Genomic DNA, 71,931 nt, shown 5'->3' with positions numbered 1-71,931 from the left:
GTAATGAAGGCTCTGTAGCGCGCGCCAGCCTTTTGTCAGGTGAGGGCGGTTGCCAAGGCAGCGTGGGGAAGCGGAGACGCCCACGTCCCATCGGTCACCACACGTCAGTCAAGGCCGCAAGCGGTTGGGGCCCGCGGCGCTCCGCACTTGCGCTTTGGCTTCGCCTCGAAGCCAAGTCCGAGCGCGCCTTGGGCCCGCGGGCTACAGTCGGCGTCCTGGGAACGGGGGTACCCAGGCCTGCCTGCCTGCGACCCACGACGCGGCTCCACCAACGTCCTAGTATGGCCCATCTTCAGCAGCAACCACTCAAGACCCTCGCGAGGGGACAAGCCTCGCGAGGCGGATGACACCAAGACCTCCTCAGGGGCAGCCTCACTAGGCTAGCTCCCGAGGAGCGGCGATATCTATGCAAGGGGCACCTCACGAGGTTCACGTGACGTGAGCCATGACGATCAAGTCCAGGCGGGCGCCAGCGGGCGCAGAGTACTAGTTTCCTCTTTGCTGCTAAATAGGCAAGAGCAGGCGAGGATTCCCGAGGCATCAGGCAAAGGTTTCCATATCGGTGCAACGAGACCAAGACCAACAGGACGGCAGGACGAAGGTCACCGTGGAGCCCACGGCGGCGTCACCACCAGAGCCTTTGGCACGCAAAGACCACCTTTTGTCAGGCTAGCTTGTACTAGTTGTCTCCCTTCAAAATTGGCTGTTGTGGGATCCCTTCCCGCCTCATTTGGGAAGAGGACCAAGGCCTCTGTAAATAGGACTAGCCACCACCATAGGAGGCAACTCATCTTGGATCGGATCCATTCCACCAAGGCCATCCCACCAAGCTCACCGAGCTCAAGAACACCTCTGCTCAGGAGGTTGTTCATACCTTGTACTTGTTCATCCTCAGCCTGCAAGGCAATCCACCACACCACACTCGAGTAGGGTATTACACCGCAACGGTGGCCCGAACCAGTATAAACTCCTGTGTCTCTTGTTCTTTGGGTTCATCGAGCTAGGACTTGAGATCGTTGTGCGAGCGAGCTAGAGAGAGTTCTTCGTGCACACCCCTGAGTTCGAACCTCAAAGGTTTGCCGGAACCCACGATCCGACAGCCACACACCATCTTCTTCGCTCGCTCGCAGGCACCGAAAACCTCAATCACTCAGCGCCCTAAAAAACCTGGCAGAACCGACTGACACGGAGAGCTGTGATTGGAATTCCCTCCCCGATGTTATCTTGGAGCAGATCTATAATCATATGGACCTGCTCAGCACCGTGCGTGTGGCCGCATGCTCGATGTCTATGTACGGTGTACTTGTCTATAACCAGCCGGCCCTTTTCAAGACACCCTGCTTGCTGAAACACCGACTTGACGATCCTACGGAGGTTGTCGTCGTGCCCCTCGACATGCTACCACTACCCGCCCACCTGTGCTTCATGCGCGACCACTACTGGGCAGGCATGAAGGCCAACTAGATCGTCCTCATCCACCAATCAGGTAGTCCATGGCATCTCGTTGATATCTACAACCACCAAGAGATCACCCTTCCATCATTGGATACCACCGGCATCGAGCCTCGCGGTCCGCCGGACACTCCTTCTTACTACGCACGAGACGCGCCGAGCTTTTGTTACGACCTCCGTTTGATGTAGGTTGTAATCTACGAAGTGCCCACACCATCAGAAGACTACATGGATTACAAGATCATTCCTTGTTCGACGGGGATTTGTCTATCTGGAATTTGGTCGCCATACGTGGTTATGCCTCATCACCAATCCTTGTTGACCCGCCATTTTTGTCTGATGCTATAGTGCAACGATGGCATCGTTTACGCAGTCGACGCACAGATTAGCTGCATATACTGCTGGAATCTATCGTTGTATGTAATTGTTCTATCTCATCTCATCTTTACCTTATGAATACGACTGCCTGTTGATTGTTAGAAATTTAGAATAGATAGTATGTCTATAACCACATCATTGCTATATGTTCCTCTCATTTCCTAGATTTTTATGACCACACATGTTACTGTTAGGGTTGATATAGAACAATTGGCAGCTAATGATATTTACAATAGATATTATGAGTATAACCTCATGATTGCTATATGTTACTCTCATTTCCAAGATTTTTATAACCACGCATGTTATTGTTAGAGTTGATATGGGAACAGTAGTAACTGGTATGGTAGAACATGAGTAGGCCCTGGCATAGTTGTTTTCCTCTTATTTTTACATGATGTTTGAACCATGACATATTGCTAGAATATGAAAGCCATTGGCTTAATTTTTTTAACTTGTGGTTGATTATGACCACGGCATTGCAATTCCCTGGCTAGGATCTATGTCACTGTTATAATAATATTAATTCCACACATACTCTGAACATGATTGTTTATTTTTGTCCTTTTGGTCTCCAATTTGATTTGTTGCAGCTGACGCAAATGAGTTGGCCTTCATAATTCTAGGACCTGGAAATATACAAGTCAATGGGTCGTGGTTTGTCGCTTGTTCAACTAATGGTGGGCATTTGTTTCTCATTCGCACATACAGAATTAACCAAACCATTTCATCAAACCACATGAAGTACAATGCCTGGGGCGTTCGCAACTGTGATGGCTATGGCTGCTTCATGTTCGAGAAAGATCCCAGCTCCGTTGGGCCAGTTGTATTCAACTAGAGGTGGGTTTGCAGCCTCGGCAACCACTCCATGTTCCGCGGGCTCAATTATCCAATCATCCAACCAATCATCGATCATATCACCGGCGATGATGACCGTGCTATGCAACTTCCATTTGCCAGGGGGAACTGTGTTTACACATCGTACCATGGGTTTCATGAATCACCATATCTAGAGATTTGTCGATACATCTTGTTGCCAGATGATCTTCAGTGTATAAAAGGCATCAAGCTTCCAAGCGATGAATGGCTTTTGCAAACTCGACATGCGGCGATGTGGTTCATGCCAACAGAAAATATGCACAACTCGATTTGTAGTGATATCTACATTGAGCCATCTATCCTGCTACTGTCGCATGACCCTCTTTTGTTGGATATTATGTACTGTAGTTAGTTTGAAGCATAGATACCTTTCTGGGATCAAGTGCATCCTAACTCACCTATGTAGCATGTACTGATAATGATGAGGGAGATGTTGTGCAGAAGCCATATATATCAATTAGGCTTCAATTGCGTACTTGTTGGTGAAAGTGTTGTCCAATGGGAATTATATTTTGTATTACTCATGTAGCCTACAAAGTCTAATGCACAGTCTTGTAACTTCGTACTCCATTTCTAAATTTGTAGTACTAGTAGTCCTCTATACCTTATATTGCGCTACTAAATGTTAATGCATGTCAGAAAAAATTATATCGTTGGATCAGTATTTGAACATAGTTTCCAAAGGTATAATTTTTGGTGACTGATACGCTCCAACATATCTATAATTTATGAAGTATTCATGCCATGTTTGCAACAATTTTATATGGTTTTGGTATGATTTTAATAGAACTAACCCGGACTGATGTTGTTTTCAACAGAACTACCGTGGTGTCGTTTTTTGTGCAGAAATATAAGTTCTCGGAATGCGCTGAAATTTTTCGGTGATTTTTTTGTTGACCAAAAGAGACCCCCCGAATCATCGAGGAAGGATAGAAGCTTCACAAGGAAGCCACAAGCTTGGGGGTGCGCCCACCCCCCCAGGGCGCACAAAGCAGGCTTGTCGCTCCCTCGTGGGCCCCTTGACATGAGACCAACACCAAAAATTCCTATAAATACCAAAACCCCCAAAATGAATCCTAGATGAGAAGTTCCACCGTCGCAAGTCTCTGTAGCAATGATAAACCAATCAGGACCCTGTTTCGGGACCCTGCCGGAGGGGGAAATCATGACCGGTGGCCATCTTCATCATCCCGACGGCCACCATGATGACGAGGGAGTAGTTCACCCTCGGGGCTGAGGGTATGTACTAGTAACTATGTGTTTGATCTCCCTCTCTCGTGTTCTTGATTTGGCACGATCTTCATGTACAGCGAGCTTTATTAATATATTTGGATCTTATGGTGTTTCTCCCTCTCTACCTTCTTGTGGTGAATTGAGCCTTGCTCTTTGAGGTTTCTTTATCTTAGATTGATATTGGATTTGAGAACACTTGATGTATGTCTTGCATAGGGATACCCGTGGTGACAATGGGGTATTATATTGATTCACTTGACCTATGTTTTGGCACTCAACTCGCGGATTCCCGGGGTGACATTGGGGTAATCTATGCATAGGTGATGCTATGTTTGGGGATGCTATCTTTGATGAAGATAATATTTTTAGCCCCCCAAGTTTTGGTGTGCAAATTTATTATGATGATAGCATGCCTCCTATTTATGATGATTATAATGATGAAAGTGGTTTGGAAGAGTGTTAACTCTAGGTAATGATCCCACTATTTTGGAGGGTGTTGAATCTTGTTATAAGAATTATGAAAGTGGATTTGAAGAGGTCATCTTTATTTGGTGATGAATCCACTATTTTGGAAGAGGTTTCAATTGATTATGAGAACAAAGTTGCTATCGATGATGATTATTGTGATGACACTTAAGATATAAAGAATAATGATAGCCATGAGACATGTCATCATCATTTTAATGCTCAAATTGATTATGTAAATCAAGTATCGCATGATAGTTATTTTTTTGAGTTTGATCCCACTATTGTGGATGAGAAGAAATTTTCTTATGTGGAGAGTAATAAAATTTCTATGCTTGTGGATCATGAAAAGAATGCTTTATGTGATAGTTATATTGTTGAATTCATTCATGATTCTACTGAAACTTATTATGATAGAGGAACATATGTTTTTACATATCTCACTAATATCAAGTTTCCTCTCTTTGTGTTCAAAGTTTTGAAGTTATGTTTGGTTTGCCTTCCTATGCTAGTTGATTCTTGCTCCCAAAAATTATTTGCTCACAAAATCCCTATGCATAGGAAGTGGGTTAGGCTTAAATGTGCTAGTCATATGCTTCATGTTGCTCCCATTATGTTTCAATTCTTATCTTTTATGTGAGCATCATTGAAATCATCATGCCTAGCTAAAAAGGGCATTAAAGAAAAGCGCTTGTTGGGAGACAACCAATAATTATCCCTACTATTTTTGTGTGTTAACATGATTAAGCTACTATAGTAATCATGCTTTATAGCTTCTATTTCGATAAAGTTGATTTGATTCTGTGACAAAACAGAAACATTTTGCGCCCAGTAACAGAATTGATCCGATTTGCTGGAGCGATGAAAAAATCTGAATTTATTTTCACTTTATTGATATACAAATTTCCTCCATTTTCCTAATTTTCAGAATTTGTTGAGTAAGATAAGTATGGTCATTGTTCAGATCATTATAGATTGTTCTGTTTTTGACTGATTATGTTTTCAATGCATAGTTTGCTTGTTTTAGTGTTTCCATAGTTTGTATTAAGTGATAAAAATTGTGGAAATGATAAGATACAGTTGGCATTATGTGAGAACAATTATGAATCTTATCTTGACAGTAACAAAGTGAATGATTTGTCTTTATCATACTAACCTATCTCATGAAGTTCCGTTAAGTTTTGTGTGATTGAAGTTTTCAAGTTTTGGCTGAGATATCAATATGAAGAGAATAAGGAGTGGCAAGACCCTAAGCTTGGGGATGCCCAAGGCACCCCAAGGTAATATTCAAGGAACATCCAAGCTGCTAAGCTTGGGGATGCCACGGAAGGCATCCCCTCTTTCGTCTCCAACATTATCGGTAACCTCATTCGGATCTATATTTTTATTCATCACATGATATGAGTTTTGCTTGGAGCCTCATTCTATTTTAGTTTGATTTTCTTGTTGTTATTTAGAATAATGTTTTCCATCTTTTAGTTCAATAAAAAAGGTCATGTATAGCCTTTACCATGCTTATTTTGCAAGTCTATATGTCGTTGTTTTGAAAACAGAAAGTTTTCTATCATTTTCTGAATTCTTCTCGAAAGTCAGAAGTGAGTAAAAATACTATTGAACACTTTACAGACTGTCCTGTTTAGATAGATTACTGTTATGTTTGTATTGCTTGCATATGTTTGCTTGTTTAATGATTCTATTTGAGGATGGAAGTATTAAATATGCAGAGGCATTTAGTATGCAATGATTAAATAGTAATTTTAGTGATTTGCTACAGTAGAGATTATAAGGTTATTGCATCGATTTATACTAACTTATCTCACGAATTCTTGTTGAGTTTTGTGTGGATGAAGTTTTTAAGATTTAAGGAAACCGTGATATAAAAGGAATTAAGGAGACACAAAAGATCAATATTGGGGACGCCCAAGGCATCCCTAGATAATATTTCAAGAAGTCTCAAGCATCTAAGCTTGGGTATGCCCGGTTGGCATCCCACCTTTCTTCTTCAACAATGATCGGTCAGTTTTGGTTGAGCCTAAGTTTTTGCTTCTTCACATGATATGTGCTATCCTTGGAATGTCATTTTTTTGCTTGCGGTTTGAATAAAATATTTAAGATATGAAATTCTTAAATGAGAGAGAGTCTTCACATAGTTACTTAATTATTTGAATACTCATTGATCTTCACTTATATCTTTTTGGAGTAGGTTCTCATTTACTCTCATGCTTCACTTATATTATTTTGAGAGTCTTATAAATAGTATGGCAATTTTCTTATGTTATGAATTTAGTCCTCTTATGATGGTATTCAAGAGGGATATAATAAAAACTTTCATGAAGATCATTGAATATATGAGAAGTTTGATTCCTTGCATTTGTTTTGAGATATAAAGATGGTGATATTAGAGTCATGCTAGTGAGTAATTGTGGATTAGAAAGAATATTTGTGTTAAGGTTTGTGATTCCCGAAGCATGCATGTATGGTCTCTCGTTATGTGATGAAGTTGGTCATGATTTATTTTTTATTGTCTTCCTTATGAGTGGCGGTTAGGGACGAGCGATGGTCTACTCCTACCAATCTATACCCCTGGGAGGATGCGTATTAGTACTTTGTTTTGACAGCTAATAAACTTTTGCAATAAGTATGTGATTTTTTCATGACTGATGTTGAGTCCATGGATTATACGCACTCTCACCCTTCCACCATTGCTAGCCTCTTCGGTACCGCGCATTGTGCTTTCTCACCTTGACAGTTGGTGCAAACTTCGCCGGTGCATCCAAACCTAGTGATATGATATGATCTTTCACACATAAGCCACCTTATATCTTCCTCTAAACAGCCACCATACCTACCTATTATGGCATTTCCATAGCCATTCCGAGATATATTTCCATGCAACTTCCACCATTTCGTTTTATTATGACACACGCCATCATCGTCATATTGCTTTCATATGCATGAAGCATTCATATAGAGTCATATCTTTGTTCTATTATTGAGTTGTAATTTTTAAGTTGTATGTAAATAAAAAGTGTGATGATCATCATTATTAGAGCATTGTCCCATGTGAACAAAGGATAATGGAGGCTATGTTTCCCTCACAAGTTGGGCTGAGACTTCGGACTTAAATAAAGAAGAGCCCAAAGAGCACAAAAAAAGAAAAAAATGAGAGAAAAAGGGAGAAGGGACAATGGTACTATCCTTTTCCACACTTGTGCTTCAAAGTAGCACCACGTTCTTCATGATAGAGAGTCTCCTATTTAGTCACTTTCATATATTACTAGTGGGGATTTTCATTATAGAACTTGGCTTGTATATTCCAATGATGGGCTTCCTCAAAATGCCCTAGGTCTTTGTGAGCAAACGAGTTGGATGCACACCCACTTAGTTTCCTTTTGATCTTTCATACACTTATAGCTCTAGTGCATCCGTTGCATGGCAATCCCTACTCCTTACATTGACATAAATTGATGGGCATCTCCACAGCCCGTTGATTAGCCTCATTAATGTGAGACTTTCTTTCTTTTTTGTCTTCTCCACACAACCTCCACCATCATATTCTATTCCAACCATAGTGCTATATCCATGGCTCACGATCATGTATTGCGTGAAACTTGAAAAGGTTTGAGAATGTCAAAAGTATGAAACAATTGCTTGGCTTGTCATCGGGGTTGTGCATGATAAATACTGTCTGATGAAGATAGAGCATGACAATATTATATAATTTTGTAGGGATAACTTTCTTTAGCCATGATATTTTGAGAAGACATGGTTGCTTTATTAGTATGCTTGAACTATTATTGTTTTTATGTCAATATTAAACTTTTGTTTTGAATCTTATGTATCTGAATATTCATGCCAAATGAATAAAGATTACATTGATAAACATGTTAGGTAGAATCCACACTTCATAAATTATTTCTTTTATCATTTACCTACTTGAGGACGAGCAGGAATTAAGCTTGGGGGTGCTGATATGTCTCCAACGTATCTAGAATTTATGAAGTATTCATGCCATGTTTGCAACAATTTTCTATGGTTTTGGTATGATTTTATTATAACTAACCTGGGCTGACGTTGTTTTCAGCAGAACTACCGTGGTGTCATTTTTTGTGCAGAAATAAAGTTCTCGGAATGGGCTAAAAATTTACAGTGATTTTTTGTGGACCAAAAGAGACCCCCGAAGCATCGAGGAAGGACCAGAAGCTTCATGAGGAAGCCACAAGCCTGGGGGGCGTTGTTGGTGTGAAAACCGGCGGATCTCGGGTAGGGGGTCCCGAACTGTGCGTCTAAGGTGAATGGTAACAGGATGCGGGGGACACGATGTTTACCCAGGTTCGGGCCCTCTCGATGGAGGTAATACCCTACTTCCTGCTTGATTGATCTTGATGATATGAGTATTACAAGAGTTGATCTACCACGAGATCGTAGAGGCTAAACCCTAGAAGCTAGCCTATGATTATGGTTGTTGTTGTCCTACGGACTAAACCCTTCGGTTTATATAGACACCGAAGGGGCCTAGGGTTACACAGAGTCAGTTACAAGGGAGGAGATCTACATATCCGAATTGCCAAGCTTGCCTTCCACGCAAAGGAGAGTCCCATCCGGACACGGGACGAAGTCTTTAATCTTGTATCTTCATAGTCCAACAGTCCGGCCAAAGTATATAGTCCGGCTGTCCGAGGACCCCTTAATCCAGGACTCCCTCAGTAGCCCCCGAACCAGGCTTCAATGACGATTAGTCCGGCGCACAAATTATATTCGGCATTGCAAGGCGGATTCTTGTCCAAATTCTGAGTACCTGTCGAGTAGTGTCCGGCTTCCCATAAATGTTGCACTCCTTGGCTTCCACGCCTAATAATGGCTATCTTCCACGTGTCGAGCGAATGCGAGAAGTCGGGGCATTTTTACACTTGCCACCCTAACCATGTGAGTAAATCGTCTATTTAAGGGACCAGGGATCCTCAGATCCAGATCACACCATCCTCCCTCAGCGAGTATCCATCGGAGCACGCTCGGAAAAATCCATCCCATCATGGCCGGCCATCGCAGCTCCTCCTCTCGCTCCCATAGCCCTAAGCCAGACAATTGGAAAAAGTGTTCCGTCTCCCACAGACAGTTAGTAGAGTTACAGACCCAGGGGTTTCTCCCTCCTGCGTATATGGTCCCCGTCCGAGCCGGACTAGCCACTTACAATGGTGGGGAGCAAGCGGAGAGCTTTCCCAACCCATCTATGGGGGAGCGGGTATGCCTTGTCCCTTACTTATTAAGGGGACTTGGATTTCCAATACATCCGTTCCTCCGCGGGCTCCTGGAGTTCTACGGCCTCTAGCTGCATAATTTTACCCCCGCCTCCATATTACACATCGCTGGCTATGTCGCCCTTTGCAAGCTGTTTTTGGGCTGCGAAGCTCATTTTGAGCTATGGAAGAGGCTATTCTGCCTCGTACCCCATACACAGGAGGGGTCAATATATCAAGTGGGCGGAGCCGAGATATGGTGCATCGCTGGGACCGGATACCTGTCCAGTACTCCGAAGAAGACATCCGAAGACTGGCCTTCGGAGTGGTTTTATATGGAGGACGTCCCCCTTCCGGACCCTGTTCGGATGGGCCTTCCTGAGTTTAATAACGCACCTTTGAAGAAACGCCGCAGCTGGCACCCTCGGAGCCCCCAGGAGGAAGGTAACAGAGAGGTCCTTTACCTGATGGGCCGGATACAAACGCTGGCCAAATCAGGATTGACAATAATCGAGGTTATGTCAATATGTATAATGCGGGGGGGTGCAGCCACTTCAATATCGGGGGCAACCCATGTGGCACTTCAATGGAGAAGACGATGCCACCCGCTGCGGTCGTAAATGTGCGGACTCCATCGCTGCTCTAGTGAAAATACTGTCCGATTTATATAAAGGAGAGGAAGACGAGTTCATCCGCATCAAGCCACGGGATGGATTCTCCATGTACAACCCCCCAAACTGGGTGAGCTGCTACTTTTTACTCCAGACCTTCCCGCATTCTTTGTCATAAATATTTACCTTGCTATTTCATAGCAGGAACTACGAAAAGCTGTGAGGGAGGTTTACAGCGCGTCTCCAAAACCAGAGGACCCTGACCGGGCCCTCGACCCCGGACTCAAAGAAGATCCGGACACATTTGTGGAGCTCATCTACTGGACGTTCTATCAGTTAAGCTGCGACGGTGTCTTGGTGGCCATCATAGCCGATTATCCTGGACTGCTCCCTGCATTGCATGTAAGTAAAACCGGAGTCCCAACTTCCAAGAAGGATCCCGTTTTTTGCACTTCACCTACCACCACATTTGGTGTCTTACAAGGAAGGCCCTCGGGACGCCATGCCGAACCCACAGTGACTCACCAACAAGGGGCACCGAAACCGGGTAGGCTTAAAAGGAAGGCGGTCAGGACTGAGACGCCGTCGCAGAGGTATGAAAAAGGACCCTGCTCCGTGGTTGTCATCTTTAAAATAACGTCCATGGTTCCTGGCAGAAAAAATGCTCGCCGGACTATATCCGGAGATCCTGCCGGCCACGCCTCCACTAGCCGGGCTTCAGAGCCGAACCCAGAGGCAGATGGTAACGTGAGGACAACGCCGGATGTTCCTCCTACAGAGGATGCAGATAGGTTGTCCGCTACAAATTCCGAAGTGGAGAGTGCCATGAATCACAGGCGTCGCCGGGCCGTACTCCGCGACGTTTGTTTCTCTCAAGAGGCGTTCGATGCCTTCAACTCAAGAGACGCGTACATTCGAGCTGCTCAAAATGGTCTTGCCAGAGCCACAGACCAGTATGTAAAGGATATACGGGTAAGAAAATCTGACAATTATGTATATCAGTAGCCCTTGAGACTTGAAACAGTTGACACAACTGATTTAAGGATCATTATTTGTGTAGGTTCTTACGGAGAAGAATACCTAGTTGTCTCAAGAGCTGGAGGAGTGCAAAGCCCAGCTACGGGCCGTAGTTGCCGTGATGAAGGAGTCCGAGAAGGCCCCCTCTGGTAACACTTGTCTCTATCAAAAAGAATGACATGTACCGGTTAGTGTGCGGCATGCCTGCAAATCTAACAATAGATTCTGCAGATGATCCCGGAATGAATCCGAAGGTCGTGCGAGGGGATGAGCAACATGCTCAACGACAGTTAAAGGCTGGCGAGCGCGTGCTTAAGCAGGTTAGGCGGGAGAAAAATGATCTCCAAGATGCCAATATCCGGCTGAGTGTTGAACCGAAAGATGTTCGGGCCCAGCTTGCTGACTCCGTAAAGGAGAATAAGAGGCTTCGACGTGGCATTTTTAGTAAGTGCTTAAACGAACTTTTATAGAGTTCGGCGAAGAAACCAGCTAACAGAGTTATATCTGTAGGTATGCTTACGGGTTGTCCCGTAGAAGAGATGCCCGGGTCTACAGGTGATCTTCTGCCCGAGCTCTCACAACTGCACGAACAAGTTCGGCAGGTGATTCAGGGCATTGCCCAGGCCTTGTGGCCATCCGCCTCCCTACCAGGAGGCATGGGGGAGCTCGTGGAGATGCTCAAGGGAGCGCGGCGGCGCTTCCGATTATGGAAGATATCTGCCTGCCGACAAGGTGCGAGGGAAGCCTGGGCCATGGTGAAGACTCGATATACGAAGGCTGACCCGAACCATATGGCCGAAGTCGGACCTGTGGGGTCTGATGGGAAAGAAATCCCCGTCAGTTTGGTGTATGACCAGGTGAAATTAGCCGCAAAGTATTCCCAACAGGATTGTAGGCTAGACAGCCTGTTGGATGGTATAGAAGAAGAATTTAGTCAGTCTAAGTGACTGTGTACTTCAATTGACATATGTTGTCCCTAGCCGGATTGTAAATCATTTGTCATGGCGGACCTTTTCGCTTCGGCCTCCAGACCCGACAGTCCGGAGTGTATCCGAATACCCGCTCAGTTATGTAAAAACCGGGGTACACGTGGAAACCAGGTGTAGGGGTCATAAGTGCTTGAACAAACAAGTACCCAACTAGCTATGTTATATTACATGGATAGTAAGAAACATCTTCCAGGGAGAATAGTTCCGTTAAGGGTTCCTTTCCCTGGGTACGCATGCATTAATGTGCATGCCCGGACTGCGAAAAGAGACGCAGGATATAAACATCTGGGGGCATGTATTACAATAAGTAAAAGTCATCTTTTGTTCACCGACCGAATATTCCCTTAAGAACGCTAGCTTTCGGCTTCACCCAGTCTGAGGTACACATCCGGCTGACCCGGCAGTAACAATCGCAGAGGTGCTCCCCTTATGCCCTAGCTGAATTAACAGGAACGTAGGGCATAAACAAAAGAGCCAGGCAACCCAGCTTGGCCAAAACTTAAGTCATATCGATGCATATAATGGCGAAGAAAAGGTACATGTGGAAAAGTAACACATGTGCGGGGGGCATAGAGCCCGGAACATAGTTATATTAAGCTTCTGTATAAGAAGCCCCCAGGTATAATGAGCACACCTAGCGCGTCAAGATTGTGTAGTCAAGACACATTTTAACCTTTTAAGGCCATGAAAAATAAAAAGGGATAAAAGAAAGAAAGAAAAGACAGATAACGGATATATATAAAAAATTGACGGAGGTAACCTTCGTTATTGACAGAGAGTCCGGCACTAGGCGTAAAACCTTCAGAGTCTGGCCGCGTTCCATGGGTTTGGCTCGAGTCGATTGTCCGATGCATCCCACAGGCGGTACGCTCCACCGGTCAGAACTTTGTCAATAACGAAGGGACCTTCACATTTGGCTCGAGTTTGTTCTTTTTCTTCTCGGTAGGCGTAGAACGAGTTCGCCAACGTTATAAGTTTTGGCCCGTACTTCTCTGCTTTGATACCGTCGAGCCTGTTGCTGATAGAATGCGGAGCGGGCTTTTTCCACATCACGCTCCTCCTCCAGGGCGTCCAAACTGTCCTACCGATCGAGCTCGGCTTCTTTCTCTTCGTACATGCGCACTCGAGGTGAGTCATGAATTATGTCGCAGGGCAGTACCGCCTCTACGCCGTATCCCATAAAGAACAGTGCGTATCCGGTAGTGCGATTCGGCGTGGTCCGCAGCCCCCAGAGTATGGAGTCGAGCTCCTAAACCCAGTGCGTATCTGATTCCTTCAAGGATCGCACTAATCTGGGTTTAATGCCGCTCATGATAAGACCATTTGCTCGCTCGACTTGACCGTTAGTTTGAGGGTGATAGACAGAGGCATAATCGAGCTTAATGCCCATGTTGCTGCACCAAGTTTTTACCTCGTCGGCTGTAAAGTTCGAGCCGTTATCGGTGATGATGCTGTGGGGGACACCGTAACGGTGTACAACCCCGGATATGAACTCTATCACTGGTCCAGATTCGGCCGTTTTAATTGGTTCGGCTTCTATCCATTTGGTGAATTTATCCACCATGACCAATAGGTATTTTTTCTTATGGCTTCCCCCTTTAAGGGGTCCGACCATATCAAGCCTCCAGACCGCAAAGGGCCAAGTAATGGGGATTGTTTGGAGATCGGTAGGTGGCATATGGCTTTGGTTTGCAAAAAGCTGGCAACCGACGCAACGTTGAACGAGGTCCTGTGCGTCTGCTCGGGCCGTCGGCCAGTAAAAACCTGTTTGGAAGGCCTTTCTTACAAGGGCCCAGGCTGCGGCGTGATGGCCGCCAACTCCATCATGAATTTCTGCCAATAGTTGCCGTCCTTCCTCTTCGGAGATGCACCTTTGAAGAACTTCGGTAGCGCTTTTCTTATAAAGCTCTCCCTCATGGACCTTGTAGGCTTTAGACCGCCGCACAATGCAACGTGCCTCGTTTGGGTCCTCGGGGAGTTCTTGCCTAGTTATGTAAGCCAAGAAGGGTTCTGTCCACGGGGCGATGATGCCCATAATCACGTGGGCCGAAGGTGTTATTTCGGTGGCAGAGCCTCCGATTACATCAGAGTGTTCGGGATCTGGCGTTGTGGCCGGGTCCGTACTATTGTTGCCGGTCTCTCCTTCCCATACCATGGATGGCTTAAACAGCCTTTCCAAGAAGATATTAGGTGGGACATGGTCGCGCTTAGCGCCGATGCGGGCGAGGATATCCGCCACTTGATTGTTTTCTCGGACCACATGGTGGAATTCAACCCCCTCGAACCGAGCTGACATCTTGAGGACGGCGTTGCGGTAAGCCGCCATTTTCGGATCCTTGGCGTCGAAGTCTCCATTTATTTGAGATATTGCAAGGTTCGAATCCCCACGCACCTCTAGGCGTTGAATGCCCATGGAGACTACCACCCGGAGACCATGTAACAGGGCCTCGTATTCTGCTGCGTTGTTGGAGTCTATGTATAGTATTTGGAGTACGTATTGGATTGTATCTCCGGTGGGGGATGTCAGGACGACGCTAGCCCCCAGACCAGCCAACATTTTAGAGCTGTCAAAGTGCATGATCCAATTGGAGTACGCGCCGTACTCCTTAGGGGTTCGGCTTCTGTCCATTCGGCGACGAAATTAGCCAGTACTTATGACTTAATGGCTCGCCGAGGTTTGTATATTATGTCAAACGGGAGGAGCTCAATGGCCCATTTAGCAATCTGGCCCGTGGCATTGCAGTTGTTTATTATGTCATTGAGTGGTACTTCAGAGGCCACCGTAATTGAACACTCTTGAAAGTAGTGTCGTAGTTTCCGGGATGCCATGAAGACCGCGTATGCTATCTTTTGATAATGTGGGTACCGTGATTTGCATGGGGTGAGGACAGTGGATACATAGTATACCGGCTTTTGAAGCGGGAACTTATGTCCGTCCGTCTCTCGTTCGACGACGAGCACTGCGCTTACAACTTGGTATGTTGCCGCTATATATAACAGCATTGGTTTGCCGACATTTGGCGGGGCCAAGATTGGGTTGGTGGCCAAAACGGCTTTTATTTCTTCCAATACGGCTGCGGCCGCATCCGTCCACTCGAAGTGTTCGGTGCGTCTAAGAAGGCGATAAAGAGGTAGTGCCTTTTTCTCCTAATCGGGAGATAAAGCGGCTTAAGGCAGCCACGCATCCAGTTAGTTTCTGGATTTGCTTGAGGTCTATTGGCGCAGCGCAGTTAGTTCTTCGGCCGTAAGGGCTTCAGATAACGCTTCGAGGGCTAGTGCGGCGGTTTTATTTTCGGCGCGGAGTGCAATGTCCGGATCACTAGCTAGAGTGATGATTCCCTTGGGCCCGGGCATTTTGAGCTTCATGTACCCGTAATGGGGTATAGCTTGGAAGATCGTGAATGCCTCCCGCCCTAAAAGGGCGTGGTATCCACTACTGAACGGGGCCACTTGGAATGTGATTTCTTCGGACCTATAATTCTCCGGCGTGCCGAATACCACATCTAGTGTGATTTTTCACGCACATCGTGCCTCCCGACTAGGGATGATTCCTCTGAAGGTCGTGCTGCTTTGCTCAATGCGGCTCTTGTCTATTTCCATTTTGTTAGGAGTCTCCTCGTAGATGAGGTTTAATCCGCTGCCACCGTCCATGAGCACTTTAGACTAAGGACCAAGGCGGCTGGTGCTCGGGCTCTTCGGAATTGAGGCTCGTCAGTGGCATTGAAGGTTATAGCCGCGTCGTTCCATGGATTTATTGCTGCGTCATGGCAGACTTCGGCAAGGCTGCGTAGTGCTCGCTTGCGCCTATTGTTTGAGGCGAAGGTCTTGAAGACTGTCAATACTGTATTGTTATTTTCCACGGGATGGTGCTCTGTGGTATTGTTGATGAGGAGATCCTCACCGCTCTTGGCCACTTGCCGGAGTATCCAAGATGCTCTAAGGTTGTGTGTTGGTATGGTATCCGGTGTACTGTGAATTTTGCATGGCCCATTGAGCCATCCCTCCAATGTAGTTCCACGCACCGTAGTGGGCTTTGGTTTCTTTGTAATTGGATCGGGTGACTTACGAGAGTACACCCTTTTAATTCGGACGGGGTTTCTACTGAGAGCCGGGGGATCCCAGAATTTTGCTTGGGTTTTCCAGGCGCTTTCCATCACACAGTACTTCCGTACTATGGCCGCCAAGTCAGCGAAGTGTGCTATGTCACGGCGACTTATGGCGTTGAGGATTCCCTTGTCCGTGCAATTTTTGCAAAAGAATGAAATTGAGTCTTCCTCGCGACAGTCCTTGACCTTGTTCATTACAAGGAGGAATCTGGCCCAATAGTGATGCACTGTCTCTTAGGGCTCTTGTCTAATGTGGGAAAGATCACTTATTTCTGGGTGGGTGGGTAGATTTAGGTCCAAACCCTGACCCGATCTGGAACCCAGGGGCGGAGAAGTTTTCGAGCTTGGAAGTTCGGGCTCCGGGATGTTGCCCAATAGTTCTGGCCCCATGCCTGATTCTAAGTTTGAAGCTTGGGCCATGTCCTCCCGTAGACGGGTATCCGGCTCGGAGAGCTCGGGAATCCGGATATAGTTCGTCCTCAAAATAGAGGAAGAATCACTACATTGCTCCTCCACCACCGCTATCTGATGGGTAACCAGCGGACAGTTAATCTCCCTTCGGTCGGGTTTGAGCCCGATCCGATCATAGTCCGTAGCGACTCCCAGGGCGGCGATGCGATCCAAGAGCTCGTTCAAAGAAGAGAGCTCCATTGGGTCCATCTGCTCGGCAAATTCCGAGCTGACGTGGAGGCTGTTTTGATGACCTGAGAAGTCATCATCGGCGCGACGGCCGAACAGGCGGTCATGACGAAGCCGCCTAGTTAGAGAGTTTGGCCTGCAGCCAGGGCTCCCCCAGAGGTAATGCTGTCCTTGACGACAAGGCGAGCCATCAAGCCTTATCGTGACAGCAAAGTGGAACTCTCAATTAAAGCACCAATGTCGGTGTCAAAACCGGCGGATCTCGGGTAGGGGGTCCCGAACTATGCGTCTAAGGCGGATGGTAACAGGAGGCGGGGGACACGATGTTTACCCAGGTTCGGGCCCTCTCGATGGAGGTAATAGCCTACTTCCTGCTTGATTGATCTTGATGATATGAGTATTACAAGAGTTGATCTACCACGAGATCATAGAGGCTAAACCCTAGAAGCTAGCCTATGATTATGATTGTTGTTGTCCTACGAACTAAACCCTGCGGTTTATATAGACACCGGAGGGGGCTAGGGTTACACAGAGTCGGTTACAAGGGAGGAGATCTACATATCCTAATTGCCAAGCTTGCCTTCCACGCAAAGGAGAGTCCCATCCGGACACGGGACGAAGTCTTCAATCTTGTATCTTCATAGTCCAACAGTCCGGCCAAAGTATATAGTCCGGCTGTCCGAGGACCCCCTAATCCAGGACTCCCTCAGGCATGCCCACCCCCCGAGGGCGAGCGGAGCAGGCTTGTCGTCCCTTGTGGGCCCCCTTGACATGAGACTGATGCCAAAAATTCTATAAATACCAAAACCCCCGAAAAGAATCCTAGATGAGAAGTTTCGCCACCTTAAGCCTCTGTAGCCATGAAAAACCAATTGGGATCCCATTCCGGCACCATGCTAGAGGGGGAAATCATGACCGGAGGCCATCTTCATCATTCCTAGTGGCCACCATGATGAGGAGGGAGTAGTTCACGCTCGGGGCTGAGGGTATGTACTAGTGGCTATGTGTTTGATCTCCCTCTCTCGTGTTCCTGATTTGGCATGATCTTGATGTACCGCGAGCTTTGTTAATATATTTGCATCTTATGGTGTTCTTCCCTCTCTACATTCTTGTGGTGAATTTAGTCTTGCTCTTTGAGGTTTTGTTATGTTGGATAGAGTATTGGATTTGAAAACACTTGATGTATGTCTTGCATATGGATACCCGTGGTGACAATGGGGTATTATATTGATTCACTTGATGTATGTTTTGGCACTCAACTCGCGTATTACCGAGGTGACATTGGGGTAATCTATGCATAGGGGTTGATGCATGTTTACGTCCTACGTTCCCCAATATGAACTTTGGAGTGATTCTTTGTTGCATGTTGAGGGATTGTTATATGATCCAATTATGTTTTCATTGTTGAGAGATATTACACTAGTGAAAGTATGAACCCTAGGCCTTGTTTTCAAGCATTGCAATACCGTTTTTGCTCACTTTTGTTACCAGTTACCTTGCTGTTTTTATATTTTCGTAGTACAAAAACCTATATCTACTATCCATATGACACTTGTATCACCCTCTCTTCGCCGAACTAGTGCACCTATACAATTTACCATTGTATTGGGTGTGTTGGGGATACAAGAGACTCTTTGTTATTTGGTTGTAGGGTTGTTTGATAGAGAGACCATCTTCATCCTAAGCCTCCCACGGATTGATAAACCTTAGGTCATCCACTTGAGGGAAAATTGCTACTGTCCTACAAAACTCTGCGCTTGGAGGCCCAACACAAGTCTACAAGAAGAAGGTTGCGTAGTAGACATCAGTGACATGCATTGAAATTTTGTTAGTTAAACCTATGGTCAAAATGTGACACTAAATATGAAGGGGACCAATAAACCAGGAAGGAGGTAGTAGTAACTAGTAAGTAGTACAGTAGTACTAGTATACGTTGATCAGATTATTCATCATGTCCTCACATTGAATCGACATGACAACATGCTGCGCGTGAGGTGACACAAGAGTCCTGACGGCATGTTTGGTTCACCAAAGTGAGCCTCATCCCTCTCGTATTACAACAACACTCTCCCATTCTCTACAAAATCAGTCTCACATTCTCTCCCGGTCTCCCCGCCTCTCATCCGCCGCCTTGTTCCGACCAGTTGGTACGATGAGCGATGAGCTACTAGAGCTGCTATACTTCATTGCAAGTATTCAAAAGGAAGACGCTGAAAAAATTGATCTCAACAAGGATGCTCTTCAAGCTAGTCGGATGAAGGAAGGAACCAGCGAGGTCGCTCCTGCGAGTATTCGTCCCATCGCCCTGTATGATGATTTCGATCTTTATGGGGGTTTTCAAGTCTTTAGAATATGCATGTAGTAATGAAACCGAGACCCCAGTTTGTTCGGGTATTGTGGACTTCATATTTGGAGTAGCACTTATCTATCGAAATCTTTTATCATTTACTTAACCAGTTGATTGATCATACATTGAGTACCATTTAACTGGAAATAACCGATGCAAGTCCAAGAAGGATTGGCCGGTGTTGCCGGCTGGCGTCAAGTTCGATCCCACAGATCAGGAGTAGATCGAGCACCTTGAGGCCAAAGTGAGTGCTGATAGCACGAGATCTCACCCTCTCATCGCTTTTTCCATACCAACCATCGACAGCAAGCACGACATATGCTACACCCATCCTGAGAAACTTCCAGGTGAGACACCGATCGACCATCTACTTGGACAAATATATTCCTTTGTTTATACCTCTATTTTATTTTTAGATGCAGACCTAGTGAAGCAATTACAATTTAACAGTTAATAAAAAGTAAAGCAAGTGACTACAACATGCCAAAGATGTTATGAAAATGCCAACTACGTACCTTAAAACTTGTATCGCCAATACTGCAGGTATCACACTGAGTGGCCTAAGCAAGCATTTCTTCCAGCACAATTCCAGGGCATTCAAAAGGGGCACGCGGACGTGTCGCAAGATATAGTCGGAGTGCAGCATGCACGCGATGTGGCACAAGACCGGCAATACCTTGCCGGTGATGGTCAACGGCCGGCAGACGGGCAGCAAAAAGGTTGTGGTGCTGCACACCAACAAGAACTTAGACCAGCAGAGGACCAACTGGGTGATGCACCAGTACCACCTCGGGGACCTGGAGCAAGAGAATGAGCGGGAGCTGGTCGTTTGCAACATTTTCTACCACATGAACACTGGGGCTAGGACTAAAAAGATTAGAAGTTAGTTTGGTATTAGTACTTGTTCTACCTGGTCATCTGCAAGTTGCTATTTTTGTTAAGGATCTTTCCGTATGAACTTGGCATTTGCTTCCAACCATCATGTCGTGGGTCGACATAGATATAAAGCTGAATCATTTGTTTTGAAACGAATTTTCAGGCACCTGATTTTTTTATGGAAAGCATAAGCACCTGCCGTTTGAATTCACAGTTCTCCAAAAAAAATACATCTTCGAGTATGCACGGGTTCCATCCGGTTTCACGGGCTGATTGTTGGACGTAGCACGTCGGGACTGGGCTATTGTATGCCAAGCCCAGCTGCAAATTGTTAAAACTGAGGAGTGACGGATTTGGGCCTTCCAGAATAGTTAAGTGTCGCAACCTCGATCACGTGAAGCGGCTCCCATGGACTCAAAAAATGCCTAGTCGGTTATTATTATTTGAAATATGTAAAATATTCCATTATAAAAATAAATATGTAAAATGCAATGAATTTAGTCCGGTTTCACTGAAAATTATCTGATTTGCATGAAATTCCTCCGTGGAACCACAAGACGGCTGTCCATATAGAGCCTAACCGTATGGAACCAGCAGGTCCATAGCCGTACGCAAGCAAGTGTATGCATTTATTATCACGATGGAAAAATAATGCTGACGTCTGAGATGGAGAAACCCATGAAATTTTCAATGTAGTCAATAAACGAGAGAATTCTATAAGTACAGACTGATAACTGGGATCTAGCAGGTATACTGTTTTTTCAGGTCAAGCAAGTATCAACTGGGCTGTAGACTGCCTAGGCTTGGTTTTGTTTTTAACAGGCCCAACCCATGACGACAATGGGGCACAAAGATCCAGGAGGTATCAACTGGGCTCTAACCCGCCAGCCTTAGTTATATTTTCTCTTAGAACATCCACATGCAGGTTTTTACTAAAGAAAACGCACAACCCAGTTCTATTTTCCTCTAAAAATGCCATGTCCTACTTCTGTTTTCTAATCTCTACCTATAATTTTACTAGTTCATATACATATATTATTATATTGATAATACATAAAGTTCCCTTTTCATCTGTACATCCTTATTTTTTTCCTCCTAGCGCTGATCTTTTTACCACTCGTTTTCCCTAAAACCAACTCAATTGTCCCACGTCTTATTAGCTTACAAAAATAAAACAATATTTTATTTGGCAAATCAATGAGATCTTAAAAAATAAATGTTTATCGTTTCTGGATTAAAATAGTTTGGACTCAACCAAAATATGCAAAATTAGATTGAACTTTTTGACCGTGGTCCTAGGCAGAAAATGGGTTGTAATAAATTCCTTAAGAATTAGCAAATGGGCTGCAAATTATTAAAAAAATAGCAAATGGGCCCTATGTTGTCTGCCACAGATTTGGAGGCTGACTTGTGGGCCTACTAAGTTCATGCATACACAAGGTCTCTCAAAAAAAGAAACTTAGTCAGCGCCAGACCGTTAGATGTCAATCCAACGGCAATCGTGCTTCTTCAGTCTCTGATCTTCCTGCTCCAACCGCTCGAGCCAGCGCCGGTGGAAGCGCCTGCTCCCGCCTCCCGTGGCCGGCTGTGCTTCCGGGCAGCCCTCACGGCCCTACCCTACTCGCATCCTTGGCCTGGCCATCCCTCTACTCACCCACACCTCCTGTGATTCTCCAGCGACGGCAGCCTCACACTACAGCCGAACCAGTAAAGCCTCGTACCCCCTCTGCGTGGGAAACAACTGTCAAGTCTTCCTCGGCTCTGGGTTGTTCCCTTACTTGGCATTGCTGTCGTCCACCGCCTTGGTGCTCTCATCACGGCATGGTCAACAAACGAAATTCATGAGAAGAGGACTGTACGTGGAGAGGCTGACAGCTGGGTCCACGACCGCACGTAAGGAAGTGCCTCCTTATTACGCGCAAAATAATGATTCCTCCACCTGACAGCAGGGACCCACCTAAAGGGCCACTGTATTTTGCGAAAAATAGTTCCTCCCGCTGTCAGCTTGGACCCACTAGCTATATCTTCGCACGCAAGGAAGTACCTCTTTATTACGCACAAAAAAAATGAATACTCCCCCTGCTAGCTGGGACCCACCATATTTGGAGGCTGACTTGTGGGCCTACTAAGTTGACGCGAACGTAGGGCTTTGTCAAGTTAGTCAATATAAACAATTCTAGCTGTAGTGACTGTACGATGTCCATCCAACAGCCGTCGTTCTTCTTCAGCCTCTAGTCTTCTCGCTCTAGCCGCCCAAACCAGCACCTGGCGTGCCGCCTCCTCCTGCCTCTCATGGCCGGTTGTGCTGCCGCGTAGGCCTCACCGCCCCACCCTACTCCTATTGTTGGCCTGGCCATCCCTGTACTCACCCAGACCTCCTATTATTCTCCAGCGATGGCAACCTCACACTGCAGCCGAACCAGTAAACTCTCGTAGTCCCCTCCGCGTGGGAAACAACTGCCGAGTCTTCCCCGGCTCTGAGTCATTCCCTTCCTAGGCCTCGCCATCGTCCACCGCCTTGGTGCTCTCGGTGCAGCGTGGTCAACATGGTCAAGGAACGGCTTCCATCGGAAGAGGAATGTACGTGGAGAGGCTGACAGCTGGGTCCACGACCGCAGCAAGGAAGAGCCTCCTTATTATGCGCAAAATAATGATTCCTCCACCTGACAGCGGGGACCACCGAAAGGGCATCTGTATTTTGCAAAAAATGTTTCCCCCCTGATAGCTTGGACCCACCAGCTACATCTTCGCATGCAAGGAAGTGCGTCCATATTACGGGAAAAAATTATTCTTCCCCTTGACAGCTGGGACCCACCAGCTATATCTTCGCACGCAAGGAAGTGCCTCCTTATCCTCCCTGACAGCTGGGACCCATCCGGTCGAACCATACGTAGGGTTGTCAGTCTGGTCGGGAATGTGTACGTACATACAGGTCAATCGGTCTCTCTGCAGCGATGAACCATGGCCGAGTAAGGAGCAGCACGTGTCGTAGTAGAGTCGCCGACATAGCATGTCACGCAGTCCCGTCTATATCGTGTACACGTACATACAACCATGCTGCAAGAAAGTAAATACGGCCACGTACGGACGTACATATGGGTGGGGTCTCGAACACATACAGCGACGGCGTCCTGTTCATCGGCAGCCAACCGGCTGGGTCGGAACGGAGGAAACAACGTCATGTTCTGATATGTCTCCAACATATCAATAATTTTTTATTGTTCCATGCTATTATATTATCTGTTTAGGATGTGTTATATGCGTCATTATGCTATTTTATATTATTTTTGGGACTAGCTTATTAACCTAGCGCCCAGTGCCAGTTTTTATTTTTTGCTTGTTTTTGAGTTTCGCAGAAAAGGAATACCAAACGAAGTCCAAATGGAATAAAACTTCACGACGATTTGTCTTTGACCAGAAGACACCCTGAGGACTTGCAGTCCAAGCCAGAAGAGCCACGAGGCAGAGGCAAGGGCGGAGGGTGCGCCGTAGGGGGGCCTTACCTTGTGGGCCCCTCGGTGACTCCCTGACCGAGCTCTTCGTCCTATATATTCACATATTTTCCAAAACCCTCAGAGGAGTCCATGAATATACTTTTCTGCCGCCGCAACCTTCTGTTCCCGTGAGATCCCATCTTGGGGCCTTTTTCGGCATCTGATGACCCACAAGTATAGGGGATCTATCGTAGTCCTTATGATAAGTAAGAGTGTCGAACCCATCAAGGAGCAGAAGGGAATGACAAGCAGTTTTCAGCAAGGTATTCTCTGCAAGCACTGAAATTATCGGTAACAGGTAGTTTTGTTATAAGATAATTCATAACAGGTAACAAGTAACAAAAGTAAACAAGGTGCAGCAAGGTGGCCCAATCCTTTTTGTAGCAAAGGACAAGCCTGGAAGAACTCTTATATAAAGAAAAGCGCTCCCGAGGACACATGGGAATTGATTCGCATTCGTTAATTTGATAATTTGATATGTGTGTGGACCGGTGCTTGGGTGCTGCCCTTCCTTGGCAAGCCTCCCACTTATGATTAACCCCTCTCGCAAGCATCCGCAACTATGAAAGAAGAATTAAGATAAATCTAACCATAGCATGAAACATATGGATCCAAATCAGCCACTTACGAAGCAACGCATAACCTATGGTTCAAGCTTCTGTCACTCTAGCAACCCATCATCTACTTATTACTTCCCAATGCCTTCCCCTAGGCCCAAACAATGGTGAAGTGTCATGTAGTCGACGTTCACATAACACCACTAGAGGAAAGACAACATACATGTCATCAAAATATCGAACGAATACCAAATTCACATGATTACTTATAACAAGACTTCTCCCATGTCCTCAGGAACAAACGTAACTACTCACAAAGCATATTCATTATCAAGATCAGAGGAGTATTAATTATCATTAAGGATCTTAAAATATAATCTTCCACCGGATAAACCAACTAGCATCAACTACAAGGAGTAATCAATACTACTAGCAACCCACAGTTACCAATCTGAGGTTTTGAGACCAAGATCGAATACAAGAGATGAAGTAGGGTTTGAGAGGAGATGGTGCTGGTGAAGATGTTGATGGATATTGAACCCCTCTTGATGAGAGGATCATTGGTGATGACGATGGCTTCGATTTCCCCCTCCCGGAGGGATGTTTCCCCGGCAGAACAGCTCCGCCGGAGCCCTAGATTGGTTCTGCCCAAGTTCCGCCTCGAGACGGCGGCGCTTCATCTCGAAAGCTTCCTTCTGATTTTCTCCAGGTCAAAACACACCATATAGCAGAAGATGGGCGTCAGAGGCCTGCCAGGGGGCCCACAAGGATGGGGGGTGTGCCTAGGGGGTAGGGCACGCCCTCCACCCTTGTGGTTGGCTGGTGGCCCCCCTCCGGTACTTTCTTCGCCCAATATTTTTTATATATTCTAAAAACATTCTCCGTGAAGTTTCAGGGCTTTTGCTGTTGTGGAGAATAGTCCTCTAATATTTGCTCCTTTTCCAGTCCAAAATTCTAGCTGCCGGCATTCTCCCTCTTCATGTAAACCTTATAAAATCAGAGAGAAAAGGCATAAGTATTGTGATATAATGTGTAATAACATCCCATAATGCAATAAATATCAATATAAAAGCATGATGCAAAATGGACTATCAACTCCCCCTAGCTTAGACCTCGCTTGTCCTCAAGCGAAAACCGAAGTCGAAAAATATGTCCACATGTTTAGAGATAGAGGTGTCGATAAAATAAAATACAGACATGAGGGCATCATGATCATCTCTAGAATAGCAACATATAATGCCATATAATTTCTTATGCTAAAGTAACAATTCGTTCACAAGGTAAAGTATGAATCAGAAACTTCATTGAAAACTAACAAACTATGATCTCGGTCATTAAAGCAATTGCAATTTATCATAACATCGGAAGGTGTCAATATAAGAGCTTTTCAGCAAGTCCACATAATCAACTATCATTTAATCTTTCACAATTGCTAACACTCAAGCGATATTTATGGGTTCAAAGCTTCAATCGGACACAGAGAAAGATGGGGGCTTATAGTTTCGCCTCCCAACCTTTTACCACAAGGGTAATGTCAACATTAGTACTTTATGCTAAGCTACATCCGAGTGGATATATATCCGGATCTCTGCAACATATAGTGCTTGCCAAAGGAAAAAGTGTAAAAGGGAAAGGTGATGATCACCATGACTCTTGTATAAGGGTAGAAGATAAAAGTAAAAGATAGGCCCTTCACAGAGGGAAGCAGAGGTTGTCATGCGCTTTTATGGTTGGATGCACAAAATCTTAATGCAAAATAACGTCACCTGATATTGCCGCTTGTGATAAGGAACTTTTTTACGCAGTCCATCGCTTTTATGCTTCCATATCACAAGTTCATATAAAGCTTATTTTCTTCATACTAATATATAGATCATACATATTTAGAGAGCAATTTTTATTGCTTGCACCGATGACAACTTGCTCAAAGGATGTTACTCAATCCATATGTAGGAATGGTGGACTCTCATGGCAAAACTGGTTTAAGGGATGTTTGGAAGCACAAGTAGTATCTCTACTTGGTGCAAAGGATTTGGCTAGCATGAGAGGGAAAGGCAAGCTCAACATGTTGGATGATCCATGACAATATAAATTCTAGATATAAAAAAACACAACCCATTATGTTGTCTTCCTTGTCCAATATCAACTTTTTAGCATGTCATACTTTCGTGAGTGCTCAAAATTACAAAAGATTGTCGGCGTCCTGGGAACGGGGGTTCCCAGACTTGCCTGCTTGCGGCCCACGACGTGGCTGTGCTAGCAGGCCTGTACGGCCCATCTTCATCAACAAGGCACTCAAGACCTTCACGAGGGGCCAAGCCTCGCGAGGCGGACGACAAAAGACCTCCTGTCGGGTGGTAGGTGCGACATATGCCAACGGGTGGCTTATCATTGTGGGTGCCAATAAGACGTCGCCGGTGCCTGGAAACGGGATGAGGCGAAGACATGCACGCCGGCGAATCTTACCCAGGTTCGGGGCTCTCCGAGGAGATAACACCCATAGTCCTGCTCTGCGGGGTCTCCGCATGATCACTAGATCAGGAGAGGTAGCTACAATCACTCCTAGAGATGTGGGGTTCAAGGGAGAAGAAGTACAAGGCTAGCTCTTGCTTCTCTCTCTCTATGGTGTGTGTGCTGTGCTAAGAAGCCAACCCTTTGCATGGGTGCCCCGGGGGGTTTATATAGGCCTAGCCCCCGGGGGTACAATTGTAATCCGGCTGGGCACTGGTCCCAGCCGTCAGTGTCTATGCTCGCCGGCTTCTCCGCCGGCTGTTGGGGCCCGCCGACTGGTGGGTCCCGCCAGCTGTCGGCCTCTTGGTCGGCAGGCCGGCCCCACCGCCTAGGGTCTTGTCGGCGGCTGCTTACTGTAGCCTTGCCCCTGATGACGAGGGCTTCGTTGAGGTAAGCGTGGCTACAGTGGGCCGCCTCGAGGGCTCTCACTGTAGCCTTACCTCGTCTTGTCTCCTTAATGTGGCACATGCTTCGAGGGAGGGGGAAGCCGGCTTCTGGGGGCCGGCTGCGCCCTTGGCCGACTGGGGGAGGCCGGGCCGCCTTCGCGCCTCTCTCTGGCTGAAGGGGCCCGCCGCCCGTGGGCCGTACTGGCGTCTGCCGTGGGTGACGTCGAGGCTAGCATGGCTACAGTGCCGAGCCGGACGGGAGATGGCCGTCCCGTATGGCGTCCTGTGGCCATGCCTGCCTCGGGCTTCGGGGGTAGTGGGCCGCACTGTGGCCACACCCCGTCTTGTCACCGTTATGTGGCGTAGCTTTGGTGGTTGCGGTCTTGGCCGGCTTCTTGGAGTCGGCGCTCTTCGAGGCCGGCTTCTGGGAAGTCGGCATCCTTTACGACCGGCTTCCTGGAGTCGGCCACCCCGTGGTTATCCTGGGGGGGAGGTTGCTGAGGCTGGGTCGCCTTCCGTGAGTCGGCTTCATAGGTAGCCGGCCAGGGAAGGTGGTCCAATGCTTGGAGTGCTTGAAGGCCCAAAGGCCTGATAATTTTTTTGGAAGAGCCAGGGGCAGTCGGTTAGGCTACCCGTGGCCATTTACTCCGATAGTAGTCCCCGAAGCTGATTGGGCTTCGAGGTTGGGTAGGAGTTGAGAAGCTCGATCAGCTTCCTATCTTGACAAGTCGGCAGCTGGGAGCCGGCTTTGGTTAGACGTGCCGCCTTGATCAAAAATTCCGGAGTCGGAGGGCGGGAGCTCGCCAGTGCGTGCACCAGGCCGGGGGCTGGCCACTTGCCGTCTGCGAACCACGTGACCTCTCTCGGCCAAAAAGCCTGCCAGCCCACGCGCGCGACGGGACGTCGCCGCAGGGCGGGGGCCCGCCACATCCTTGCCCGGGCCCAGGCGCGGATTCTCTGCAGCCCGAAACCGCCCGCACGTCTCCTTGCGGCAGTTTCGGCACGCCTTTAGGGCGTAATAATCGCGAGGCCTGGGGGGAGTGGGTGCAGTTAATCCCACGTCCCACCCCACGTCCGGCCTCCCCGGCTTCACCTCGCGAGGCTATAAGTAGGGGGAGAGGGAGAGCGGCAGGCTCTCGCATGCTCCTCCCCCTTCCACCATCTTCTTTCTCTTGCCGTTTCTTGCAACAGCGCCTCGCCGCCGCGCTCTTCCACTACTCGTTCCTCCGCCGCCGCGCTCTTTTTCACCATGTCTCCCGCCACGGAGCAATATGGCGGGGATTGGGACGGCTCCAACGTCCACGAAGATCACGTCGAATTCCTCCGCAAGACGCGGCGGCTGCCCAGCGCGAACAAGGTGGAGGTCCGTCTCGCGCCGGCGAAGGAGCTTACGCCGGAGCCGCGGGAAGGCGAGCGGGTGGTCTTCCGCTCGCATTTCTTGCGCGGAATCGGCCTGCCCGTGAGCGCCTTCTTCCGCTCTTGGCTCGAGTTCTACCAGCTCCAGCCGCACCACCTCACCCCGAACGCGGTGGTGCTGCTGTCTTCCTTCGTCACCATGTGCGAAGGCTACCTCGGCTTCCTCCCCACCCTCGAGCTCTGGGGGGAGTTCTTCCAGTCCAAGCTGGGCACGCGCTCGCGGGGCGTGCCGGCTCAGACTGGCGCCTTTATCACGGGGCGAAGGGTGGCTACCGACAACCCCTTCCCCATCATCACGCTGATCCAGTCGGTGAAGCTATGGCAAAAGTCGTATTTCTACGTCAGGAGCATCGCCCCGCAGGGCGACTACGTCAACCTGCCGGCTTACGTAGCCGGCCCACCGGAGGGCAGGCGACCCCAGTGGTCCTACCGGGCCGTGACTCTGACGCCGGCTGGGTCTGCAGCCATCGCCCGAGTGCGAGCGATGACCCAGTCGGAGGGCTTGACGGGGCCCGACCTGCTGGCCGCCTTCGTCACGCGCCGGGTACTTCCGCTCTAGAGCCGCCCTCATCTGATCTGTCAGATGAGCGGCCAGCTCGATCCGAGTCGGATGTGCACCAAGGACATGCCGCACGAGGAGGTTGCCTATATGGTGAACTACCTCGCGAACTGCAAACTCTCCGAAGAGTGGAAGTTCGGCAAGGAGCCATATAGCCAAGCCAATCCACCGCCCACGGTATGTTCTCCTTGTCTCTTCTTTTTCTCTTAGCTTTGTCGCCGAGTTCCTTTGGCCGACTTTGACTAGTCGGCTTGTCTTCGACAGAGTCCTCTTCTTCGGCCTGCCAGCGGGTCGGATGCGGAGCGTCGATTCATCCCCGACCGGACGCAGCACGACCTGGAGGACCCCGACTTGGGGGCGGCCGCTATGGACGACAAAACCGAGCCGGGTGGTGGCCAAGCCGGCGGCGAAGCAGGCGGCAAAGCAGGCGGCTCCGGGCATGGAGTCACCTTAGACGACTGGCCGGACGACGATGAGGCCGAAGTCGTCCCGCGCCGCCGGCCGGCATCTGGACGCGGCGCGGGTTCCTCCGCTGCACCGCCTGCTCGGGGCGGCGGGCAAAAGCGTCGCGCCGCCCAGGGTTTGTTCGGCAGTCGGACGAAGAAGCCCAGGGGCGGGGCGGCGGCGACCAGGCGGGAGGAGGCGGCCGCGAAGGCGGCTCGCTTCCGCAAGACGGTGAAGTAACCACAGACGGTGTCGGCGTAAGTTCGAACTCTTTTGTATACTCTTTTTTCTTTCTTTTCTCTGGTGGTTCCTGAATCCTTATTTTTTTTTCTCCAAACAACCAGAGCTCCGTTGTCGCTTGAGCGGGTGGCTGCCGCCTCCGTCGTCGAGTCGCCGAGGGGGTCTGGGAGCACCACTCGCCGCGTGGACCCCCGTGCCGACCTTCAGGAGGCGACAGAACGGAACGCGCAGGAGGTGCGGGAGGAGCGGGAAGCGCGGGAGGCGGAGGCACAGAAGGCGGCCGCCGCCCAGGCGGCGCAGGAGGAGGAGGCGATGAAGGCGCGCGCCGACGCCGCAGCCAAGGCCCAAGCGGAGGCTGCAGCTGCGCCGACGGCGGAGGGGGCCTTGTTGGTCACCCCACTGCGCGTCGCAGCGCCTGGGGCCCCGGAGCCCTCGCCAGAAGGAGCCAGCGGCGACCAGCCAGGGCTGGAGAGGGACGACGACGTCGTCATCCTGGAGAGGGCGCCGGTGCCGACCCCGCCGACTGGGGTGGCTCAAGGCGGTCGGCCTGATTTGCCGCCTGCACAGTCGGCGGGGGGCGAGCCGGCTGCGAGGACTGAGCTGGCGGTCCGGATGCCGCCGAGCCGGCGCGCGGGGAAGGCTGCGTCAGAGCCACAGAAGGCCGCGTCGGAGCCGCAGCCGGCCGCGGGCTCCAGCTCATCGGCTCAGGATGTGGAGGTGGCCAGCGCTACCTCGGGGTGGACGCCGGGCGGAGGGACGGCCGTGATGAACGTGGCCGCGCAGGATGTCCGGACCCGGCTCCAGGCCCAGGCTACGGCGCTGAGGCAGTATACCGACGAGTTCCTTGCGACGCGGGCGGCCATCTGGGTTACTCTTCTTATCTTGCTTCTTCTTGATCTTGATTTCTTCCGTGGGGGCGCGTCAGCGCACCCACTAGGTGTAGTCCCCGAGTTCCGAGTCGGCTGCTGAGCAGGCGGCTTGGAACTTCTTAGTGGATTTGGCTTTGCTATTCTTGTTCTTACTTCGATCTTCTGTCTATCTTGCAGGACTACCACAATCTTCGTGCAGCCACCTTCAACTCCCAGGCTCGGGAGCTGACCCAGAAGACCGCCGACCTTACTGAGAGCCGGGGTACGTGCTTTGTTCTTTATCTCATGTGGGGGCGCGTAAGCGCACCCACTGGGTGTAGTCCCCGAGATTCGGGCCGACTGCTGAGCAGTCGGGTCGGATCTTCCTTGACGACTTCCTCTTACTGTTCTTTCTTTTTCTGCCGTCTCTGCAGCGGCCAACGCCGGTCTGAGGGCACAGCTGGGAGAGTCTCAGACTGCCCTTCGTGCCAAGGATGCCGAGCTCGCCGCCTTGGTGCAGGAACGCGACCGCCTGGCCAAGAAGTTGGCCGACCAGGAGGAGGGCCCCAAGGCGGCTCTGAATGCAGTGCAGGACCGCGAAGCCGCCTTCCAGGCCGAGTACGAGACGAAGGCGGCTGGCTGGGCTGAAGCAAGGCAAACTCTGATCACTGGCTATGGTCAGATCGAGGATCTGGTTGATGGTAAGCCGCCTACTTCTTCGTCCTTTCTAGCCATCTCCGCTTTTGGCTCGTTTTTTGACTTGGTGTTTTCTCTTCTTTCTTTTTCTTTCTTGCGCAGAGTACTTCCCTGGCTATTCTACCGCCGCCAACCAGATCATCGAGGCCCGCCGCCAAGCGCGAAGGCAGGCTGGCTTCGAGATTTCGCCAACCGCCGGCCGTTCGCTGGAGGAGCAGCTCTTGGCGATCCAGGCCCGTCTCCAGCCGGCTCACCGACTGCTCCGCCGTCTTCAGCGCGCCGGGGCGCAAGTATTGGCCGCCCTCTGGCCCGGCCAAGTGGTTCCTCGCACCCCCAGTCGGACCGCCGACTGGCTGGAGGTGGCAGTCGGCCGCTTTGAAGCCTGGAAGGCCTCGGCGGCTCGGTCCGGCGCCAGGCGGGTGCTGGAGTTCGTCAAGGCCTGGTATCCCGGCCTGAGCCTGGATCAGCTGGCTACCTGGCGGCAGCAAGCCGACACGGAGCTGGAGTCGGCGCGGCCGGCTATCATCCGGCGGGCTTCGGCGATCGCCGACTACACCGACACCAGCGTCTTCGCCCCTGAGGTAGATGACAACGGTGTCGCCCAGCCGGAGGAGTGGTTCGGGCTGAACCCGGCAAACGGTGAAGACTCGGCGGAGGAGATCGACTCCAGCGACGAGGGCGAAGAGGAGGAGGAGGAGGGTGAAGACGCCGACCCGGCTGGTGGAGCAGCCGACCAGCCTCAGCCTGACCGCGCCTCCAGCACCACGTCGCGCGCGAGTGCGTTGCCTGCCACTGGTGGTGACCAAGCCGAGACCCGCTAGGCGGCCACTCCTTCAGCCGGCGACGCCGTTTCCACCAACCAGCCTGGCTCCCGCACCGCGCCCTAGTCTAGTCTGCCATCTTTTGTTTTCCTGTCTTGTCACTTTTGGAACAATATTCTGTTAAGTCTGCACAATTCCACCCACTGGGGGTGTATTCGAACTTATGTCCGTAGCCGGCCTGTTGGGGGCTTTATATGTATATATAACTTATGCATGCATTTGGCTTTTCCTCGTACTTTGCTTTTCATCCTTCTGCTGTTTCCTTTGCCGCCCTTCCTTGGTTGCCGCCTCCCCAGTCAAACAGTTGCTCTGCAATCTGTAGCTGGAGGAGTGCTTGGCCAATTGGGGGAGGGAAGTACTCTAGCTTTGCTGGACTAGAGCTAAGTGTTTAGGAAGCCGGCCAGCCGGCTGTTCTGACAGCCGGCAAGCGTGGTTGGAGGCCGTCTTTTTGCTATATAAGTTCGTTGGTCCTTAGCCGTTTTTTGTGTGGGCATCCTTTCTGCCTTGCCTCTTGCTAGTCGGACAGTCGGTTCTTCAAGCTGCGAGTTTCAACAAGAGAGGACTCGGGAGCCGGCACACTACTTGTCCGACTTCAGGTAGAACTTTTAGTATAGCTCAAGGCGGCCAGTCCCCGGGCCGACTAGTCGAACCCGGTGCCCAAAAAGAAATCAAATGTAATAATACATTCATGGATATGACACTCGTCATTCATAGATAAATAAAGGCAGTCCCCGAGTACTGTTCGAGGGGCCTGTTGGTTCGTACTTAATACAAAAGGGTAGCATGATACATACTGCTTTCAACTGTAAAATCTTCTCAGGAGGTTTGCGTTCCATGGTCGCTCCGACTCCTTGCCGGAGTCGTCTCTCTTGCGTGCTCTTGGTTTTTGCGCATCGATCAGGTAGTAGGAGTCATTGCCTAGTGCCTTGCTAATGACGAAGGGGCCTTCCCAAGGGGCCGAGAGCTTGTGTTGGCCGGCTGTTCGCTGGATCAGCCGGAGCACAAGGTCGCCCTCTTGGAAGGATCTTGGCTTGACCTTACGGTTGTGGTAGCGGCGCAGCCCTTGCTGGTAGATGGCGGACCGGCTGAGTGCTAACAGCCGGCCTTCTTCCAGTAGGTCGACGCCGTCTTCTCTTGCTTCCTTGGCCTCCGCCTCCGTGTACATGGTGACCCGAGGCGAGTCGAACTCGATGTCTGTTGGGATGACAGCCTCGGCACCATATACAAGGAAGAATGGAGTAAAGCCGGTTGACTTGTTGGGTGTAGTGCGCAGGCTCCAGAGGACAGCCGGCAGCTCATCGAGCCAGCAGCCGGCCGATCGCTCCAGTGGTACAACCAGTCGGGGCTTGATGCCGGAGAGGATGAGTCCATTTGCTCGCTCGACCTGGCCGTTTGACTGTGGGTGGGCAACGGACGCTAGGTCCAGTCGGATGCCCTGCGTCGCGCAGAAACGTGCCAGTGCTCCTTTGGCGAAGTTCGTGCCGTTGTCGGTGATGATGCTGTGCGGCACGCCGTACCAAGTAGTGATGTCAGTGATGAATGTCACAGCAGTCGGCCCGTTCAGCTTCTTGATCGGCTTTGCTTCGATCCACTTTGTGAACTTGTCCACAGCAACAAGTAGATGCGTCAAGCCGCCGCGGGCTGTCTTGAAAGGGCCCACCATGTCCAGTCCCCAGACGGCAAAAGGCCAGGTGAGGGGAATGGTCTTGAGTGCAGAAGCCGGCAGGTGTTGCTTGGAACTAAAAACTTGGCATCCTCTGCTGCTCTTGACTATCTCTTTAGCATCTTCCAAGCCAGTCGGCCAAAATAAACCATGGCGGAAAGCCTTGGCCACAAGTGATCTTGAGGCTGCGTGGTGGCCGCATTCGCCTTGGTGGATATCCTTGAGGATTGCCACTCCTTTTTCTGACTCAACACAACGCTGGAAGACTCCAGTGACGCTGCGCTTCACAAGCTCTCTGTTGATTATTGCATATGCTGCGCCTCGTCGTTGCACTAGTCTTGCTGAGATCTCATCAGCCGGCAGCTCTCTGCTGACTAGGAATTTGAGGATGGGCTGGGCCCATGATGGAGTTGTGACTTCTTCTTCTGTTAGTGTAGCCACCATGACTCGGGTGGGTGGGTTGGGTGGCGTGGAATTGGAGTCGGCCACCGCTTCTTGTGTCGTTGCAGTCCCCGGGCCGACTGCTGCAGTCCCCGGGCACGGTTCTGAAGTCCCCGGGCCGGGTGCGACTACGGCAGTCCCCAGGCCAGTTGTCGAAGTCCCCGTGCCGCCTGCGGGGTTCCTCCAGTCGGATCCGGCTGCATCTGGTGCAGGCGGTACGAAGATAGAGTCCGACTCTGGAGACGGCTTGATGGACGGCTTGAGGAGGCGCTGGAGGGAGACGCCAGTCGGTATGGCTTGTCGGGTGGAGCCGATCCGTGCTAGGGCATCTGCTTGGTCGTTGTCGGCCCTTGGCACGTGAAGGAACTCGCACCCTTCGAAGTATCCGCTGATCTGCTGGACGAGGAATCGATAGCTCGCCATGTTCGCGTCCTTGGCGTCCCAATCGCCAGATGACTGCTGGACCACCAAGTCTGAGTCGCCGTAACACAGGATCCAGCGTATGCCGAGCTCTTTGGCTAGCCGGAGCCCATGTACGAGCGCCTCGTACTCAGCCACGTTGTTGGAGGCGGCGAAGTGGATCTGCAGTGTGTACTTGAGCTTGTCGCCTTTGGGAGAGGTGAGGACGATGCCGGCTCCCAAGCCAGTGCGCATCTTGGACCCGTCAAAGTGCATCCGCCAATGGGTAGAGTCGGGAGCCGGCGGTAGGTACTGGGTCTCGGCCCAGTCGACGAGGAAGTCGGCCAACGCTTGGGACTTGATGGCGGTGCGGGGTTGGTAGAAGATCGTGTAGGGCGCCAGTGCAATAGCCCATTTAGCCACCCGGCCGGATGCATCCCGGCTGCCTATGATCTCGGCGAGCGGGGCGGTGCACACGACCGTGATGGGGTGTTCTTGGAAGTAGGGCTTCAGTTTCTTGGCGGCAAAGTATACCCCATAGCACATCTTCTGGTAGTGCGGGTAGTTCTGCTTTGAGCTGGATAGCACTTCGCTTAGGTAGTACACAGGCCTCTGGACTAGCTGGGCTCGGCCTTCTTCCGGGCGCTGGACCACAACAACAGTACTGACTACTCGGCTGGTCGCAGCGATGTAGAGGAGCGTGGGCTCCTTTTCAGTTGGCGCTGCCAGGACAGGCGGAGTGGTCAGCATTTTCTTCAACTCATGGAAGGCTTGGTCGGCTTGGTCATTCCACTCGAAGTGAGTGGACTTCTTCATGAGTCGGTACAGGGGGAGAGCCTTCTCTCCTAGTCGGCTGATAAAACGATTCAGGGAGGCCAAGCAGCCGGTGAACTTCTGCACATCTCGCAGTTTGGTGGGAATCTCCATCCTCTCGATGGCCTTGATCTTGACGGGGTTGCACTCGATGCCGCGTTCGGAAACCAGGAAGCCTAGCAGCTGGCCGGCTGGTACTCCGAACACGCACTTCTCGGGGTTGAGCTTGATTTGGAATTGGCGCAAGTTGGCGAATGTTTCTTTGAGATCTTCCAGCAGGGTACCGCGCTTCTCTGTCTTCACCACAATGTCGTCTACATAGACGTGGGCATTTCTGCCGAGTTGTTTCAAGAGGCATTTCTGCATGCAATGCTGAAAAGTGGCGCCGGCGTTCCTCAAGCCGAACGTCATAGTCAGGTAGCAGAAAGCTCCAAATGGTGTGATGAAGGCAGTCTTCAGGCGGTCTGCTGGGTCCAACTTGATCTGATGGTACCCTGAATAGGCGTCCAAAAAACTCAACAGCTCGCATCCGGCTCTGGAGTCTATCACTTGGTCAATCCGTGGCAGAGCAAACGGATCCTTTGGGCAGGCCTTGTTCAGGCTGGTGTAGTCTATACACATACGCCACTTGTTATTCTTCTTCAGAACCAGAACTGGGTTGGCAAGCCACACTGGAAAGAACACTTCCATGATAAAGCCAGCGGCAAGGAGCCGGGCTATCTCTTCTTCCACGATTCTTCGCTTCTCTTCTGACAGTCGGTGGAGGGGTTGCTTGACCGGCTTCGCATCGGCGCGGACATGTAATTTGTGCTCGGCGAAATCCTTTGGGACACCCGGCATGTCCTTTGGGGACCATGCAAAAATGTCTCGATTCTCACGGAGGAAGTCGACGAGCTCGCCTTCCTATTTACTGTCCAAGTTCGCCCCAATGACAGCAAACCTCTCCGGGTTCTCCGGGTCCAGAGGTATCTTCTTCGTCTCTTTGGCAGGCTGGAAGGAGCCCTGCGCATCACAATCTTTGGGGTTGGGGGACAGGGCCGGCTGCTTGCCGGCCATGGCCACAACCTGCTCTAGCATCTTCTTCTCTTCTGCCACCACGAGGGACTCGGCCAGCCGGCTGCTGGCCATGGCACACTCGATGGACTTCTTGTAGTCGCCGGCTACCGTGATGATCCCCTTTGAGCTCGGCATCTTCATCTTCAGGTAGGCGTAGTGGGGCACAGCCATAAACTTGGCCAGAGCAGGTCGGCCAAGCAAAGCATGATAGGGGCTCTCCAAGTCCACTACCTCGAACCAGATCGCTTCCCGGCGAAAATGATCTTTATCTCCGAAGAGAACATCCATTTTAATCTTGCCGATTGGGGAGCAAGACAAGCCGGGGACGATACCATGGAACACGGTCCGGCTCGGCATAAGCTGCTTCGCTTTGATGTTCAGCTTCTCCATGGTATCGCGGTATAGTATGTTGATACTGCTTCCGCCAACTATCAGGACGCGGGAGAATCGGGCAGCTCGCCTCTCCGTCGCGAGGGTGACATCCAAGACCATTGCATAGGAGCCAGGAGAGGGCATCACCTCTGGGTGGTCGGCCTGGCTCCAGCTGATTGGCTTTTACGACCAGTGCATGAACTCGGGGGCGCTAGAGGCGACTGCATTGACTTCTTGATGCTGACGGCGCCGACTGCGCTTGTCGTCGGCTTGACTAGTGAAGACAACGTAGGCGGCGTGCTCTTCAGGGAATTCATCTTGGATGGCGCCGACTGCCGGCCGAGCCGCCGGCTGCTGGGGGGCTGGAGGCGGCGGACCAGGAGACGGAGGCGGCAAGAACCCCTCGCCCTTAGTGATTCGCGTGAGCCAGTGGCATTTTCGGGTCGTGTGGTTAGACGGCTTCGCGCCGCTATGGAACTTGCAGGGGGCGTCAAGAGCCTGCTCGTAAGAGAAAGCCGGCTGCCAAGCCGGCCTGCCACCCTTCTTCTTGGGAGCAGGCTGCTCTTCGGGCTGCTCATCTTCAACTGTGGCCACCTGCCGACTGGTGGAAGTCGGCATGGGGGCCTTGCGCTTGTGATCATTTTGGTAGGGGCGCCGATTGGGGTCGCCAGCCAGCGTCTTGGGAGCCGGAGCAATCACCTTCCCCGAGGCGTCTACTCGAAGCTTGGTCTTCATCGAGGAGTCGGCCGTGGCGTACTTGTCCGCGATGACCAGCAACTCGTCGAGGGTAGCCGGCTCGTCGCAGAGGAGTCGGTGCTTGAGGAGGTTGCCCTCTCGGCACCCGGCGGTAAAGTACTCAATGGCCTGAACCTCGTGCACCCCCTCGCAGGAGTTGCGGAGATCGGCCCACCGCGTGAGGTAGTCGCGGGTCGACTCGTTGGGCCCTTGGACGCAGAGGGAGAGCTGGCGAGGCTTGGGAGGCCGCTTGTAGGTGCTGGTGAAGTTGCGGACGAAGACTTCCGTGAAGTCCAGCCAACTGTTGATGCTGTAGGGCTTGAGGCTGTTGAGCCATGTGCGCGCCGTGCCTTGCAGCATGAGGGGGACGTACTTCACGGCGACGCGCCGATTGCCGTTGGCTATGCTGACAGCCGTGGAGTAGTCGATGAGCCAATCTTCCGGCTTCACTGAGCCGTTGTACTTGGGCGTGTCTCTGGGGAGCGAGACCCTTTGGGGAAGGGCTCGTCGCGGATGCGGGGGCCAAAGCATGGCGGGCCGACATCGTCTTCTTCTTCTAACGCCAAGGATCGAGCAAGGCGGTCGATCCGGTGGCGGGCGTCGTTCTCGCCGACTCCTTCTCGGCGGCCGAGTCGGTCGCCAAGAGTCGGGTGTGTGATAGGCGGCGGGGTGAGACGTCTTTCTCTTCGAGGCGGGGGAGGAGGCAGATTTCCTTGGTGCTCCACCGCTCGCGGGCGGCCTTCCGCGTCGCGCTCGATGATGATGCGAGTCCGGCTGCGGCTAGCAGTCGGCTCCTTGTCTTTCTTCTGGCGGGCGCCGCTCGCAGTCGGCGAGCGGGACGTCGCGGCGTGCTCCCGGCGCGGGAGATGACTATCAGCACGGGCGCCGGCTTCGTGCCGTTCTGCAGCCGCGTCGATCAGCTGCTGGATCCGTCTTGTCATGTAGGGGAGCTCATCGGCTCCCAGCCCATTGAGCTCTTCTACGGCCGCCTGAGCGGCTCGCAGATTCTCGAGCGGGGTGGCGTAGACGGGGCGATCTGCCCCCAGCATGCTAACGACGGCCGCGCCGCGCTTCTGGACGAAGCCGGCTCGGCTCGGGCCGCTAGGCGGCGGCGTAATGAAGGCGGCGCGGTCGACTTCGCGCTGGTGGGCCTCGGTGAGGCGTCTCATGGAGGCTATCTTCTGGCCTTCCGCGATGAGGGCGAGGCGGCGTGCCTCCAGGGTCTCGGCGTCGGCATCGGCCGGGATGGGGACGGAGAGGTCGTGCATCGCCGCTTGCAGGGCGTCGTGGGCATTCTCGCCCGAGTTGGCGACGTGGCTGATGACCAACACTTCGGTGACAGCGCTGCTGCCGCTGTCTGCTCGAGGAAGAGGATCGTCGAAGACCACCACGTCGGAGGGGTAAGCGTCGAGCGATGCCGTGTCGGAGTCGACGGGCATCGGGTCGGTGGAGCCGACCGACTCCACATCTGCAGCAGGGTTGCTGGAGATGTGAAGCTGGTCGAGGAGGCTGACGAGGCGGCTCTCGGGGTAGTCCGTGCCTGCGTCGGACGCAGGCTCGTCGGAGATGCGAGTCTCGCCGAGAAGATCGGCGAGGCAGCTTGCTGCGCAGGCGTCGTCGACGCCTTGCAGCGCGTCGAGGCAAACGCCATCGGGCGCAACAGGCTGGCTGCACACGCGGGGGAGGAAGAGGGTTCCCGTCCAGAACAGGTCTTCGCACGACGGTGCACCTGGCCCCACGGTGGGCGCCAAATGTCGGGTGGTAGGTGCGACATATGCCAACAGGTGGCTTATCATTGTGGGTGCCAATAAGACGTCGTCGGTGCCTGGAAACGGGATGAGACGAAGACATGCACGCCAGCGAATCTTACCCAGCTTCGGGGCTCTCCGAGGAGATAACACCCCTAGTCCTGCTCTGCGGGGTCTCCGCATGATCACTACATCAGGAAAAGTAGCTACAATCGCTCCTAGAGCTGTGGGGTTCAAGGGAGAAGAAGTACAAGGCTAGCTCTTGCTTCTCTCTCTCTATGGTGTGTGTGCTGTGCTAAGAAGCCAACCCTTTGCATGGGTGCCCCGGGGGGTTTATATAGGCCTACCGCACGGGGGTACAATTGTAATCCGGCTGGGCACTGGTCCCAGCCGTCAGTGTCTATGCTCGCCGGCTTCTCCGCCGGCTGTTGAGGCCCGCCGACTGGTGGGTCCCGCCGTCTGCCGGCCTCTTGGTCGGCAGGCCGGCCCCACCGCCTAGGGTCTTGTCGGCGGCTGCTTACTGTAGCCTTGCCCCTGATGACGAGGGCTTCGTTGAGGTAAGCGTGGCTACAGTGGGCCGCCTCGAAGGCTCTCACTGTAGCCTTACCTCGTCTTGTCTCCTTAATGTGGCACATGCTTCGAGGGAGGGGGTAGCCGGCTTCTAGGGGTCGGCTGCGCCCTTGGCCGACTGGGGGAGGCCGGGCCGCCTTCGCGCCTCTCTCTGGCTGAAGGGGCCCGCCGCCCGTGGGCCATACTGGCGTCTGCCGTGGGTGACGTCAAGGCTAGCATGGCTACAGTGCCGAGCCGGACGGGAGATGGCCGTCCCGTACGGCGTCCTGTGGCCATGCCTGCCTCAGGCTTCGGGGGTAGTGGGCCGCACTGTGGCCACACCCCGTCTTGTCACCGTTATGTGGCGTAGCTTTGGTGGTTGCGGTCTTGGCCGGCTTCTTGGAGTCGGCGCTCTTTGAGGCCGGCTTCTGGGAAGTCGGCATCCTTTACGGCCGGCTTCCTGGAGTTGGCCACCCCGTGGTTATCCTGGGGGGGAGGTTGCTGAGGCTGGGTCGCCTTCCGTGAGTCGGCTTCATAGGTAGCCGACCAGGGAAGGTGGTCCAATGCTTGTAGTGCTTGAATGCCCAAAGGCCTGATAATTTTTTGGAAGAGCCAGGGGCAGTCGGTTAGGCTACCCGTGTCCATTTACTCCGACACCTCCTCAGGAGCAGCCTCGCCAGGCAGGCTCACGAGGGGCAGAGAGATCAAGGCAAGGCAAACCTCGCGAGGTTCTCATGATGTGAGCCATGACGATCGAGACCAGGCGGGCTCTAGCGCGCGCAGCGTCCTTGTTTCCTCTTTGGTGCTAAGGAGGCATGCGCAGGCGCGGAGTACCGAGGCATCAAGCAAAGGATTCCACATCGGTGCAACGAGACCAAGACCAGCAGGACGGCAAGACGGAGGTCACCATGGAGCCCAAGGCGGCGTCACCACCAGAGCCTTTTGCAGGCGAAGACCACTTTTGTTAGGATAAGCTGTACTAGCTGTCCCCTTTCAAATTGGCCGTTGTTGGCTCCCTTCCCGCTCAATATTTGGGGAGTGGACCAGGGCCTCTATAAATAGGACTAGCCACCATAGTAGGAGGCATCTCATCTTGACTAAACCTCACCCACACAAGTTCGCCAAGCACAAGAACACCTCAACCTCAGGAGGCTATTCTTCCCCTTGTACTGTTCATCATTAGCCCAAGAGGCAATCCACCACCACACACTGGAGTAGGGTATTGCACCACAACGGTGGCCCGAACCAGTATAAATCTTGTGTCCCTTGTGTTGTGAGTTCGTTCTTGAGATCTTAGCTAGTTAGGACGTGGATTGGTAGGGGCGAAATCTTCGTGCGCACCCCGGTGTTTGAACCTTGAGGGTTTTGCCGGAACCCGTGATCCGACATTTGGCGCGCCAGGTAGGGGTGCGCCGAAGCTTCCTTTCCGTCACTCCGCGTCCCGTTGCTCCGTCGTCTCCATGGCGGACGCTCGCCCTGCTCGTGCAGAGCACCGGGCTGCCCTCACCACCCGCGTCGCTCAGACGGCTCCCGTCGGTGGGCCACCTCGTCGTTCACCGTCGCCTGCGGCCAACGCCGCCACCGGCCCGGTGGGGAACGAGCAGCAAACATCCTCGCTGCACCCCTCAGTGCGGCGGGACGGCCGCACCGCCACTCCATCGCTGACCCCGGCCGGTTCCTTGACCCATGCACGCCGCGCTCCCATGGGCGCACGAGCTCCTGCGCTACCGCCCAGTCGACGACCTCTACGAGGACTGGCTCGACCGCATCGCCGAGCTTGTTCGCGCCGCAGGGGCTCCCCTGTGCCGTCCCTCTCTCTGCCTCGCCCTCCGCCAGCTACGGGCGACGTAGCTCACGGAGCACCTCCACCACCTCTGTCCCAAGACGGCGCCAAGGCGCGCGGCTCCACGGCACGACCCACCGCGTCCGGCACCCGGGCGTGAGGAAAGAAGTTGTCAAGAAGTTACTCGACCGCAAGAGAACGCCCCGCCACTCCTCGCACCGCCGCGCCAGGATCGTTTGCTGCGGCAAGGCCCCGCGCCGCTTGCCGTAGCGGCGCGTGGGCACCAAGACCAAGCTCCACCTCCAAGGCAGGCCCCGGTGACCACGGCCGGCTGCCGCGCCTTCACCCCCGAGCTGCGTAGCGTTGCCTGGCCGGGCAAGTTCAAGCCAGATCTGCCTCCTTGCTACGACGACACCCCCGACCCCGCGGAGTTCATGCAGCTCTACGAGCTGAGCATCGAGGCGGCCAACGGCGACGAGAAAGTCATGGCGAACTGGTTCCCCATGGCTCTCAAGGATGGCGCCCGCTCCTGGCTCCTGAATCTGCCCCAGGCTCGATCTCCTCCTGGGACGAGATGCGCAACCATTTCGTTGCCAACTTCCAGGGCACTCGCGACCGCCCCTCGGCCGCGGGTGACCTGTGCCGCGTCAAGCAACAACCAGGAGAGACCCTCCAGAAGTACATCCAGCGCTTGAACAACGTCCGCCTCAAGATACCCAAGGTGACGGATGAGGCCATCATCTCTACGTTCTCTGATGGCGTCCACGACGTCAAGATGAAAGAGGAGCTCGCTATCCACGAGGAGTCGTGAACGTCTCTGGAGTTGTTCAACCTGGCGACCAAGTGCGCAAGAGCTGAGGAGGGGCGCCTCTCCCTCCTCGAGCTCCCAGCTACGGACCAGGAGGAGAAGAAAGCCAAGCCCAAGGACATGAAGCGCAATGGAGCAGCCGTGCTCGCGGAGGAACCGGACACCAAGCGCGGCAGGGACCAGCCCGAGTCATCCAAGAGCAGCCGACCGTTCTGCGCCTTCCATAACCTGCATACCCACAACACCAGCGACTGTCAAGAGCTCAGAGCCATTCTAGAAGGACGCTTTGGTCGACGCCCCGAGCGCAGCGACCGGGGCTACGACCGAGGAGGAGGACGTGGTGGCGGACGCTGGGACGACCGTGGCCCGCGCCAGGAGTGGCGCGACCGGCCTCGTGAGGACCGCTGGCAGGATCAGCCTCGCGAGGGCGCCTAGAGGGACCAACCTCGTGAGGATCGTCCTCAAGGCAACGCTGGCTTCCCTCCACTACCGCCACCGCCAAGAAGGAATGACGACCACCATCAAGACGAGGGGGCTGGGGGCTTCCAGGAGCCACGTGCTATCGCCTGCATCTTGGGCGGAGCTCAGGCCCCAGCCTCACAGCGTATCTTCAAACAATTTTCTTGTGTAGTGAATGCAGTCCTCCCCAAGCTTGAGGCCACACGCTCGCTCAGGTGGTCCAAGTGCGCCATCACCTTCAGTTCGGCAGACCAGCTCAAGTGCGCAGCTACCGCTGGCGCCCTCCCAATGCTTTGTTCACCAGTCATCAGCAACGTGTAAGTTACCAAGACCCTCATCGACGGCGGCGCAGGGCTCAACGTCCTGTCCGCCGACACGTTCGACAACCTCCAAGTGCCATATGACCAGCTTCAGCCTACCAAGCCTTTCTCAGGAGTGACCGACAGTTCCACCACACCGATAGGGCAGGTCTGCCTCCCTGTCACCTTTGGAGAACGCAACAACTACCGCACCGAGCTCATCGACTTCGACGTCGCCTACATCCGCCTGCCATATAATGCGATCCTCGGGTACCCAGCCCTGGCCAAGTTCATGGCGATGACCCATCACGGCTACAATGTCCTCAAGATGCCGGGAAGCAGCGGAATCATCACGGTCCCGTGCGAAGAAAGAGATGTGGTGTGCTCCCTCGAGCGTGCCTTCCAAGCCGCAGCAACCGACGACCCCGATAGCAAGGGCGAGCACCCTCCTGAGGCCACCCCCAAGAAGAAGAAGCAGCAGCACCATGCGGGGTCTCAGGCAAGCGGTGCCTCATCAGGATCGGCGCCCTCACCTGGGGCACCTCCCTCCATCGCATAGGAAAGCGCGCCCGGTGCCCCTCTTGGGCAGGTCTCGAGGGCTCTCTTCTGGAGGGCCTCAGACTTTGCCAAAATCACAAGGGAGGCGCTTGGGCACCACTTGGAGGCGTGCTTCACGGCATGTTTCCCTCAGGAGGGCACAGGACAAGGAGTGCCCACCGTTCAGGAGTTCATCACCAAGACCACTCAGGAGCTGCAAGATGCAAGGGCCATGCGCGGCGGCCGCCGCTCACCAGGCGCAACTCCCCATCCAGGCGAGGATGTCGGGCTGCGTGTTTGCATCGACATCCTAGGGCTCACCAGGTCCGCCTCTCAGGAGCTTTTCTGGCCTTTGCACGTAGGATGCTGCGAGGGCCCACCTCACAGCTACGTTCGCATGCCTTTTGGCCTCCTGAGCGTGGCGACCGCCTATCAGCGCAACCTGCGGACCATCCTGGCGGCTCAGGAGGCCAGGCACCACGCTGTGCTGACGGAGATGGAGATGGTCCTCAAGGAACCACCGGGACCCCTAGAGCCTCCCGAGGCTCAGGGCCCCGGTGGCTCATGAGGAGCAACCCCTTCGCCACGTACCTTCAGCTGCCCCAACTCTCCTTCGTCAATAGAACCAGGTGACATTTTCCAAGTTTATTTAGCTGGGAGCTCCCCTCGGGCTGCATCATTCCCAGGCCGCGTGGGTCCGTCCCTGTGGCATGTATCCCTTTTATGTCTTTAGCTTACCTTGCTGGGGGCGCCCCTCAGGCTGCATCATCCCCAAGCTGCTCGGGCCTGACCCAGTGGCATGTACCTTTCCCACATTTACTTAAGCGTGCTGCTTCCGTGCTTAACCTGCGTATGATTACTACTTCTTCGATCGTCACCCACCTTGGGGGCTACGCACGCCGGCACGGCGCTGGTGCATGCGTCCGTCCCTGTCACGTCGACAAACCTGAGCGGTCGAGCTCTGGCTCGCGGCACGCCCTATGCACGTCACCTCACCAGGCCCTCAGTGCCTTCATTTCCTCGCGGAGCAACCAGTGGCAGGCTGGCAACCATAACGGCAGACCGTGTTCCTCCTTGTGATGGCTTGCAGGAATCTCATGAGGATAGCAGCAGGTGGCACCGCGAGCTCCCACTTCTTCCATGTAAACCGCTTGCGCATTAAAAGGGGGGCTCCTGAGCATCGCGCCTCAGGAGCTCTTACTGGCTCTCCAGCCCTCACCCCCTGGCCTTGACCACGGCACGCGACCTGGCATACCAGCGGCGGCTGAGCTCGCTCGAGGGCCGGGACCTGAGGACGTAGAGCATGAAGGAGAGCATGGGGGAGGGGGGACTCGTATGGGCCAGACTTAGCTACGCTGCAGACGCCTGCGCACAAACCTCGCGCGTCCCGAAGAGTTAACCCCGAATAGCCAAGATAAGTCCCGCACTCAGACCAGCTAATCGTTGGAGCCTAGGAGTCGTGCTCGCCGCAATCCTATTATGGTGACGCCGCCTCCCTTTCTTACTTTACCACGGCTGCTTGAACGCTAAAGGGGACCCCCTGAGCATCGCGCCTCAGGAGCTCTTACTGGACCTCGGGCCGCTCACCTCCTGGCCTTGACAACGGCACGCAACCTGGCATACCAGCGACGGCTGCAGCTTGCCTGGGGACCGGGACCTGTCAGCGTAGAGCATCAAGCCGTCGCGAGGTTGGAAAGTGGAGACCGAGCCTATACAGGACTTGCATTCACAGATTTCCATAATCAGGATAATATCAACAAAAGACATTACAAACCCTTTACATGCCCCATGGGGTACTTCTTGGTTCCTCGCAGGGAACAAAAGACGGGAACCTAGGAGAATCCTATCTACACACCCCCCGCGGCTGACGTCATCATCAACAGTGGGCCGCGGGAGGCCCGCGCCAACCCCATCCAGATCAGCGATGGCGGCGGCCGGACGTTGCGGCCCTGTTCCAGGCGCGGCGAGAGCTCGGGGGCACTTAGCTGTCGTCGCTCATCTCCAGAGTCTCATAGAGCTCAGGAGAACCACTGGACTCCCAAGAGTCGCTGCTGCTGGAGTAACCACGAGCGGAGCGCACATCATCCTGGCGCTCCCCTCCAGGGCAGCACTCCAGGCGGCGGCCCTCCGCGTCGAAGACCTTGAAGAACAGCGTGGAAGCGCCGTCATATTCAAAGTGGATCGCGAGGGCACCCTCCGCACGGCAAACCCGCGCGACCTCGCCCCAGCCGCGGGTCATGAAGATCTTGCCGGGGAAGACCGCTTCAACCTCTGCTCTGGTCGCCGGAGCGTCGCAGTCAGCATGCTGCAACCAGAGCTCGAGGGGTCCCCTCGGTGGCATCACATCAGAGAAGAACCGCAGGAAGCGGATCCAAGAGCTTGGGGCATCGCCGTCCACAGCACAAACTCGCGCGAGGAGTCCGTGGCGTGGACTCCAAGAGCAGCAACGCGCGTTACCGCGGCACGTCGACCTTGGCCACGGCGCGCGCCGACGCTCGTCGCTCCTTCCACCTAAGCCTTCGGCTTGGGCATACAAGGGCAGTGGATACCCAGGAGGAGGCCGCTCGCACCAAGGCCTCGTCACCACCTGCATCGCCGCTGCGTCGTGGCGGTGAACCGACCTCTTCTTCGGCGGGAGCGGCGCCGGCGCGTCGAGGGGAGTCTTTCCCTTCTCCGCAGCAGAAAACCTTCGGATGGGCACCATTACTACTAGCAGAGGGTCAAGGAGGAAGAAGCAAACAGGATAGGGAGAAATGGCGATGGGGGTTCTACTCCCCTCCTCATTTATAGTAGGAGAAGGCCAACCAGCGCCCCCCACGATCACAGGTAATGATGGTTTTCCTTGCATGTTGCAGGGACTTGTCAAGTCGGGCAGTTGCCGAGGCAGCTTGGGGAAGCGGAGACGCCCACGTCCAATCAGCCGCCACGCGTCGACCAAGGCCGCAGACTTTTGGGGCCCGCGGCGCTCTGCGCTTGACCTTTGGCTTCGCCTCGAAGCCAAGCCCGAGCACGCCTTGGGCCCGGGGGCTACTGTCGGCATCCTGGGAACGGGGGTCCCTAGACTTGCCTGCCTGCGGCCCATGGCGTGGCTGTGCTAGCAGGCCTGTACGGCCCATCTTCATCAACAAGGCACTCAAGACCCTCGCGAGGCAGAGGACACAAGACCTCCTCAGGAGCGGCCTCGCCAGGCAGCCTCGCGAGGGGCGGAGAGATCAAGGCAAGGCAAACCTCGCGAGGTTCTCGTGATGTGAGCCATGACAATCGAGACCAGGCGGGCGCCAGCACGCGCAGCGTCCTTGTTTCCTCTTTGGTGCTAAGGAGGCAAGCGTAGGCGCGGAGTACCGAGGCATCAAGCAAAGGTTTCCACATCGGGGCAACGAGACCAAGACCAGCAGGACAGCAAGACGGAGGTCAACATGGAGCCCAAGGCGGCGTCACCACCTGAGCCTTTTGCAGGCGAAGACCGCTTTTGTCAGGATAAGCTGTACTAGTTGTCCCCTTTCAAATTGGCCGTTGTTGGCTCCCTTCCCGCTCAATATTTGGGGAGAGGACCAGGGCCTCTATAAATAGGACTAGCCACCATAGTAGGAGGCATCTCATCTTGAGTAATCCTCACCCACACAAGTTCGCCAAGCACAAGAACACCTCAACCTCAGGAGGCTGTTCTTCCCCTTGTACTGTTCATCATTAGCCCAAGAGGCAATCCACCACCACACACTGGACTAGGTTATTACACCACAACAGTGGCCCAAACTAGTATAAATCTTGTGTCCCTTATGTTGTGAGTTCGTTCTTGAGATCTTAGCCAGTTAGGACGTGGATCGGTAGGGGGGGAATCTTCGTGCGCACCCCAGTGTTCGAACCTTGAGGGTTTTGCCGAAACCCGTGATCCGACAAAGATGTCCAAGATAGTATATTTATAGGTGAAGCCTCTCTTTCTTTGTTACTTCCTATTAATTGCAACAATGACCAAAACTATGTTTGTAAACTCTCAACAACTTTCGTTCATCATACTCTTTATATGTGAAGTCATTACTCTCCATAAGATCAATATATGATCTTTTTATTTCTTTTTATTCCTTCATTTATTTAATTCCCTCAAGATCATAGAAAGAAATAAAAGCCCTCAACTCAAAACTACTCTTTATTATATATAACTCATGGACTCGATTACATACATAGAGATCAAAATAAAACTCAAAGCTTGATCATACTAAAACTTTATTCTACTAGATCAAGATATAACTAAAAGGCTCGAACTAAGAAAAATGATAAAGATAAAGATGTGATGGTGATACAATACCGGGGCACCTCCCCCAAGCTTGGAAGTTGCCAAGGGGAGTGCCCATACCCATGTATTTATGTCTCTTTCTTCGGAGGTGGTGATGATGGAGCTGTTGATGAAGTAGTGCCGCACATCGAGCGTAGGAGATGCTCCAATTTACGAATAAGTCCCTTGAGTGCGGTGATATGCTCTTGCAACAGAATATTTTCACGAGTGAGATACTTGTTTTGCACACAAACTATTTCAATGATCTTGAAAGCTTCAATTACAATAGGGGTAAGATGCTTGTAGTAAGGTTGAAGGATGTCTTCTTCTTCTGTTGCCGAAACTAGATCTTCCGCGGCCTTCTTGATCTTATTACCCTCGTTGATTTCCCCGAGTTCTTCTCTCTACATCTCTATCTTCATTAGCCAAACATCGTCGCCCACGTTGTTCAAGGAGGGGGACGACATGATGCCTGGCCTTGAAAACTCTGGCAGAAAACAGCTCGAAACAAAAACAGGGGGTATTATCGTGGTACGGTGGTCAAAACCTTCGGGGGGTTATATAATGAATTTTTACCGACCATAAGAAGTGTCGTGCAAGAAAACAGAGTTCGGAGGGCACACGAGGTGGCCACAAGGTCGGGGGCACCCCCGGGGGTAGGGCGCGCCCTCCACCCTTGTGGTCGCCTCGTGTCACTTTCGGAGTACTTTTAATTTTCCTAATTTTTTAAATATTCCAAAAGGGGGAAAATTGCTATTAGAACAGTGTTGGAGTCGGTTTACTTACCGTACCACATACCTATTCCTTTTCGGAGTCTGAAATGTTCTGGAAAGTGTCCCTTATGTACTCATCCGGTGTTACAGTGTCAATAATATTGGTCTTAACATTTATGGGAGTACCTAAGATATAATGTTTGATTCTTTGACCGTTTACCACCTTCAGATTTGTACCTTCGGCATTGTTGATTTTTATGGCACCGGAACGATAGACCTCGTCGATGATGTAAGGGCCTTCTGTCAGATTCGGGGTTCCGCAGACCCTTGAGAGGTTCGAACTCTGGGGTGCGTGCGAAGAACTCTCTCTTCCCAGTCCGCCCGCTCAACAATCCCACGGCCTAGCTCGACGAACCCAAAGAACAAGAGACACAGGAGTTTATCCTGGTTCGGGCCACCTTGTGGTGTAATACCATACTCCAGCTTTGTGGTGGATTGCCTCGAGGGGCTGAGGATGAACTAGTACAGTGGATGAACGGCCTCAGGAGGTGAGGTGTTCTTGAGCTCGATGAGCTGGTGATGTGGTTCGGGAGGGAATTGATCTGTCCCCTCTATGGTGGTTGCTAAGTCCTATATATAGTGGCCTTGGTCCTCTCCCCAAATGAAGGCGGGAAGGGATCCCACGGCAGCCAAATTTAAAGGGGGACAACTAGTACAAGCTATCCTGACAAAAGCAGTCTTCTCCTGCAAAAGGCTCTGGTGGTGACGCCGCGGTGGGCTCCGCGATGACCTCCGTCCTGCGTCCTGGCGGTCTTGGTCTCATTTCACAGATATGGAAATCTTTAGTTGATGCCTCGGGACTCCGCGCCTGCGCTTGCCTCCTTGGCACCAAAGAGGAAACTGGTACACTGCGCCCGCTGGCACCCGCCTGGCCTTGGTCGTCACGGCTCACATCATGTGAACCTCGCGAGGTGCAGCCCACATTGATATCTCTGCTCCTCGGGAGCCAGCCTAGTGAGGTCATCCCCAGGGAGGTCTTGGTGTCGTCTGCCTCGCGAGGCTTGGCCCCTCGGGAGGGTCTTGAGTTGTTGTTGCTGAAGCTGGGCCATACCGGGCCGTTGACGGAGCCACACCATGGGCCGCAGGCAGGCAAGTCTGGGTACCCCCGTTCCCAGGACGCCGACGGTAGCCCTCGGGCCCAAGGCGCACTCGAACTTGGCTTCTAGGCGAAGCCAAAGGGCAAGTGTGGAGCACCGCGGGCCCTAACCGCCTGTGGCCTTGGTCGACGCGTGGCGATTGATGGGACGTGGGCGCCTTTGCTTCCCCATGCTGCCTTGGCAACCGATCGACTTGACGAGACCCTACTGCATGCAGAGAAAACCATCATTACGCGTGATCGCGGAGGCCGGCGGTTGGCCTCCTATCGGCTATAAATGGGGAGAGGGGCGGAGCCCCCTCTGCTCACCTCCTTCTTCTCGCCGCACACTCTCTCTTCTTCCTCTTTGTCTTGCCGTCTCGCCGCAGCTCCCATGGCGCCGACGAATTGGTTCTCCGCTGTGGAGAAGGGGAAGGCTCGCCAGGAGGGGCCCGGCTCACCACCGCCCAAGAGGGGGCGGGGCCGCCCCCACAAATACGCCACGATCCCTTCCGTGGCTCCTTGGGGGTGCGGGCGTACTTCTTCGAGGACCGACGTCGTCCTCGGTGGCCCTGGCAGTGTTTCCTCTCGCGACGGGAGCCGCCCGGGGCGGAGCAGCCCTTGCACCGAGGGGAGGCGAGCCGTGGTCACCCAACCTCCCCGGCCACGCTTCCATTCAGCGGAGGTGCTCCTGGAGTTCGTCGTGTGATCGGAGAGGCCGGTCGGCACCTGGCTCCAGCTCCTGCACTTCTTTACCGGTGAGCTGACGGCCATGGGTATTGACGGCCTCTGGTTGCAGGCCGATGGTTGCTGCAGCAAGGCCTCCTGGGCCGTGGTGGAGGTCTCCGCCGCGAGCAACGTGGCCCTGACCCGCGGTTGGCAGATGTTTGCCCACGCGCGCGGCCTGAGCGGGAGGTGCACCCTCCACTTCAAGTACGCCGGCGTCACAACCCTCTATGTGAGAGTGTTCGGGGGAGATGGTCGTCCCGCAGGGTGTTGTCCCAAAGATGGCGGCGGCGACGGCGAGCTTGGTTTTGACGACGACAGTGACGACGCTGTGGGCGAGATTGCCCTTGGTGACGGCCGCGGCTCGTCCAGTGGCGGCGGCTCCTCCTCCAGTGAGAGCACCAGCAACGGCGGCTATGACCAGCTGCCACATCGCTGGGCTCGCTTTGAGTCCGGCGCCACGCTCCGGTGAAGCGCGAAGAAGGCTCGGGCTGAGTCCGGGAGGCCCTTGGATCCAGGCCTCGTGAGCTGCCACGGTCACGCAGGCCACTTTTGTTTTGACCTTTCCTTTCTTCCTACATCTGAAAAAAGTAGGGGGACCTGCAGAGGCGTGTAACGAACCATGGTGTTTATGCTACTATGCTATGTTTTATTGTCCCGATGTTGTGCTGTAGTGTTCATGCTCCAAATGGGTATGGTACGATAACTTAGCTTGATGCGCCCGCAGTAGTTTCCCTCGCGAGAGCTCATGCTTCATTACCTGGTGAGGCCCTCCTTGCTGACAGCTCGAGGGTCATTGACCTTAGGAGGTACCATGAAGCTACGGGTTTGTTTGAAAAACTTGGTCGGGTGCCCTATTCTTCCTTGCACGAGCCCTCAGGGCACGGTGGCTTGGTGATTCGCGTCACAGTGCCCGGGGGCATGGACTTCAAGGGGGGTGCACAGATCACGAGTGTCTTTGAGGGCGTCTCACGAGGATAGAACAAGCTGAAGCTTTGAGGGAGTGGGGCTTCGGCGAAGTGTGTTTGCGGTGCGGGGCGAGCCCATCGCACGCACACACCTGCCCAGCCCCCGCGCGCGAGACGCACGAGAAGGAGCGACGGGCAACTGCCGCCCCTCCTAAACCAGAACCAAAGCACAAAAGAGAAAACGAAGGGGAAAGCGGACTGGGCAACTGAAAACAAGCAAACTCCAAATTTCATTAAGAAGTTGCAAATCAACTACAGAAAGCAAATGAACAGCCACGTCCGGCACCTAGTCTAGCCTTCTCACCAGCCCGGAGCTAAGTGTTGCCACTAGGACGTGGGAGGGAGCCCCCGAGGCCGGACGACGGCACTCTGGAGACTCCGGGGCATGTACAGCCCCACTCATTATTACGTGAGAGTGTCATGAGCGGAGACCTTCACAGGCACTGGGCCTTGCTTCATGAGTAGAACTCCCTGAGGTGCTGGATGTTCTAGGCGTTCTGGATGGGGATCCCGTCCTGCGTCTCCATGCGTGTGGTGCCACGCCTGGAGACGCGGGCGATCCTAAACGGGCCCTCCCACATGGGTGAGAGCTTATGCAGCCCTTCCCTAGAGAGCACCCGCCATAGGACAAGATCACCCACCTCAAGCGTCCTGGAGCGGAAGCTGTGGTAGTGATACCACCGCAGCGACTGCTGGTACCTTGCCGCTCGGAGCGAGGCTTGACGGCGGCGTTCCTCCCCCAGCACAAGATCCATCCCCCGCATGGCGTCCTGGCGTGCCTCATCAAACGCCAAGACCCGCGCAGAGCGATGCCTGACTTCATGTGGGAGAACCGCGTCAGCTCCATAGACGAGGAAGAATGGTGTTTCGCCGGTCAGCTTGGTCGCAGTGGTATGGATGGACCACAACACTGACTAGAGCTCATCCAGCCAGCCCCTGCCACAGGATTCGAGCTTCTTCTTCAAAGTCCTTGCTTTGAGGCCCCTCAAGACCTCTGCGTTTGTGCACTCATCTTGTCCATTGCTCCTGGGGTGTGCCACTGAGGCATAGCATATCTGCGTTCCAAGATTAGCACAATATGTTTTCAAAAGGTTGATGGTGAACTGCGAGCCGTTGTCGGTGACGATGCGATTAGGGACTCCGGGTCGGCTCACGAGGCCCTTGATGAACTTAACCGTCGAGCCAGCCGGATGGTACGGACTGGCTCCACTTCTGCCCACTTGGTGAATTTGTCGATGGCAACGTAGAGGTAGCGGTAGCCCCGGGCGCTCAAGGGAACGGTCCCAAGATGTCCAGCCCCCAGATCGCAAACGGTCAGGAGTGTGGGATAGTTTGGAGGCCCTGAGCAGGCTGATGGATTTGCTTGGCATGTAACTGGCAGGCTTCACTGGATCTCACCAGCTCGGTCGCGTCGTTGAGTGCCGTGGGCCAGTAGAATCCGCTGCGGAACGCCTTGCCCACCAAGGTGCGCGATGACGAGTGATATCCGCAATCCCCACCGTGTATGTCGGTTAACAACTCGCACCCCTGCTCCCTGGAGATGCATCGCAAGGAAACATCATTTGGCCGTTTTCGATATAGCTCACCGTCCTGAATGCAGTAGGCTGTGGCCTGCTGAGCCACGCGCTCCGTGTCTTCCTCCTTCTCCGGCAGGGCTCCCTGCAGCAGGTACGCCTTAAATTCTTCGGTCCATCACCCTTCCTGAGGTTCGAGCGCGAGGAGCAGGCGTGCTCCTGAGGTTGGGCCGCGGGCAGGGGCTCCCGAGGTTGGTGGCGGGGGAAGTTCCTCCTGAGCCGGTGTTGCCTCCGCAGCCGGAGGGGCTGCCGAACGCTTGAAGAGTCGCTCCTCGAAGACGCCGGGCTCCTGCGGCTAGCGTTTGGACGCTCTCTTGGCGATATCGTCAGCTTCCTTATTCGTGTCGCGAGGTACGTGCTGTAGTTCCAGGCCCAAGAATTGCTTCTCCATCTTTCATACCTCTGCCAGGTATGCCTCCATGTGTTCATCCTTCAGCTCGTACACCTTGTTGGAGAAGTTGACGAGGAGCTGGGAGTCGCCCTTGATGGTGAGGTGCTTCACGCCTAAGGCGGCCGCTGCCTTGAGGCTGGCGATCAAGCCTTCGTACTCCGCGATGTTGTTGGAGACCTTCTTGCCACGTTGGAAGCAGAGCTGCATGGCACAGTAGAGCTTGTCTTGGGTAGGCGAGATGAGCACGGCTCCGGCCCCCACGCCCTGGCATGCGAAGGCGCCGTCGAAGTACATGAACCAGCTGTTTGGCGCTTTGCTCCCTGAAGAGAGGGACCGGTCCTCGCCTGCTTCGGGCCTCGGGACATCGGTCAACTCCGCCACGAAGTCGGCGAGCGCGCACCCTTGATGACCCTGGTGGTGTTGAATTCCAACTGGAATGCCTGTTCGATGTTCCACTCGGCGACCCTTCCCGTAGTGTTGGGGCTCCGGAGTACCCTCTCCAATGGGTAAGCTGCCTTAATGGGGTGGCCTTGGAAGTAGTGGCGCAGCTTGCACGAGGCCACGAGGAGCGCGGGCAGAAGCTTCTGTGGCATGGGGTAGCATGCTCGTGCGTCACGTAGTACCGTGCTGACGAAGTACACCGGGTGCTCGGCGAGAGCGGGAGCGTTGGTGGAGTCCGAGACCTCCTGAGGCTGGGGCGCCTCTTCAGGCTAGGGGACCTCAGGAGCTCGGTTTCCTGTCGGGGCAACCGCAGCCTCAGGAGCACCGTCTTGTGGGGCCTGGTTATCTGCTGGTGCTGTCGTGGCTTCAGGGGCGTTGTCTTCGTGTTGCATCATCCCAACCAAACGTGTGGCGTCGTGTGGTCGGCTCTTGTCCCAGTGCTCCTCCTGGACGGCCACCAGTGCTGCGCTAGAAAAATGAGGCGTGGCGGCCAAGTAAAGCACCAGGGGCTCGAGAGGACGCGGCGCCACCATCACCGGCGGGCTGGTGAGGTATCTCTTGTGGTCTTGAAACGTCCCGTCAGCCTCCGGAGTCCACTCGAACGGGCCCTTCTTTTTCTCAGCTTGAAGAACGGGAGGGCGCGCTCTCCCAGCTTGGAGATGAAGCGCCCTAACGAAGTCACGCAGCCCGCCAGCTTTTGCATTTCCTTGAGAGTCTGTGGTGGGCTCATCTCTTCTATTGCCTTGACCTTCTCTGGGTTCGCCTCAATTCCTCTGTGTGACACAAGAAACCTAACAACTTACCGGAAGGGACACCAAACACGCATTTCTCCGGGTTGAGCCGCAGGTCCACCCTGCGCAGGCTGGCGAATGTTTCTTCCAGATCCTGGATGAGGTTCTTTGCCTCCCGAGATTTTACCACGATGTTGTCGACGTAGGCCTCAGCATTCCTCCCGAGCTGCCAGCCTAGAGCGATGTGCATCAGCCGCTGGAAGGTTGCCCCAGCATTACGCAGCCCGAACGGCATGCTGGTGTAGCAGTACACCCCACATGGGGTCGGGAAGGCCGTCTTCTCGATTTCTTGTACCGCCATCTTGATCTAGCGGTAGCCCATGAAGGCATCTAGGAAGCACAGCAGGTCGCACTAGGCGGTGGAGTCGATGATCTGACCAATGCACGGGAGCGAGAATGGGTCTTGAGGGCAGGCCTTGTTGAGGTTGGTGAAGTCGGCACACATACGTTCCTTCCTGTCGTTCTTGCGCACGATGACCGGGTTCGCCAACCACTCTGGGTATAGCACCTCGCGGATGACACCAGCTTCTTGCAGCTTGCGAGTCTCTTGGACGATGAAGGACTGCTTCTCCGTGGACTGCCGCCACGCCTTCTCCTTCACCGGGCATACGTTAGGGCCCACCCTCGGGTGGTGCTCGATTATCCCCCTCGGGACCCCAACCAGCTGCTTGGGCTCCCAGGCAAACACCTCCTTGTTTGCACGCAGGAAGTTCACAAACGCCTCTTCTTGGTCCGGGGTGAGGTCAGCACCTATGGTGAAGGTGGCTCCCGAAGCCCCGCCCTCGTCGACCGGTACCTGCTTCGTCTTGGCCCAATGTTGGGAGAACAACTGCTTCTTTTTGGCCGGCGCAGCCCCCTGGGCCTCAGGGGCACCTCCCACTTTCGGCCACGCAGCAGCCGCGGCCCTGAAGGCGTGGTTGAGAGCCGACAACGCCTCCTTGGTGTCTCCACCCATGATGGGGACGCCGCTGCTTCCCGGAATCTTCATGAGGTTGTAGGCAGGGTGAGTTGCCGCCATGAACTTGGCCAGAGCCGGGTACCCGAGGATGGCGTTGTATGGGAGACCGATGCGGGTGATGTCGAAGTCAATGAGCTCGGTGCGGTGGTTGTCGCGGGTGCCGAAGGTGACAAGCAGGCGGATTTGCCCCGGGGGCAGGTGGAGCCGTCGACGACTCCAGAGAACGGCTTGGTGGTGCGCAGCCGGCCGAACAGCATGTGAAGCAAGCCGAAAGCTTCCACAGAGAGCACATTGAGGCGAGCTCCGCTGTCGATGAGGGTCTTGGTTACCGCCACATTGCAGATGGTGGGGGTGCAAAGCATCAGGAGCGCGCCCGCGCCCGCCGTGGTTGCGGGGTGATCCCTGGACGAAAGTGAGGTCGGCGCTGGGCGACGCCCACCCTCGAGGAGCACCCTACTATACACGGGCGGCACCCACTTGGCGAAAGAACTACTTGACGTGGTTGTCTGAGGGCGGCGCTTGTGAGCCGTCGAGGAGGGCTGTGATAGCGGGGGGAGCCTGCACTGTGAACTGCATGACAAAGAGGCCGTGCAACTCCTCCCACGAAGCCACAGAAGACGGTGGCAGGCTGAGAAGCCAGACGCGCGGCATGCCCGTGAGGGCCATGGGGAACCAGTTGGCCATGACCTTGTCGTTGCCGTGGCTGCCCCAACGGCCTCCTCGTAGGCCTGGAGGAAACCTGCCGGATCTGCCGCGCTGTCATAGCGAGGCGGCAATTCTGGCCTGAACTTGGGCGGCCACCGCACCCGCCGAAAGGCGGGGGTGAAAGCTCGGAGGCCCGCAGCGCCTCCGTGCACGCCCATCGGTCTGGTCGGTGAAGCGGTGCTCGCCATGGGAGCAGGTTGGTGAGGAGAAGCGGTCGGAGAAGTGAGGCTTCGACCAGTATAAGAGATCGGGCCTACTATGACGAGCTAAAAAATGTCATCGAATAGCTAATAACGTCACAAATTACCCCCTGATGACATTTTATGGGCGTCACAAGCATCGTCACGGAATCCCCGTCACATATTACTCCTAGTGACGGCGCACACGCAAAAACATCATCAAAATTGGGACCTTCAATGACATTATATAGAACGTCATCGACTTACTATTTCCATGACGACCAATTAATGTCACATGTTAGGAGAAAATATGCCGTATTGTACCATATTCAGTGACGAGGCAACGTCACTAACTTTACGCCACATCAACACCCGAGCAGCTATCCCACTAGTAGTGCCATTACTTTTATTATGGATGAAGATGACGACATCAAAATATATTTACTTTCTTTCAAATCTAAATTACGATGAAAATAAGTATTTATTTCACATCACATCACATAAGATTATATAAAAAAGTTGAAGAGAAAAATCACATCATAAATTGATATCAAAGACAAATCATATTATGTATGAAATCGTCTCAGCCAAATCATTCTGTAAACAAAAATGGCGGTAAAAAACAGACTCAAGTTTAACACAGACAATAGACAAGATGAAAACTAATATTAACTAAAGACCACATATGTTATCCTGATGATTGCAATGTAAGGATGGCATTCATGAACCATCTGGTTGGGACTGGGACTGCTGAGTTGCTTGAGCCCTCAAAAAATCAAGCAGATTGTCCGTCTCCTTTTGCTTCTTTGCCCAGGCTTCATTCTTCTCTTGCTGGCTCTTCTTTAGAGCTTCCAATTCTTCTTGTTGCTTCTTTTGTATCTCTTGAAATGCTCTCTCTCGTGCTTCAAGTCTTGCGACTAACTCCTCCCGATGCCTATAAATGACAAAACACAACAATGTTGCATCGTAATGAGATGAAAACATACAAGATAACAAGGTACAAGGGTACCAATTTAAAATAGATAAGTACATTATTAAATGTCAAGGCAAGCATGCCGACGGGACAATGAAACAGTAAACTCAAGAATAACTTGTAATGTTTTAAAATATGCATAACCAACAGCTTGATTACAGGAAGCATCACCAAAAGGATATCAAGTCAACAACCCAGGTTAAAAGAAGCACTCCTTAGTTGAACTTTCGTTCACTTCAATGAGTGCACCATGCACACAGAAGCAAGAAAAAAGAAACAACAAGAACAAAAAGGGAAATAAGATAATTACCTGTCATTTGCATCTCTTGCCTCTCTATCCTTCTATTCAATTATTTCTTCTAGAAATCGGATCTAGGCTCATGAAGTAGAGCTCCCAGACCTCCCGGATCTTGATGCATACCCCATGCTAGAAAGGACGGTGCTATGGGCGCTTTCTTCCTTTAGAACTTCAGCCACAATCGATGTATCGGATACTGGCTGCTCACCTTCTGATTGTGCTTCCCTTCTTTTTTCCATCGCATTCTATAGTACAAAGAAAAATATTGATGCTAAGGCAAAGTTCATATGCTAGCAATATGAGAATCTATTTCAAGTCAGAAATAATAGAGGAAGAAATCTTACATGAGCTAGAAGTCCTGACTCAGCTCATGCTATCAGTCTTGCTGTTTGTATGGGTGTCTTTGAAAAACTCAATGGGACTTGGGTCATGATTATTGTACTTGTCTTTTTTCTACAAGATATATGAAATTGTAACATTACTACTACTACTACATGCATACATACATACATACATATATAGGCCAGATGCAATAGACATAGGACTACAAGTAAGATATTTGGAATTCTTACAAGTTTGCTGAAATAGGAAACATAGGACATAGATCCCGTCTTTTGGTGTTGCCTGACAGCTTCTCGGTTTTCCTTATTCATTTGACATATTTTCTACATAAAAAATGAATATAAGTATTTACATATGGTACAGTAGATGTGAATGCAAAAACTATTGTTGGTCGCATATCTTGTTACAAACCTTGTTTCTTTCATCAGACCATTTATTGACAAGGCTAGTCCAATTCTCATGAGTAATGTTGGGTGGCTTATTTGATAATGCTTCCTGACAGAATATGTGAATCAATCTTTCAGTCAATTATTTGTGATACTTATAGTGCACAATGACATACAAATGATACAAGCAAGGCAAAATTAAAGTCAGTCAATTGACATTGTACATATTATTTAAGATGTACGTCTGCATGATTACCATTGCTTTGGACTTTGGAAGAGCGACCTCCTCTTCATCTCTCAAATCCTCTTCCTCTACATAGGCCTCCTCTTCAGCATCTGGTTCATACTCTGAGTCACTGCAATCATCAGCACCTCGTGCCTTTCGTGTCAGTTGCGCATTAGGAGCACTAGGGTATACAAGGCTACGAGCTATGCTTTGTATGTCTTTAAGAGACTCCTACTCCGCAGCCTTGCGTTCCACAATCCTTGCATCCCTTTCCTTCAAATATGCCTCACCCTTGCGTTTCTGTTCCGCAAGATATTCCCTGCTATGCATATCACTCTCCAGAACTGGTGGCATGATTTTAGTAACTGAAGCTGGAAAAGATGACAGAGAGCGAACTTAATGAATTAACGAAAGATCTACCAGCCTACATTATCAACACTAGATGACTGAAATCTGCTTAAACTTGTTTGGAGGAGTACTTGTAACGTACGTGATTACATTAACTTATCTCTTGAAACTTGGCTTTCATTGCTAGTAGACAAAAAAGGCTAGATTGTGTAAAATAGTTATAAACAAGCAGCTCTGCTATTAAGTAGTTCATGTGTTCCTTAATACTCAAACTTGGAGTTGATGCTTGTCATTTGAGATGGCCAGGGCAATATTTTAGCAGGTGCAACCGGAGCGGTTGAGCAGGGCCTAAAAAATTGGAGGGCTCCCGACCTTTTAGGTAATTAAGATGTTAATTAAATAGAGAATTAATGAGAGTAAACAATGATGGAAATATCGGACCCCAAGGCCCAAGCCACCTCGTACTTCTCTCTCCAATCCCAATCCATCAAAATTACTCCCAGCGACCCCCTCCTCTCTCTCTCTCACTCTCTCTCTCAATGCATTGCTACTATTCCAAAAAAGAAAACAATCTCAAGGCCCAAATTAAATTACTCTAGCAGATCATGGTCATGTACACTAGCAATCACCCAGTGGAGCTTTACGTGCAGTCTTTCATGATCTACAACTACAATGCTACTCTGAAGGTTGTGGGAGTTCTCAGCACCCTATTCTTTTATTACTACTCGTGTTTATAAGTACACTACTACATCCAGTTTTTTGTTCTTTCTTGAATTTGTGCATCTGGTGCTGAATTCTACATGAAAATTATACTATTGCAGTGATTAATAAACTATACTCCAACGTCGGGGCTTAAATTTTGATTTGCACAGGGCCTCTGATTTTCTATGTACGGTCCTGGAGATGGCAAAGACATTACTGTACGATACTTTTGAGGGTTGCAGAACAGATCGAAGTAAACAACTTACTTGGAAATATGGAGCATCCAGAATTCAGTTAAACAAGAACAAGTGCAGACTCGGCCTTTATTCAGTTTCGAACAAGTGCAGACTCGGTCTTTATTCTGTTTTGAACAAGAACAAGTGCAGAATCAATCTTTATTCAGTTTTGAACAAGAACAAGTGCAGACCCAGTCTTTATCAAGAATTCGAAATAAATAACATACACTGTGAACTCCATATGGTAATATATTGTATCAAGAACAAGTGCAGACATTATGTTTTGACCATCCTAGGTAAGGACGATTTATGGGGTAGCAGAACCACAAACAGGGAAGCCACATGGTCGCTGAACTACAGGAAATCTCACGACAACTGAGTAAAAATCGAGTAAAACTTACAGAGCTACGGGATTTGCCACATGGTCGTTGTATTTAGAGATGTACACGACCGCGTGTGCTTTTCTCCCCCAAATCCCTTCCATGGTGATCCCTTAAGTCTAGATCTTGCGGGATGAGGAGGGCGGGATGAGTAAATTACCGTCAGCCGACGCTGGTCGCTGCAATCTGTGGGGAAAGAGAGACAGGTGGGGAGGCCTCCTCCAATCCGCTGTCGCTGGTTGATGTAGTGGATCTGAGCTCGGCCGGTCGGGCGGCCTCCTCCAATCCGCCGTCGCCGGTCGCTGCGAGCAGGGGGGATAGAGCGGAGTGCTCGTGGGGATGGTTGTGTGGTGGATTCAAGGTCGGCCGGCGGGCGGCCACCCCCAATCTGCCGGCCCTGATCGCCGCAGTCGTGGGATATAGGAGATTCGATTGAATCTGGCGAAAAAATGCCGGGGTGGGCGGTGACCTTTAGTGGTGCCTCTTCGCGGGCGAAATAGAAGGAGAAAATTTGGCTGGGCCTTTGACGGGTGGGGACAGGATGCGGGAAAAAGAAAAAGAAACGGAGGGGAAAGAGTTTTTCTGGTGTGCAGATTGTTTTATTTTTCAGAATTTAATTTCCACATAATGTTATGCAATTCATTTAATACGAAATAAGTAGCAAATGATTATTAAAAAAAGTAAACCTTGCATAGACATTATGATGTGGTATTTTCCATGTACTCTTTTCTAGAGACTTGTAAATATATATGTCGAAAGTTGTACATGTTAGATAACGTATAGAGGTGTCTTAAATATGTGATCTTGGAATAAAACAAAATGCAAACGAGTGAATTTTTGTACTACTCCCTCCGTCTGAAAATACTTGTCGGAGGAATGGATGTATCTAGATATATTTTAATTTTAGATACATCTATTTTTATCTTTTCCGACAAGTATTTCGGGACAGAAAGGAGTACTTGTGTAAATAAAATTGGTAACGTCAGATGATGGTTTTCAACGACGACTGTTTAGAGTCTGAATCTACTCATCCGCGTAATCCCCATCCTCTAGTGTAAGCGATCTAGGATGTATAAAGCCCTTTTTTAGATGTATAAAACTCCTTTTTTATCAAGAGCACTCGTTGGTAGTGGCATGCAACTAGACATGAGGTCGTCCGATCATTGTACCCAACTTTTTTCATTCGACACAAACACACAAATGAATCTGTCCTAGAATTGGGCCTACTGTTCCTATAATTATCCATGATATACACATTTTTCTGCCAACTACTACCTACCATTTTTATTTTTGAGATCGAACCAAACAACCGCAATGTCATACACATCACCTCACGAACAACCGTAATAAACTTATTTTCCATGCCACTGACTATTTATGAGATACAACAAAATAATTACATCGCTCGATAAAATGTGAGTAAACAATGTGGGGTCCCATTGTCAACATTGACGTGTGGGTCCTACCATTCAATAAGATGTGAAGCATCTATGATGGGTCCCACTTCTGGACGTCACATGACAAAAAAATGAGCATCATACATTTGTAATAATCGGTGACTTTAATAGGTTTGTCATCAAAATTACCAAATCGTCATAGAAATTGGCGGACTGGTGGCACTCAACCATTGAGGCGATTTTGTGACGTTAACCATCACTGATTCATGGTGATCAGTGACGCCACCTATAAAACATCACACATTGGGTATCTGTGTGACGTTATTCACCATCGTCATGAGGATTTTCGTCACAGTATCTCAATTTTCTTGTAGTGGACGCACCCCTACCTGGCGCGCCAAATGTCGGATTCGGGGTTCCGCAGACCCTTGAGAGGTTCGAACTCTGGGTGCGTACGAAGAACTCTCTCTTCCCAGTCTGCCCACTCAACGATCCCACGGCCTAGCTCGATGAACCCAAAGAACAAGAGACATAGGGGTTTATCCTGGTTCAGGCCATCTTGCGGTGTGATACCCTACTCCAACTTTGTGGTGGATTGCCTCGAGGGGCTGAGGATGAACTAGTACAGTGGATGAACGTCCTCAGGAGGTGAGGTGTTCTTGAGCTCGATGAGCTGGTGATGTGGTTCGGGTGGGAATTGATCCGTCCCCTCTATGGTGGTGGCTAAGTCCTATATATAGTGGCCTTGGTCCTCTTCCCAAATGTAGGCGGGAAGGGATCCCACAGCGGCCAAATTTGAAGGGGAAGAACTAGTACAAGCTATCCTGACAAAAGCAGTCTTCGCCTGCAAAAGGCTCTGGTGATGACGCCGTGGTGGGCTCCGCGATGACCTCCGTCCTGCCGTCCTAGTGGTCTTGGTCTTGTTGCACAGATATGGAAACCTTTAGTTGATGCCTCGGGACTCCGCGCCTGCGCTTGCCTCCTTGGCACCAAAGAGGAAACTGGTACACTGCGCCCGCTGGCGCCCGCCTAGCCTTGGTCGTCACGGCTCACGTCATATGAACTTTGCGAGGTGCACCCCGCATTGATATCTCCGCTCCTCGGGAGCCAGCCTAGTGAGGCCGCCCCCAGGGAGGTCTTGGTGTCGTTCGCCTCACGAGGGTCTTGACTTGTTGCTGCTGAAGCTGGGTCGTGCCGGGCCGTTGACGGAGCCACGCCGTGGGCTGCACGTAGGCAAGTCTAGGTACCCCCGTTCCTTGGACGCTGACACCTTCCCATTTGGAGAGAATTTTTCCTGCAAAAAATCTTTAACAAGAGTTGTATAGCAAAACATGATCACATACATTAAACTCATGCTTTTGTATCCTTTTGGCATGCCATCTTTTAACCTTTTCTTTAAACTACTTGGCATTCTCATAAGCTTGGGTTCTCCACTCATCAAGTGAGCTAATGTCAAATAACCTCTTTTCACCGGCAAGTTTGAAATTCAAGAGGTAAGTGACATGCTTTTCCATAGACCATTTTATACGGAGACATACACATAGGATTCTTATAAGCAGTTCTATAAGCCCATAATGCATCATCAAGTTTCTTAGACCAATTCTTTCTAGATCTATTAACAGTCTTTTGCAAAATCAATTTAATCTCTCTATTGCTCAATTCTACTTGACCACTAGACTTAGGGTGATATGGAGATGCAATTCTATGGTTAACATCATACTTAGCAAGCATTTTACGGAAAGCACCATGAATAAAATGTGAACCACCATCAGTCATTAAATATCTAGGGACTCCAAACCTCGGAAAAATAACTTCTTTAAGCATCTTAATAGAAGTGTTATGATCAGCACTACTAGTTGGAATAGATTCTACCCACTTAGTAACATAATCAATGGCAACTAAAATATGTATATACCCATTAGAGGAAGGAAAAGGTCTCATATAATCAAAGCCCCAAACATCAAACGGTTTAATAACAAGTTAATAATTCATAGGCATTTCCTGACATCTACTAATATTGCCAATTCTTTGGCATTCATCACAAGACAATACAAACTTACGAGCATCCTTGAAGAGAGTAGGCCAATAAAAACCAAATTGCAATACCTTGTGTGTAGTTCTATCTCCAGCTGGTGTCTTCCGTAAACCTCGGAGTGGCACTTGCGTAGGATCTACTCCTGTTCATGCTCAGGTACACAACGTCTAATAACACCATCTACTCCTTTTTTATAAAGTTGTGGATCATCCCAAAAGTAATGTCTTAAATCATAGAAAACCTTTTTCTTTTGCTGGTATGTGAAACTAGGTGGTATAAATTTAGTAACGATGTAATTAGCATAATCAGCATACCATGGAGCATTACGAGAAGCATTTATGACAGCTAATTTGTTCATCAGGAAAGCTATCATCAATAGGCAGTGGGTCATCAAGAATATGTTCTAACCTAGACAAGTTGTCTGCAATGGGGTTCTCAGCTCCCTTTCTATCAATAGTATGCAAATCAAATTCTTGTAGCAGGAGAACCCATCTAATAAGTCTAGCTTTAGCATCTTTCTTCTCCATAATATATTTAATAGCAACATGATCAGTGTGAACAGTTACTTTGGAATCAACAATATAAGATCTGAACTTATCACAAGCAAATACAACTGCTAAAAATTCTTTTTCGGTAGTAGCATAATTTCTTTGGGCATTGTCTAGAGTTTTACTAGCATAATAAATAACATTCAATTTCTTACCAACTACATAATCACTAGCATCACACATAATTTCAATGGGTAAATTCCAATTAGGTGGCTTAACAATAAGGGCAGAAATCAAGGCTTTCTTAAGTATTTCGAATGCTTCTACACAATCATCATCAAAAACAAAAGGAACATCTTTTTGCAAGAGATTAGCGAGAGGCCTAGAATTTTAGAGAAGTCTTTAGTAAACCTCCTATAGAAACCAGCATGACCAAGTAAGCTTCTTATAACTTTGATATCTTTAGGACACGACATCTTTTCAATAGCATCTACTTTAGCTTTATCCACTTCAATACCTCTTTCAGAAATTTTATGCCCCAAGACAATACCTTCCTTAACCATAAAGCGGCACTTCTCCCAATTCAAGACAAGATTAGTTTCTTCACATCTCTGCAAAACTCGATCAAGGTTGCTCAAGCAATCATCAAAATAAGTTCCGTAAATGGAGAAATCATCCATGAAAACGTCAACAATCTTTTCAAAAAAAATCAGAGAATATAGCAGTCATACATCTTTGAAAGGTAGCAGGTGCATTGCATAAACAATAAGGCATACATCTATAAGCAAAGGTACCGAAAGGACAAGTAAAAGTGGTCTTCTCTTGGTCATCTTTTGACACAGGTATTGTTGGGTTCTACGGTAGGGTGTGTCGACTGCAAATTAAAATTTTCCTACGCGCAGAACAACCAAGAACATGCTACGGGAGATGGATCACAGATCTTACCACTAGACGCGCAGTGCCGTGCAGTGGAAGAAGAGTTGGGGCAGCGCGTCCGCGTGGATCGTCTCCTTCTCGTCCGATCTCCCTCGAACAGCCAGTCGCCGGATCCCACATACAATTTCGCCGGAGCAGCGCAGGTGCACCGCCTCTAACAGTATCCGCGCGTGCAGGAGGAACACCGTGTGGCGGACTGCTAGGTCCGATCACACAGTCGGCGACGAGTGGAGGTGTCTATTTGCAACACATGCAAACCCTAGTGACAGCGCCGAAGCAATCAACCAAATGAGTGTCCCGCAACTCCACTATATATAGGCATCTGTTGCGGGCTCAACTCTTGGGCCTCGCACAGATCCTAAAGCCCATAAGTCTACTTGGCCTCAATCCGAATACAGCTCGGATCACATCCTATCAGTGTCCTCAGATCCGGCCTCGTAGGTTCCTTCCCTTAAGCGCGCAACCCCTTAGGTTGAAGCCGGCTTGGTCGCAGTTCGGATCACCTCCGAACTACACGGTTGGTAGCGGCCTCTAGCAAGGCGGGCCAACCACCAAGCAGACTATGAAGCTGGTTAGGCGAGCCTGTACATCATACTTCCATTCCTTTTGCCACACGATATATGTTGTCGGGCTCAAGGCGAGTCTGTCATCCTTGTGCTAGCCCGACCTCTTTCTCGTTCCAGTGATGCCGACCGCAAATTGGATTATCTCATAATCCATGTCTCATGGCCATGCTTATCTTGGTCGGATCACACGAGGGGCCCAGAGTATATCTCTCCTGATCGGAGGGGAAAATCCCATCTTGCTCGACCATGTCTCGCAGCATGGGTCTGGACAAGCCCGAAACCTACCTTTGTAACTACCCAGTCACGGAGTAGCGTTTGGTCGGCCCAAAGCAGGTCTTTCACCATCCCGAGTACATGTGCCAGCTCAGGTCTTAGGACATAGAACGTATGTTGTACTAGAGACTCACAGATGACATATCGTTGCGTCTCATAGTTGGGTCTGTCCGACTCGGAACTTATCTCGACTCGGATCTAACTACGTCGAATCCGACCAGATCCTTCCAAGTCCATATTATCCGGTTAGCATCCAATGCTCCATGGCTAGTGAGACCAAGCCATCGACCGTGTCATATGCTAGTCTAGTTGGCTGCGCGTCCACACAGCCCTTTCGACTCGGGACCTTTTAGGACAGTCATCATACAATGCATAGTCCCACAAACAAGTCACGTACTTGCTGATACACATCATTGATAATGTCCAAGGACTATCTTTATTCATAAACACATAGGAAATATCATCATACATGATTGCCTCTAGGGCATATCTCCAACAGGAATTTGGGAGAAACCAGGATAACCATCTAGAAAGCAAAAATGTGTGTGTTTGGATAATCTCTCTAGCATTTGATCCATAGAAGGTAGAGGGTAATGATCTTTTCTAGTAGCTTTATTTAATTTGCAAAAATCAATTACCATTCTATAACCTGTAATAATTATTTGTGGAATCAATTCATTCTTATCATTTGGAACAACAGTAATGCCTCCCTTCTTAGGGACATAATGAACAGGACTTACCCATTTACTATCAGCAATAGGATAAATTATACATGCCTCCAAAAGCTTTAGTATTTCATTTCTTACCACTTCTTTCACCTTAGGATTCAACCTTCGTTGGTAATCAACAACTGGTTTAGTCCTGTTCCAATTCAATTTTGTGCTGACATAAAGTGGGACTAATGCCCTTAAGATCATCAAGAGTATATCCAATAGCAGCATGGTGTTTCTTCAGAGTTCTCAATAATTTCTTTTCTTCATGCTCTAGCACTAATAATAACAGGATATATCTTATTTTCAGAGTATTAGGTAATTGTTTAAGCTCAAACACCGGATCACCCTTGGGTGGAGGAGGATCCCCAAGGATTTCAACGGGAAAATTGTGTTTCAAAATAGGTCCCTGATTAAAGAATATTTCATCTATTTCCCTTCTTTAATTCATAAACATATCATTTTCATGGTCTAGCAAATATTGTTCTAAAGGATCAGTAGGAGGCACGACAATAGAAGCAAGACCAATAATTTCATCCTTACTAGGCAATTCTTTATCATGGGGTTGCCTATGAAACTTAGAGAAATTAAAATCATGAGACATATCCCCTAAGCCGATAGTAACAATATCGTTCTCGCAGTCTATCTTAGCATTAACAATATTCAAGAAAGGTTTACAAAATATAATGCGACAAAAATTATCTTGTGGGGAAGCAAGAACAAGAAAATCAATAGGGTATTTAATTTTCCCACACAAGACTTCAACATCTCTAGCAATCCCAATTGGTGATATAGTATCTCTATTGGCGAGCTTAATAGTAACATCAATATCTTCTATCTCAGTAGGTGCAATATCATTCATAATTTCTTTATATAAGGAATAAGGAATTGCACTAACACTAGCACCCACATCACATAAACCATGATAACAATAATCTCCAATTTTAAGAGAAACAACAGACATGCCAACAACATGTCTATGTTTATCTTTAGTATCAGGTTTAGCAATCCTAGCAGCTTCATCGCAGAAATAAATAGTATGCCCTTCAATATTATCAACCAAGAGATGTTTAACCATAGCAATACTAGGTTCAACTTTAATTTTCTGTGGGGTGTAGGTGTTCTAGTATAACTCTTACGAACCACAATTGAACCTTTAGCATGATCCTTTATTCTAACAGGAAAAGGTGGTTTCTCAATATAAGCAGTAGGAACAATAGGATCAACATTATAAGTAATAGTTTCTTCTTCAACTTTAATAGGTTCTACTACTTTAACTTCAATGGGAGGATGATAATTAAACCACTTCTCCTTAGGGAGATCAACATAAGTAGCAAAAGATACACAGAAAGAAGCTACTATCTTAGAGTCAAGTCCATATTTAGTGCCGAAATCATGAAAAGTATCGGTATCCATAAAAGATTTAACACAATCAAATATAAGGTTTATACCTTGTCGAATGTGGGGTTCCGGCAAACCCTTAAGGTTCGAACACTGCGGTGCGCGCGAAGTCTTTCCCTCCTACCGATCTACGCCCTAGCTCGCTAAGATCTCGCGGACGAACTCGATGAACTCTCAACACAGAAAGACACGAGATTTATACTGGTTCGGTCCACCGTTGTGGTGTAATACCCTACTCCAGTGTGGTGGTGGTGGATTGCCTCTTGGGCTGATGAAGAACAATACAAAGGAAAGAACAGCCTCCTGAGGTTGAGGTGTTCTTGTGCTTGGTGACGTAGCGGGTGAGAGCTGGATGAATTTCTCGATGCCCCTACTGTGGTGGCTAGCTCTACTTATATAGGCCCTGGTCCTCTTCCCAAATATTGAGCGGGAAGGGAGCCAACAACGGCGGGAAAATTTGAAGGGGGACAACTAGTACAAGCTATCTTGACAAAAGTGGTCTTCGCCTGTGAAAAGCTCTGGTGGTGACGCCGTCTTGGGCTCCACGATGACCTCCGTCTTGCCGTCCTCCTGGTCTTGGTCTCGTTGCACCGATATGGCAACCTTTGCCTGATGCCTCGGTACTCCTCGCCTGCGCCTGCTTCTTTAGCACCAAAGAGGAAATAAGGACGCTGCGCGCGCTGGCGCCTGCCTGGCGCCCGCCTGGTGTTGATCATCCTGGCTCACGTCACGAGAGCCTCGTGAGGTTTGCCCCGCCTTGATATCTCCGCTCCTCGTGAACCTGCCTGACTAGGCCACTCCCGAGGAGGTCTTGCGTCGTCCGCCTCACGAGGCTTGGCCCCTCGCGAGGGTCTTGGATGCCTTGCTGATGAAGATGGGCCATACGGCCTGCTGGCTTAGCCACGCCGTGGGCCGCAGGCAGGCAAGTTTAGGGACCCCCGTTCCCAGAACGCCGACAGTAGCCCCCGGGCCGAAGGTGCGCTCGGGCTTGGCTTCACGGCGAAGCCAAGGGTCAAGTGCGGAGCACCGAAGGCCCCAAAAGCCTGCGGCCTCGGTTGATGCATGGCGGTTGATTGGACGTGGGCGTCTCCGCTTCCCTACACTGCCCTAGAATCCGCCAGGCTATGCGACCCCCGCATCTCACACAGTTATTCTTCCTTCGCCCACGCCTAGTTCTTCCAATCTCCCTACTTCCTCGAGGCCCTGCTTTGCCCTTCCGATCTGACTTGTGCTCCACCTACTTCATCGCCATGGCACCGAAACAAGCTGAAAAGGGGAAGAAATCTCTGTCTTTGCCAACTGCGCCTCCGTCCTTTGACCTGCGCTCGGTCGGCCTTGGGTGCTCAATGACGAGGCCATGGACAAGGTGCGCCCCATGCTTGCCTCCAGCTTCAACGAGTGGGGAGAGACGGTGTCTTGGCCCGCGTCTTGCACTCACATGGCTCAGACAGCCACTGAGGTCCCGATCTTCATTGATGCCCCCTGGGCTGGTCTGATTCCTCTCTTCTCCGCCTTCTTCAATGCGGTGCTCGAGCATTATCAGATCCACATGCTTCATCTCGACCCTCAATCTGTGACCCTTCTTGCCGTCTTCGCCTTCTTGTGCGAGGCCATGGTGGGCATCGCTCCTTCCGTGGCCCTCCTCCGCCATTTCTTCTCATTGCATCTGACCGGTCCCCGGCAGAGCTCGGGGTGCGTGGGCTTCCAGGCCGTGGCCGCGACTGCGGGCGCGGGGATTGACTTCTAGCTTCCTTCATCCATGAACGAGTTCCGCATACAATGGGTGTTTGTTGACGCCGGCGTGCTCAACCCTCTGCTCCAAGTTCTGGCGGGGCCTGCTGTTCCAAACTCCGGCTGGGGCCATCAGAAGCTCACGAGCCCCCGCCTTGCTCCTGTCTGGGCCAGGCTGAGGTGGTTGAAGGACCTTGGTGTGACTGCGCCCATGGTGGTGAAGGAGTTTGTCAAGCGTCGTGTCGCACCACTTCAGCGCCACTCCCGCCCGATGTGGGACTTGCTCCGCAGCCAGACCACATGAGGTTTCAGCAGAAGGGGCTTCCTCTTGCGACGCGGCAAACAGTGCTCATGGTCCTATTGGGTGTCCCTCTGCCGGATGAGATGCCTAGGAATATCTGCCTATTGTACCGCTGTGAGAACAAAGCCGCATTTGCCGCAAGTATGCCTTCCTTTGATGAGTGGGGGCTGCACCCAATCGGCCTGGTGGGGTCCCGCGAGAACCCCGTCGTCGTGGTTCCCTTCTTTGCCGCTGGTGCCGAGCTCGCCCCAGGTGAAGGTGCGGGAGGGCGAGCTCCGACGGGGGCCGGTGGCTCGAGTGCTGTGGAGCACATGCCGAGTGGTGATCCTGGGGCGTCGTCCTCGGGGGCCTGGACCCCCCTCCTGAGGTGTCGGTCACCGAGGAGGCGCGGCATGCGGCTCCCGAGGCCAAGGCTCCAGGAGCCTCGGGAGGTTGTGGCGAGACGGTGCCCGGCTGTTCGCCGCAACCGGGCACCCCTGAAGACATCCTTCCAAGCTCTTCCTCGGCCTCGCCGCGCACCGACCGTCACGTCCAGTGCTTCGGTCGTCTTTGTGTGGATTTAGAGGAGCTCCGCAAGAGGAAAGGATCCCCGAGCGGCAGCAATATCTTCGGGCCGTTGAAGCAACGAAAGTACATCGCCATTGACGCGTAAGTATCTTATCGTCATGGCTTCCCGCGTGTAGTCTTCTTATCCTGATGTCAGTCCTTCTGGGCTCCTTCCGTTGAAGTTGTTGCGTCTTCTGGGAAGCGGCCTCCTACTTCATCAACTCCCCCATCGGCCTTGAGCATTCCTAGTCTGTCTGCCGCCCCTGGAGCAGGGTTGGTTGGGGGAGCATCTCCGCCTTCGTGGCGCGCTGAGCCCGCGGCTTGGCCACCCCTCCCCCACGGTCTGGCGTGGAGCTTGGCGGGTGTGCCAAGGACTCCTCCTTTGCTCATAGACAGCAGCTAGTTGACTTCGTTCTTCGGCTCCTCTTCAAGCAGCGAGCCCCGATCGGCTTGGGCTCCTCGCGCGGACTGGCTGACGTCAGGTGCGGCGTCAGCCCCCAGCCCCCTGCTGGGAGGTGGCACGCCACTTGGCGCCCCGCCCGCAGCCCCCGAGGTGGAGGACGAGGTGGGCCGAGCGTTCGAGCTCGAGCATGGGCGGAGCGTAGTTCGTCACGAGCTCTTCCAAGAGGCGATGGGCACGATGAGTCGACTTGGTGAAGAGCTCGCGGGCGTCGACTCGCGCCTTGAGGCTGAAGGTCTCCGGCTGGTGGAGGAGCGGCGCAAGCTGAGGGTGGCCATCAACCTCGGCCGCTATCAGCGTGACCTTGATAACACGAAGGCCGATGCATCCCTCAAGGTTTCCTACGCAGCCCGCTCGCGGGCCTTGGAAGAGGCCAGCGAGGCTGACCGCCGTCGCGAGGCTGCGGAGAAGCGCGCGTGGGAGCTCCAAGCCTGGAGCACGTCCCTTGAGCAGCAGGTGGAGGCGCGCAGGGATGCTCTTGC

The 71,931-nt window shown here is 51.7% G+C and overlaps 1 long non-coding RNA gene across 2 annotated transcripts; it reads right to left on the bottom strand.

Moving 5' to 3' along the window:
• Positions 1-57,246: 57,246 nt before the first annotated feature.
• On the bottom strand, positions 57,247-61,117 carry LOC109765258 (uncharacterized). Of its 2 annotated transcripts, XR_012184362.1 has the most exons (8): positions 60,766-61,117; positions 60,256-60,350; positions 58,970-59,310; positions 58,739-58,822; positions 58,558-58,650; positions 58,330-58,438; positions 57,998-58,230; positions 57,247-57,648 (listed from the first exon to the last, which is right to left on the bottom strand). It is a non-coding gene; the product is annotated as an uncharacterized lncRNA (long non-coding RNA). The 2 variants fall into 2 exon arrangements; XR_012184363.1 differs by lacking the exon at positions 58,739-58,822.
• Positions 61,118-71,931: the final 10,814 nt, after the last annotated feature.

This window comes from Aegilops tauschii, chromosome 5 (genome assembly GCF_002575655.3).
Source record: "Aegilops tauschii subsp. strangulata cultivar AL8/78 chromosome 5, Aet v6.0, whole genome shotgun sequence".
Taxonomy (NCBI): Eukaryota; Viridiplantae; Streptophyta; class Magnoliopsida; order Poales; family Poaceae; genus Aegilops; species Aegilops tauschii.
This window is presented reverse-complemented; position numbering and strand designations above follow the sequence as displayed.